The 72,089-nt window shown below is 40.4% G+C and overlaps 1 protein-coding gene across 1 annotated transcript; it reads left to right on the top strand.

Annotated features, from left to right (window-relative positions):
• The first annotated feature begins 37,710 nt into the window (after positions 1 to 37,710).
• Positions 37,711 to 49,264, top strand: gdf10b (growth differentiation factor 10b). Its single transcript, XM_038267177.1, has 3 exons — positions 37,711 to 38,090; positions 46,888 to 47,795; positions 48,072 to 49,264. Exons 1-3 carry the CDS (start codon positions 37,865 to 37,867, stop codon positions 48,261 to 48,263), a joined length of 1,326 nt encoding a protein of 441 aa, XP_038123105.1. The 5' UTR covers positions 37,711 to 37,864; the 3' UTR covers positions 48,264 to 49,264.
• Positions 49,265 to 72,089: the final 22,825 nt, after the last annotated feature.

The raw sequence follows: 72,089 nt of genomic DNA, 5'->3' as shown, positions 1-72,089 counted from the left end.
GGTTGCTAGACGATAGAGCATAAAAGTTTGGTCATCCTCCTGCACCAGTGTGTAGCAGTGAGCATGTTGCAGGTATGACACAGATATGTTTGATTTATGGCCAATATTGAAGCGTGGTCTGCGCTACGATATTCCACGCCACAACGCAAGAGGGACAATCAGGAACTAGCTGTGGGTTTAGATACGGCTGAGGCGGTGAGGAAGTGGGGGCAAGTTTGTGTGACAACGGAGGGACATGAGGGTCAAAAAGAGCCGGGATGCAAGTGGAAAACGGGTCCCAGCGTTCTCGCGCACCTCGTTCACTGGTCCATCGTCACGAGTCATTTTCCAAAATGCCCGTCATACAAAAAAAAAAACAAGCCAGTAAGGAACCAAACAGGATATATTCATAGTGTGTTGATAGTGATGTTGAATTGACCAATCAGAGGCCTCCCATCTGAGGCAATATCTGCGGTTACCTACAATTTTGGAGAGTCGTGCCAGAGTGTCTGTGGAAGGGGGAGGGGGCATATCTGCGTTGATTGTGACAGACACGTAGACGACTTTGTTTCTGAGCATAAACCAGCATTAAGGGCGGTGATAGCCGGAGAAGGCTGGACATGTTTGAATCCATTACCAAAACTCTTCCAGCCTCCTTATTTTTATGGACGGGCGCAGCCTCTCAAATTAAACACACCCATTGTTTTGCAAGTCATAAATCAGACTCATGTATTCGCCTTCAAGTCCAGAATCAAGTCCAAGTCATGACTGAAAAACTTCAAGTCAAGTCCAAAGTCCTGCAGTTTGAGTGTTGCGTCATTTCAAGTCCTTTTAACCACAAAGTAATACAATCTTTATACAGATCATGTAGGCTTTTATGCTTCTTTATATGTTTATTGCAACAAGTGCAACTGAATGCTAATTAAGAAAAATATTGCAGTGCAAACAAAGCTTTTTTTTCCCCATATAAATGGAAGACAGAAACAAATACTTTTGAAATAGAGTGAAGGAGTTCCATTCAGAGGTATGTGGGTGGATTAAAAAAACATTTTGATTTAGCCGTTAGAGCAGTTGTTAAATCATTCTGCACTCTGGCCGGCATCTGTCTACCCAGTTAGTCTCCAGGGCTAGACCCAGCCACCCACCGTCTCTCCCCAGTTCTGGACTACCTGCCTTGTCTAAATGACAGTTGGTTTGTTGAAAAAGGTGTATGATGGCATCATTAACTCCACCAACTCCAAGAGTCAGACCTTCTGTTCTGATTCTTAAAGGAGGCGGTCGCATTTTCCTGCTGCTCCTGCACCTCCCTGCCTGTCCCTGCTTTGTTGTCTTGTCTTTTCTGAGCTCTCACTTCATATCACCAAAACTCAAAAATGGATCTGGTCAGCTGGTCTCTCAATGCAATTGATTTAATTTATTCAACAGCAAGACAGAAAAAATGGGACCCGTCCTGTCCTGCCGGGACAAACTTTGTGGGAAACACCATGGACTCCTGGAAGGCCTGGAGGATGGAGTGTTTCACAACGTTTTCATTGGAGGATATCGAAGATGTGTGGATTTTGGGTTTTATGATACTCGGATACTTCTGCTGTTAGGATTTGGAGGATACCTGATGTATCTAATATTACAGAAGATGCCGGCTGATGTGCATGGATCCTTCCAGCGGCACTCCTTGCACCTTACATTTCTGAAGGAGCACAAAGGACATCATGCTTTCTCGATAGAATATTGATTCAATTATTTTTCACTTAATTTATGCATCCTTCCCACAAGGAAAACAGCAGATATCTTGTCACTGTATTTAAAAAATAAAATAAAACACTGGATTTTTTTCTTCCTGTGGATATGAAGGCTTGTCAGTTCAGATAGCTGCTATTTGATTTGAAGCAAATATCACTGACCCATGTTGGGATTACACAGAGACATATAAATGTAAATCCCTTTATTTTCCCACAATGGGGAAATTTGTTCTCTACATTTTGACCCATCCCCTTTGGGAGCAGTGGGCTGCCACTGTGTGGTGCCCGGGGAGCAGGGTGGGGGTTAAAGGTCTTGTGGGGATCAAACCAGGTACATGCAACCTTCTCAGAGCACAGCGTTCTGCTCTAACCCACTAGGTCAACAGTCCCCTATACAGACTCAAATGAAGACATAGGCCTGTATGGATGAAGAAACTACAAACCACCTCTGCATCAGACCAGACGGTATGGTTCCACAGATCTACAGTATTTCCCTAATGTGCTTGACTTAAAAAAAAAACTGTTTACAGCTTTCTTGTCCAATACCTGTCAAAAGACTTCCAATGCCATTTTATTTATTTAGCAAATTTCAGTCATTAGACAATTGAAAATGCTGTACATGAAAGTGGTGTGCAGCTGATGGATTCATTTTTTTCTGTAGTGCCAATTCACAACACATGTCATCTCTTTGCACTTTACAGAGACAATCCAACCAGATCATACACTCAGTGTCATAAACAGGACAGGTGGAGCCAGTATTCAAGGTGAGACAGCCAGTAGGAAAGTTCAAAACTTTTAATAAAATAAAAACAGACAAATGGAAAAGAGGTGAAGCTGCTGAGGATCTGCAGCTTGCGGCGGCTGCAGGAGGGAGGCGGTGCACCGCCCAATCACTGAAACTCGGGTTTAGGGAGAAACACAGGTAAGTGACAACGATCATCTGAACAGGAGATGATAATTAGAGAGAATCACTTACCTGGTTTAACGGTGCAGTCCACTCAGGAACAGACAGATACGGTTTCAGGAATCCATCAGAGCATAAAGGCAGGTTCAGGGTCCCGTACGTCGAATTAGGCAGGTGAGTGAAATGAGTAATTGAGTCCAGCTATCAGAGCAGATCATTACAGTCAGACTTATTCAAAGTTTTCTATCTAAGGAAAACCAGTTGATTGCATCGACTCATTGACTCTTCAAGGAGACAGAAGCAGACATAGAAATAAAAGCATAGATACAAACGGAACTTGTCAACCAGCTCCACAGGCGGCCCCGTCCAGGAAACACCCAGCCAGGCAGACGAGCTCCGAGCCAGCTCCCATGTCAGAGGATGAAGAGAGCACACCCAGAGAAACAACCTACACTGAAAAACAGGCCGTTATGTTAAACCATTGCATGGTTTGGCCACTATTCTGCAACTAAGTTTCATGGTGTTGTTTATCTTCTAACACACTAGTTAAGTTACAGTATCTTAAACTCAGATTCTCAAGAGCCCATGTTTTGCAACTACAAATGCATCCCTTGCGCTAAACAGCAATGGCTAAACTGCCTCCCTAGCAGCAGACTCATTCTGTAGGCCTCTGCTAAGAAGCTAGGGCTTGAGTCAAGAGTGCTAAAGGAGAGATTAATGCTTCTTAAAGCTGCAGGACACCAGCCAACAAGGACTGGAGTTTTAAACCAGTCATATACCTTTTAATGTAGAACAACAATTCTCATTGTTATATCCCTACAGAGATATTTGTGATGTGCTGCCATGTCTAACGACAGTAGCAGCCATTCAAACGGGCCCTTCCCAGTTAAATGCCAGCCGAATGGCAGCAAAATCACCCCCAACTCCACTGGCCTTCTCCTGAGCGTGCATATTTCTTTTCACTCTGACTCCACCCTTTCACTGAATTACAGGGTCTGACCAGAAGATGAAGCTTCTCTTTAAATCTTAATGTCCACAAATCATGACAGAAAGAATATTTTAGATTTTTGAAAAGGAATTGTAGGGGACCAGCCTAAGGGCTCACCAAGGAAAGTGGTGACATTTTGAATGGCTTCTACTGTAACAGCAACCAATATGAGAGAATAAGAGTGAGGACAGTAAGTAAACAGGCCAGAGACACCGTAAAACTTAGGAGTCACATGACACCAGGGAGAGAAAATGGCTAATGGGCCTTCCAGGCAGGATACAGAGCACACTGCTCTCTGAAATCCATTATTTTCAACTGCCACAAAAAGGCACAAATTCACCACTTTTAGCAAAGTGCAAGCTCAATGCAAGAGAGCCTCCACCATGCTGAGGTCAAAGGTGAACTAGGGCCTTCTTAGCGCAGCGCCAAACTGTGTGTTTCAGTGTTGTCCAATGGAGTGATACATAAATACTTCAGAAAACTGTACAAACAGTGTTGTGCACGGACCAGTTTAATGAACAATGTTCACTGAATATGTTCCTTTTTGAATGGTAATGAAAGTAAACGACAGTGACGTTAACTCTGAGAATAGTAAAAGGACTGGGACAGAAAAAAAAAACTCACGCTTTAGTGCAAACTGTGCCCACCAGGACTTAATAAACCAAAAAGTACATATGTCAGCCACGCCAACTTCAAATTTAAAGCAACACATGGAGTTAAAGCATCTGAGATATCTTGGGAGATATCAGCTACTGAATGAGGAACAGAAGAAATGATTTTGATCCAGATCTTTTCAGCAGAACCTGAACATTTCTGTATGTTTCTGAAGTTTTGTGTAATTTGGCTAAATAAAGGCTTCACTGAACAACCTGTTGTTAAGATGGACAGATGGACCCAGTATTCAAGGTGGGACAGACAGAGGGAAAGTTCAAATGGTTTATTAAGGTGGTCCGCAGCGGCTACGGGGGTTGGGGGGCGGGGGGTCACTGCCCAATCACTGACACTCTGGAGGGAGAAACACAGGTAAGTGACCACAATCATCTGACAAGAGATGCTTATCAGTGTGAGTCACTTACCTAGTTTAACAGTTCAGTCCATCCTCTCCGAGGACGGCAGAATCCAGCCAATGGACCGCCAAACGGGCGGGAGTGCAGAGCAGCCCAGAGTGTCCCCAATGCAGCAACCTCAGTGAGCAGGCATAAATCTGATCCAGGTCAGGGAAACCGATCAGACAGTTTAGTTTAGTTTAGTTTAGTTTAGTTTAGTTTAGTTTAGTTTAGTTTAGTTTTATTGGGATCCCCATTAGCTGCCAAATAAATGGCCACTAATCTTCCTGGGGTCCTCACATAAAGAAATGACATTACATTATGAACAAACCATTAAAAAAATTGCACAAGTTGCACATTAAGAAATAATAGGAACATGAAAAAGAGAAGAACAGGACAGTTATGGAAATCAGGAGTCTGCAGCCTGGTCAGGGGCTCCAATCTAAAGGGTAACAGACAGATCCAGGGTTCCAGGAATCCACAGAGGGTTCATGCTGGTTCAGAGTTCCATGAGTCGAGCAACGAGCTCAGACAGATGAGCACAGATGCCGACAGGCAGGCTCAGTGGTTGAGAAACCAGACATGGTACCAGGATAAACTGTACTCCAGGATTACGGGACTTTAACATAGCCGAAACAGGAACAGAGAATGCTCAGCGGGAAAGAGCAATGACGATTAGGAGATTATTACGAAATAAACATCAAATAATGATCTGGCCCGGATAGCTGGGCTGACCCGTATATAAAGCAGAATGGGCATGGTGATGAGTTAGGTGACACGAACAATTAAGGTCAGCTATCAGGGCAGATCATGACACATCCAGTATTTTCCTTTTCTTTCTATATATCATGATCACACATTTAAAGGAAAATATGATTTTCTATTGTGGAGGATTGTGGCTTAATTTACTAAATGAACTTGAACTAGTTCATTTATAGGTTTGTAAACTTAGTTCATTTTTGAAAAATTGAACTGTGAACATGAGCTAGTTCATTTATTTCTGTGAGAACTGAACTTTATTGAGCTTATTCTTTTTATTTATGAACTTTCCCAACATCGTGTACAAATGGGTAAAACTGTAAAAAGTATTTATACTTTTGCTCGGCACTGTATCTTTTAACCTGTGAATAAATGTAGAAAGACAAGTTTCCCTAATTTTAATTGTTTGGGAATCTGGAAGAAGCCAAGGAACATCTGAACTCACTACATAAAAGCTGAGATTATGATTAAGTTAAAGAGGATAGATTAATTAACGTTATGCACTTAAATAAGCTGAAATATGTGCAGTGAATTTTTCTGAATTGGTACAGCAAATGTTATTGATTCAGAGATAATGTTTTTACCTGCCAGAATGTTAACATTCTGGCAGGGGTTGTAAAAGTCCTCCTTTATATAGAAAGATCCCTGTGTTGTTTATTTCTGTGATGAGTTTGGGAAAGGGAGCACTTTCCTCACTACCATACATCACTTCATAGGTTAAAGTACAGGAAGAGGTCTTTTTCCCCATCAACTCTCTGTCAGCGAGGCCGTTACTTTCCACATTAATGAACCAAATGTACGAACGACTGGCACCAGCCGCCCATTTGTCCCCCCAAACCCCCCTTTGCTTTGTTAGTCTTTGTATACTTTCTTTTCCCTCTCTTTCTATTTTCTCTCTGTCCCTCTCACACTTTCTCCCACTCTTGTCTCTGGGACTTTAGCTGCGCTGTCCATAACTTGTCATACTGTATGATTGCAGTGCACCCCGACCCTGCTGGGGCCACTTGTGGTGTGATTTAGCTCCAAGCTGATTTTCATGCCGAGTAATACTTTGTATGCTGATGCCAGTGACAGTTGCGCAGAATTTAGACACAGGGAATTATGCGGGGAGCTAAGAACTTTTTTATTCTCTTTTCATGCAAGAGAAAAGAATTAAGTCGGCGCATTACTGACTGCAGTTTTTTCTGGCCAGGCGTATTGTTTTCCTTGGCTGCTACCCATAAAGTCTGTTGAAACAGGCCTTTTTCTCAGGCCTATAAATGGACTTCTTTCATAAATCCATGAGGGGATACTTACTCTTTTGAAACGGTTTAGGAGGATTCTTCACCCTCTATAGTCACAGGGCTATGATTTGCAATCATATAATCTCTATATGGCAAGCTCACTATATATGAATTGTTATGGTATTCATAAAAATGTAGCAGTAAGCAATTGGAGTGCTGATGAGAAGGTTTAGGGAATTATTTCCTGCCTCTAAAAGCTGATGAGTGAGAGAAGGAAGGTGCCAGAAGGCGCCCGGAGCACAGATAACAGGAAAATTATGGAAACTGGAAGAAAATTCAATGTAATACTATCTGTTACAGTAGAGAAAACATGTCAGCTCTGCTGCTTTAGCAGTACCAGTCACGAATAAAGGGCCTTTGATAGAGGGGATCTGGATTTCCTTTCCTGTTCCTGCTTTCCCATGATCAAATTCATAGTTTGAAAAATCAAGCATTAGAGACAATACCAGATCCCAGTGTGTTTTTTCTTAATGGACTGAAGGTTTCACAAATTAGAAAATGTGTTTTATTGACTTTTAACAACTTTAAAGCACTCTGTAGAAGGCATTCAGTTCAATGTTGGTCTCTTTGCAAAGAATTCAAGGAGTACACCTTATTTTGTGTTTTCAATTATGTAATAAAGGTTTCAGAATCACAAACATCATCTTTAGGACTCGGTTAAAAACATTAAGCTGCAGTTATTCTGCTCTAGGCTTAGGCTGCCGGAGGACATGCAGACTGATTTTCGTCACACTGCTACATTCTACCTCAGTTTTCCAATTCTGACAAAAAGAGAATACTAATGGATCAGTCTTTCTATGTTCCATTTGTGCTTGGTGTGAAAGATTGCTGCTGAGTCAACGACCCAACACAATGAACTGAGTTTCTTTTTTTTTAGATAAAAATCTTCTACCCAATATGTCCGAATGATTTGATTGAACTGTTATAAAATGTGTTGTGAATAGACGCAATCAAAATAAATGATGTTGAATTGGATCTGTGGTTTCAATAAAAATAATACAGTGTGTGTAAAATCATCCAGTTGATATCTGATCTGATCAGGTGTTTTGTGTTTTGAATAAAAGATAAAATTTGTAATAAACTCACAATAAATGGTGATGTGATAATTTAGTTTAATGGATGGATGGATTTAAAGGATCCTCTGCAGAAGATGCTAATTTAATAATTATTTTGTCTTTAAAAAAAACATCTATTTGCAACTCACTCTTTATTCAAGGAACTGATCTTCATGTGTTTTGTTTTAATCTGTTATCATCAAAGCCTAAAAAAACTGTGAGTAGCCTTAAAGCAAAAAGTATATTCCAACAGGTTATCAAATCAGCACCTCTGCCTCTCTTCCCCATCCTTTATTACTGACATTCTGTTTGTTTAAAATCTTGTTCAATTTTTGTAGAAACTGTAAGACAGCAAAATCAAAACTATTGTGGTATGTTCAGACCAAACACTTTCTAGGCGTCCAAAACGTTCAAACGTCAAAACTTGGATGGTAGTCGAGACACTCCGACGCTTGAAGCTCCAGTTGTTGAGCTGGTCTGTTCTGTCTTTGCAATCTAATACGTGACTTGGTTTTATTTGCTTTGGTTAGTTTGGAATAAAATAGTTTTTGTCATGATTTTATTCAAAGATCTGACCCACATGCAGAAAACCAAACAGAGAGACCAGGGGAAGGTTTAACAGGTTTATTATGAACTGGTAGATATGGGTCCAGTGCTGCTCTGAACACTGGCGAACCGGGACTGAAAAGTGAAGGGGAAGATCCTGTGGTTAGTTCAGGCTCAGAGGGAAATTTGTGTTTTGATTGTTAAAGGGAATAAAGGCAACAGGACTCACGTTTCCAGAAAAGGTGTCTTTCTCTGAATCCAGTCGGTGTGGGTTGTTCCAGTAACTAACTTGCTCGTGGAGGGGGGACAGGGTTTACCCAGGTTGAGGTGTTTCCTTGAGGAACGGAGGTGCTGACTGCCACTTAGATTTACTGCGGTACTTGAACGGTCTCTTGTGGAGATGAATTCCCTGCTCAGTGTGAAGCCTAAACAATCCTTTGGGGAAAAGTTGATCCAAACCACCTGTTTGAATCCTCAGCTCAGTTTGACACTCAGACAATCCTTCCAGGGGGAGAAGGTCCAAAAACATCCAGTTTGCAGGATGACTTCTTCCGAGAGGCAAAGACAAAAAAACAACAAGGTTAAGACTCAGGTGAAAAAAATTCAGTTTGACTCAGCAAAAACTCAGCTTGGCTAGAGTACCCAAAACTGGCAAACACTCTGGTGTCGAGGTAGTGGCAGTCAGCAGCTTAAGAGTCCTCCGGTAATAAGGCAACCATCCGCAGGTGTGTGAGAAGGCCAATGAGAACCAGGCGCCACCTGGTGGTGGAGGGAAAACAAAGAAAAACACAACCCACACAAACTGGATCCCTCACAGTTTTTTGAATTTTAATAGATTTAATGTTTTTTTTAGCAAAAAGTCCACCGCAAAACATCATCTGTGCCATTAGTTCATCCGGATTATGATCCTACTAAAATATTTTTTTTGTTGTCCATAGAAGCAGAACCCCACATTAGATTTCTGGTAACATCAGCCAGGCAGACGAGCTTCGGACCACCTCCCTTGCCAGAGGAAAAAAGAGAGCACATCCAACCAGTCACAGTCAGAGAAACAGGCCTACGTCGACAAACAGGCTGATCTCCAACATCTAGAAGCAAAGGTGTTGATGGCAGCAGCAAATATTGATATTTCTCTCAAGGATGATGTAGAACAGAGTTGACCTTTCATGACCTCTGGAAGGTTACACTAATATCTTCAAAACTACAGCGCCAAAAAATAAAAATATTGCTGCATAACCGTTTAAGTGGGCTTATTATGCTCTGTTTCGATATGGGATAGTATATGTTGGTCTTCATCGGCTCTTAAATGAACAGTAGCTCCGTCTATTAGCAGTGCTTGTGCAGCCCCAACCATGACACTCCCACCCCAATGCTTAGTTTATTTTACATAACATGGGCTAGCAAGCTTATTTTGGTCTAATCAAACAGTGCAACAGACAGGTAAGGTGGACTTAGAGTAATGATTTACACCTCTCAAAGCCTTGGTTACACAAGAACTTAACAACTGCTTCTTTTTTTTATTTCAAAATAGTTTTTAAGCATAGATACAAATGTATAACAACATATGTATAAAAACTTAATATTACTCACCTTTATATAAAAGGGTTAAGTTCTCTGTCAAATCAGACTTCATATCAACAAGAACTATAATGGCATTTTTACATCTTGAGACCTTTTTACAGCCCTAATGAAAACTATAATTAAATTAGGCTCACAGCCTGTGTCAGGATGTGTGTACATTATCATGAAATTAGATAATAACCCATGATTCTTGAACTCCATTGCTATAATGGGTATCATACTCAGAAGTGCTTGGCAGAGAGCAGCAGGGCGACCTTCTAGCAAAACACACCCAACGAGCAGACAAACAGTGACTGAGGAAATGTGAAAGAAAATTAGGGGGAGAGGCAGACGGGGAGTTCAGTGGTGTTTGATAAACGGGCGCCCGGGTTTTCCAATCCGGTCACACTGCATTTGGAGGAAAGGAAGTCTGAAAGGTTCAGGACGGGGTCACGCGGTCGCGGATAGCAACTTGATAGAGAGTGTAACAACAAGGCATGGTGGAAGACCGTGATTGGCGAAACAACTGACTCAGAACCAAAAATGAGCTCAACTCGACTCAGTCCTGGCTCAGTGACAGCGCCGTATACATTCATGCTGCTTTACTTACCATTCATTCAGAGTTAATTAGCAAAAAAATAATTTATAAGTGAAGGCAAAATGGATACATCAGCATAGCCACGTTTCTGTAACATCAACAAAGAACAGGAAAACTTGACTCAACGTGTCACAAAATAGGGCCGTCATGCGTGCTAACAAGTCAGTCAAAGGAGTGTCCTCTTGGCCAAGTTTGTATGATGACTCAGAGGCATAGTGACAGGAACACACTGTCACTAAAGTACACCTGGAAAACGACACAGCAGACTCACGAGTGGCTCCCTGGGTCTGTTAGTTGTCTTTCAACCTGAACATTTTAGGTTTGTTTCCAATGTCCTCCTGTGTCATGTCCATGCATCAAAGCACTTAGCCCCAGGATGCCAACTTATCCACATATTGGTTTATTAAAGCTACAGTGTGTAACTTTTAGCGACATCTAGCGGTCAGACTGCAGACTGCAGCAACATGAACATCTCCCCCCCACCGCTTCTCCCCCCCAACAGTACGGCGAGCGTTACGGGACAAAATGTCTTCCACGACGTCCGCATCACCTACCTTCTCCAGTGATGAGGTTTGTTTACATAGATAATTTTACAGATAGTATTTCATTAGTCTGTGTAGGGTATAGATTTCATGTAGACTTAAGATAATAAATATACCCGTTATTTTTTCTACATCGTTGTGACGTTTTGGCGATCTCGCAATCACTAGTTTGTTGGCTCTGCGCTGCCGTAGCGCAAAGATGTCTGCCTCCATGGCTGCGAGACCCGCTCCTATGTAATTAAAAATAACGAATTCTAAGGCAACGCAAATATCAAGGTTAAGAGGCTGAGCTCGTAGATGATGATAAATAACATAGTTATGTATAATATATTACATTTCTGACTGTATATCCCTGTAATTATTACACACTGTAGCTTTAAGATGAGTACCATCAATGGAGCAGAGAGTGGTATATAGGACTGGAGATTCTCAGTCATCCAGGTCGTGATCAAGCTTGACAAAATCAGTTTAGGCAACCGGACTTGAAGTTTTCTAGAAGACCCTTTGCCTCTGACCCAGTGGCGGCCGGCCCATAGGGGGCGCTGGGGCACCGCCCTCCCTGATAAGAAGAGAGAAACGTAAAATATATTTTTAGAAATTAACTCATAAATGTCAGTTTTACTCTCTAGACTGTGTACCTATAAGCAAAACAAATTATATAAACTACATTTCCCTATCTACTGTCATTAATTTGTGGATTTCCACAGACAGACTCCTACCGTCTCTGTTCAATTCAATTCAATTCAATTCAGTTTATTTATATAGCGCCAAATTCACAACACATGTCATCTCAAGGCACTTTACAGTTCAACCAGATCATACAGTCAAATGTTCTGGGGGCGCTGATCAGACTGACCCACATTTGCAGAGAATCTGTCAATCATGTACTATTGCTAGGTGAATTTAATGGCCAATCAGCGTCTCGGAACTTTATGGTATTGGGGCGCTGAAAATACTGCGCTTTAACAGGCTTCTGAACCCAAGCGCAGGTGCAGACAGTTAGAGGGAAGATGGCGAATGTAACGACCGAGATGCAGCTTCCACCAAATTCGGTGAGATCCTTATTTATCTACCCGTTTGCCAGAAGAATATCCCTGTTGTAGGATATGAACATTTCCTGTCATGGTTATTGTGACTGTGACGAATCCACCTCGTCGCTTAAAACAACCTCTCTAACTTTGCGCGCCACACACACATTCCTGTTATACTGTGTTTGTGAGGACCAATACACTCGCGCTGAGACCAGTAGCTCCATGAACTTAAAACACACAAGCTGTTCCTGGTTACCTGCTGGCGTATTGAGGGTGCACACTTAGTATTTCAGTGGGGTTAGCCGTATGTGTGTGTGTGTGTGTGTGTGTGTGTGTGGGGGGGGGGTTGTGGATGTGTACGTGTTTATGCTATGGCGACTTGTCATCTTCAGTCTGGCTGCGTCTTTGCTGGGTTCAAACCCAGTTTGGTGTAATTGAATAAGTCAATGAATCTGTGTAAAACAATTAAGTTGTAAAAATTATTTGTTTTTGTACATCAATTGTTTGTGGAGGTAATATATGGACAAAACTGATTAATGAGAAGAAATCAGAAATAAGAGAGCCTGATGTGAGGGGCTTAAACTATTTAATGAGGGCTGTGGGAAGAAAAGCGGCAATTTTTGTTTTCTGTTTCTTTGTTACATTGCTGGTAACTGGAGGGAGGCTGAGGCCCAGAGTATCTTGTACATGTTTAGTTTCTTTTGCACCCTGTTTTGAGTTTTTGAGCACAATAAATCACCAACACCGGTAACCCGACTGAGACTGGATTCTTGGAGGCCAAAGAACCCCGTCACAGTGACCCAAATCATCACTGTTACTGTTATTATATAGTAAATTAAATCATTACTGTTAAATTGTATGTATTGTCCAATTGTTTATTTGAATTCTTATTCCGGATTAGTTGGAGACATACACTAGGCTATATCAGCCCCACCAAAAATAGTTTTCACCAGCCGCCACTGCTCTGACCTCTTCCTGTCCTGGGGAGTTGGCCCTCTGGTGTTGAGCCATGCGCCTGGTTAGCGGTTGCTTGGTCTCTCCAATGTACAGCTGTTCACCTACATCTGAAGGCTAAAAGACACTCATTTGAGGACAACAGGATCCATATTCTGGCCAAGGAAGAAAGAGGATTTGAGAGAGGGGTGAAGCCATCTTTCTTAACCTGGAAAAAATATCTCTAAACAGAAGAGGTGGTCTTAGACATAACCTTTCACCTACTTAAAAAGTACTTTTAGGAACAATACCCAGAAGATTCACCTCTCACCTGCCATCCCCTGACTCACACTAACGACCATTAACCCCCCAGATTACCTTCTTGGCCAATCCAGTAGGAAAGATCAGAGCTACCTTTTGTTTTGTTCCTCCTAATTCTTTGTTCCACCTACAGTATATTAATCTCAGTGTTCCCCACAACTCGTTAGATCTGAAGAAGCCTCTTGGATGAAATGAGAAAACCTTCTAGGAAACTTTATACCCAGTTTCCTAAACCAAATTTGTCAAGCTACATAGGACTTGGAAATGTGAAGAAACAAGTGTGGTCAGTGTGTGATTCCTTCCGGTGAAATCATTTAAGAAACTTTACATTTACTACCTAACTGTGTCAGTGTCAACATGTATGTAGGTTTGCTTAAAGCTAACAAATTCATAATTGAAATTAGCAAGTATGCTTTAAGTTCACTTGTAGTGTAGTTAAAGGTTTACTTAAAGCTACAGTGTGTAATAATTACAGGCATATAAAGTCAGAAATTTAATATATTATACATAACTATGTTATTTATCATCACCTATGAGCTCAGCCTTTTAACCATAATATTTGCGTTGCCTTAGAATTCGTTATTTATAATTACATAGGAGCGGGTCTCGCAGCCATGGACGCTGACATCTTTGCGCTACGGCAAGCGCAGAGGCAACAAACTAGCGATTGCGAGATCTCCCATGACGCTCAAAAATAACTACGGCAAGTTGAGAGAGATGAACTGAGACGGTACTGAACAGTAGATGGCAGTATTATGCCTGAGAAGCGTTTAGTCTGCCTGAAACCAAAGAAGAAGAAGAAGCAGGTATACTGCGCATCAGTAACAAGAAAGGTGAACAAGGCGGCAGGCGTGAGTGACTTTGCAAACTGTTTGGCCAAACATCAGACGAATGGAGGATCATGCCTACTCTGTATCACAACGAAAAACGGCGGACACCGAACCCCCGTCATCTAAGAAGCGGAAACACGACGAGAATAAACGCAAGCGTGACAAGAAACGACAAAAAACACGGATCAACATTGGCACGGCATTTACACGATGGAAGTCACTGATGGAGGAAAAAGGTTTTCAAAGTGACGCTCAAGTTGCCAGTTTTCTCTTGGACAGGTAATTAATCCTACACACACAATTGTCTAATATCACTGCAGTTTTTGGAGTACAGGATGCTCAGACCTGTCTAAAACAATAACATGCTGCGGCGTGATGATGCTGTTCCTCTCCATTATACTTATTCAGCAACGTCCCTGACGTTTCATAGGTAATGATTCAGTAATTTTCTGTAAAATAATTTTCTGGATATATACCTCGGTTACTTCTCTCCGGCTCCTTTGGAGATCTTCAAGCGTTTCCTCCTCTGCTCTCACCCCGCTGGCACCCCTCTCTCGCCTGGCCCTAGCTGCACGGCCTCCCTGCCTTCGCCCTCGTCCTCTCCCTCTTCCTCGCGTTGTAACCCCCGTGCCACCAAAATGACTTGGACTCTGTAAACGGGGAATATATATTCTTCCAGCGAACACAATCTCGCTGTTAAACTAATGACTACCATTACTTCGTCTGTTTATATCACCATGCAAAGCAGCTCACCAAAACGTCACAACGATGTAGAAAAAATAACGGGTATATTTATTATCTTAAGTCTACATGAAATCTATACCCTACACAGACTAATGAAATACTATCTGTAAAATTATCTATGTAAACAAACCTCATCACTTGAGAGGGTAGGTGATGTGGACGTCGTGGAAGAAATTTTGTCCCGTAACGCTCGCCGTACTGTTGGGGGGGAGAAGCGGTGGGGGGGAGATGTACATGTTGCTGCGGTCTGCAGTCTGACCGCTAGATGTCGCTGAAAATTACACACTGTAGCTTTAATTGTATATTTCCTCTTCATAATTTTAGATATACTCAAGTATCAGAGGTATCAAAAGTATTCATGTTTATTATTCAAGTAAAAGTATAAATCCTACTGTTTTAAAATTTTTTTACAGACGTTAGAGGATAAACTTAAGGCTTTTGCTGAAGTAAAAGTGTAAAAGTACAATTTTAAAAACTACCGAAGGTATAAAAGTAATGCTTTAATTCTAATACCAGTTACTGGGCAACTGTATTAAAGGAATATTTTTCTACAACTCTGTACGACAACTTCCTTACATTTAATTTTCTTGGTTTTATAACCAAATTTAACTTTGCATCATCTTGGAAAAAAAAAACATTTATTTTGGTTCACTCCAACCATAGCGAAATTGTCTGGATGAAACGAATTATTATTATAGTTTTTTTCTTTTTTTTTTTTTTACAGTGGGGGGTGAGGTTGCTTGAGGACCCAAATGCAGAGATAAGTTCTTGTAAATGTAATGATGAAAAACTGAGGCAAACAAACAAAAGATACTGAAAAGCAAAAACCAGCAAACATCAGGGAAACTCATGTGGGGAGCAAGAGATGAGGAAAAAACAACAAAGAACCAGCACTGAGTGACTGCAGAGGTGGTGTATATACAGGTGCTGGTCATAAAATTAGAATATCATGAAAAAGTAGATTGATTTCAGTAATTCCATTTAAAAAGTGAAACTTGTATATTATATTCATACATTACATACAAACTCATATATTTCAGATGTTTATTTTGTTTAATTTTGATGATTACAAATGACAACAAATGAAAATCTCAAATTCATCATATCAGAAAATTAGAATATTACTGAAGACCAATAAAAACAAAGGATTTATAGAAATGTTGGCCAACTGAAAAGTATGAACATGAAAAGTATGAGCATGTACAGCACTCAGTATTTAGTTGGGCCTCCTTTGGCCTGTATTACTGCAGCAATGCGGCGTGGCATGGAGTCGATCAGTCTGTGGCACTGCTCAGGTGTTATGATAGCCCAGGTTGCTCTAATAGTGGCTTTTAGCTCTTCTGAATTGTTGGGTCTGGTGTATTGCATCTTCTTCTTCACAATACCCCATAGATTTTCTATGGGGTTAAGGTCAGGAGAGTTTGCTGGCCAATTAAGAACAGGGATACCATGGTCCTTCAACCAGGTACTGGTAGCTTTGGCACTGTGTGCAGGTGCCAAGTCCTGTTGGAAAATGAAATCTGCATCTCCAAAAAGTTGGTCAGCTGCAGGAAGCATGAAGTGCTCTAAAACTTCCTGGTATGTGGCTGCGTTGACCCTGGACCTCAGAAAACACAATGGACCAACACCAGCAGATGACATGGCACCCCAAACCATCACTGACTGTGGAAACTTTACACTGGACTTCAAGCAACGTGGATGAAGTGCCTCTCTTCTTTTCCTCCAGACTCTGGGACCTTGATTTCCAAAGGAAATGCAAAATTTACTTTCATCAGAGAACATGACTTTGGACCACTCACCAGCAGTCCAGTCCTGTTTCTCTTTAGACGCTTCTGACGCTGTCTGTGGTTCAAGAGTGGCTTGACACAAGGAATGCGACAGCAGAAACCCATGTCTTTCATACGTCTGTGTGTGGTGGTTCTTGAAGCACTCACTCCAGCTGCAGTCCACTCTTTGTGAATCTCCCCCACATTTTTGAATGGGTTTTGTTTCACAATCCTCTCCAGGGTGCGGTTATCTCTCTTGCTTGTACACTTTTTTCGACCACATCTTTTCCTTCCCTTCGCCTCTCTATTAATGTGCTTGGACACTGAGCTCTGTGAACAGCCAGCCTCTTTAGCGATGACCTTTTGTGTCTTGCCCTCCTTGTGCAAGGTGTCGATGGTCGTCTTTTGGACAACTGTCAAGTCAGCAGTCTTCCCCATGATTGTGTAGCCTATAGAACTAGACTGACAGACCATTTAAAGGCTTTTGCAGGTGGTTTGAGTTAATTAGCTGATTAGAGTGTGGCACCAGGGGCCATCAATTTTGAACCTTTTCACAATATTCTAATTTTCTGATATGATGAATTTGAGATTTTCATTTGTCGTCATTTGTAATCATCAAAATTAAACAAAATAAACATCTGAAATATATGAGTTTGTATGTAATGTATGAATATAATATACAAGTTTCACTTTTTAAATGGAATTACTGAAATCAATCTACTTTTTCATGATATTCTAATTTTATGACCAGCACCTGTAATGGAAACAGAACAAAGGATGGACTAATGAGCTGAATATGGAGCAGGTGTGATTGGAACTAACTAGAAGGAAGGCAAGGAGAAAGGAAACAAGCACAAGGGGGCAACAGAGAGTAAAGACTGCTTGGATATAGTGGAAAATAAACCAATGCAGCGGCGTGGGAAGCGGGGGGGACGGGGGGGACAAGCCAGGTGGATATGTCCCCCCCAAAAATTGTACCGCAAAATATTAGATTTTGACATTTTTTTAACTAGCGTGCTTTTATTTTGAAGGCGCAGCATAGCGTTACGTCACTGTACTCCCCCTCCCCTCTCTGAACTGCTGAGTGAGCTCTCAGAAGGGAGGGAAACGGCGACACAGAAGTCAGAAACTTGTGAATGAGGTAAAATGGTCTGTCGGGATGCTGCTATGAATATTGCCTATTTATAACGTCTTGTTGTCAGTTCACTTTCATATATAGAAACTGAATCTTTTTGGTTTAGTCATCTTAGTCTTGTACTAAAGAGGATTAGGGCCACCGGAAAAAAAAAAGTTAACTGATTTTTACAATTTTTGTTTTTAGTTTAACATGGGGGAAAAAGTCAGAATTCTGACTTTTTTCAGAATTCTGACTTTAATCTCAGAATTCTGACTTTTTTTTCTCAAAATTCTGACTTTAATCTCAGAATTCTGACTTTTTTCTCAGAAATCTGACAGATGATTAATATTTCTAATAAATTTACAGTGTTTTTATTTTTTTTTGGGGGGGGGTACTATACAGATATATAAAAACAAGAAGGTCTAACTAAAAAATAACCAGAATATATGTTTAGAGTAAAGACTGACTACTTGTGTTTACACAAGCACACAATTTCAAATCTGCTGAGCTTGCTGTGCAAGAAAATGTAAAATATACGTATAAAGAAATATAACAGGAAGTACTGCTAAAACATAAACTAAATGTTAAATAATGTAGATATTGGTTTAAAAAATTCTTCAGATTTGGAAATTTGGAAGGAATACATCATTTTGAAATTAATCAACAAATCTGGTAAAAAAAAAGAAAAAGAAATAAAAAATAAAAGTTGCACTTTTTTACTTGAGGAATTTGTTGAATATCTTCATAATTATGACTTTAACTAGTTGGAGGTAATGCTACACTTCTCTGCTTCCTGTCCTGCTCATAAAAGGTAAACATACACAACACAAATGTAATATAACAAAAGTATGTTTAACAACAAACATGTTAGCATCAAGCCATAGCCATGTCTGTTTTAGAGACTAGCTCTCTTGTTTTAATGACCTTCTGCTCCTCCATTAATGAGGGGACCCCTCGGGTACGTCAAAAGTTGCCTAATTCTGTCATTTTCCACCAATGTGTCACTGGCTCTCTCAAAACAACTCACATCTTTGTCAGTGAAGCTGAGTGCTCCACATCTCTGCCTTCATGGTGACCATCTACAGTACATTAAGATCCAAAATTCTGAGATTAAAGTCAGAATTCTGAGAAAAATAGTCTTAATTCTGAGAAAAAAAAGTCAGAATTCTGACCTTTTTCCCGTATTAAACTGAAATAAAATTTAAAAATCACTTAACATTTTTTTTTTTTTTCAATGGCCCTGTCCTCTTCCGTAGTCTTGGGATGATCACTCATCCAATATTTAACTGCTAACTTTCTCTAGATGTTTGCCACGCTAGCCAAAATTATTATTTTTTTTTTTATAGATCTCATTTCAGTACAATGCCACCACCAACTAAAAGGCTGAAACAGCAGTAGGACTTACTCAGATTTTTTTAAAATTGAAACGTCAGTGTGAGTAACTGTCACCTAACACAACTTGTGTTGAAATTAGCCCGGTCTGGGCGTGTGTTTAACGAGGATTTTTTATTTTTTGCATGGTTTTGATTCGCCGAAATGGACAGATGTTATACCTGCCGCGCTCCTGATCGTTAGTTAAAACCACAGGGAGAATTAATTCTAATTCTTAGCAGCAGCGGCCGCATTGGTTGTGCAGCTGAGTGCTGCACAACCACTAATTAACCAACTAATTAACTTCTGCACCTTTATTTCCTCAAATAAACTGCTGGCTCCTCTTTTTAGACTATAAACAGATTAACACAACATTGACAACTCTGTAGTTTTATCTGTTCTGTACTGCAAACTGGAATTAAAGGCGCCATTTCTACCAAAGGTATGGACAGACTGGCCACCTGTCTAGGGTGGACCCCGCACCAGCACCTCCCGACCCCACTAAGGGACAGGGTGCACAGAAAATGGAAGGATGGATGGATTTCTACCAAAGGTTGATAATGCGTTTTTGAACCAGATGCTTCAAAGCACCCTGTCCATAATTCTTCAACACACCGTCAGCTCCCTCTGTCAGTCAACCTATATAAATTCATTTTTGACCATTATTTCAAGTTTGACAAAATAAAACATATCAAACTTTGCACTTCTGTGCCCTACTGAATTGTTTTTAATCCAACTGAAATATTTGATTTTCTACTGCGTATGCGGACACTAAACATGCCAAGGGCTCCAAGACTCCAGTCATTTTGCTCACATCTTATGAACAAATGCATTATGTAAATTTTAAATGCATTATTTTTGCAAGACACATTTATAAAGGAATAAAGTAAAAGATTAAATAGCCTTTTTTTTAAAGTAGCGTACTCAAGATATGTTTCTGTTGAATACGAATCTCAGATTTCCGACATGTGTCCCCCCCAATAGTTAACATATTCCTACGCCCTTGAACCAATGATAAACAAAACAGAATAACTGATAACTAAAAACTAAGAACTCCCAAACAGGGAGAACCATAACAAACAGTCCATAACGAGAATGGGCTCAAATTAAACAAAACTAACCAACCTATTTTTAAAATGTAAGGAGTAGAATTAAAAAGTTGTTTAAAAAAACAATTAATGTCTGCTTAGCTAACGTCTAAGTGAGGTAACGCAGTATTTGTACTGTTGTATACTTGACACCTCTGTCAAGTATACAACAGTATATATCCTAAATTCATTAAATGCCTACTTTAAACTGCTTTTTCTCATAGTAGCTTCATCTGGTCTGTTCCTGTTTGGCTGTGACTCCATCCTGGAGAGAAATATGTTTCTCTGACTCTGTGACTGTGATGTTCTCTGTTCATCCTCTGGCATGGGAGCTGGCTCAGAGCTCGTCTGCTTCTCTGTATGTTTCCTGGACGGGGCAGCCTTTTACAGTTGCCTTTTGTATCTCTGCTTCTGTCTCCTTGAACCCCAGTCGGCCTCAGCAGATGGCCGCTCACACTGAGCCTGGCTCAGCTGGAGGTTTCTTCCTCCTCAAAGGGAGTTTTTTTCTCTCCACTGTCTCTACAAGCATGCTTAGTGTGCATGTGTTGTGAAATGCGTATACCAACAGATTGTAGTGAAGATGAGCCCTTTAATTAGTGCCTGAATGTAATGGAGATTTGTGCGAGGATCGTTATGACCTCCTTGGCTGATTTTTAGCAGTGGGTGAGGGAAACAACATCACAAGCAAAGTTGTTGGAACGATGAATAAGATATTTTCAATGTTGCAGCATACAGGATTCCCATGAGGTGAAATCAAGGGCCTCAGTGTCCTGGGTTACTATAATTGTCAATAATAATAATAATTGAACTTGATTTATTCATTGGATGAATTTATCTCTGCATTTAACCCATCCCCTGGGGGAGCAGTGGGCTGCCATTGTGTGGCGCCTGGGGGCCTGACAGACAGATGTTGCAGAATCTATAACAACTCAAACACACAGGATTTCAGAATTAGACATCCCCAGTTAATAAGTTCATATACTCACCAGATCTGAATGCCCTGTGCGAGAAACGCAAAAGTAACGCAATAGTTACTTTTACTAGTAACTACTTACTTTTATTGTGGAGTAACCCAGTTAGTAACTCAGTTACTTTTTGGGAGAAGTAACTAGTAACTATAACTAATAACTTTTTCAAAGTATCGTGCCCAACACTGTGAGGGATTGCCTTTTAGTCAATGAGTTGATGCAATCAGCTGGTTTTCCTTAAATAGAAAAATTTGAATCAATTTGACTGGATGATCCGGTTGGATTGTAAAGTGCCTTTTAAAGAATTATGTTTATTCTTACCTGTTTATTGTTAACTGTTTAAATAAATTTAATCATTCTTTTCTGATTGCAGCTTTTCTCTGTGTGAGTCTCTTCAGGCTGAAATGAAAGACATTAATACAGTAAAAAAAATTTATAAAAGGCTACCTGATCATAATTAATAGAAAATAATAATCAAACAAATATATCATTTGGGGTAAATTCTAGTATAGAAAATATAAAAAACTATACTAGACTATCTAGTATAGTTTTTTATACTAAAATATAAAAAACTATACTAGAAAAAGTTTGAAAAAAAAACTTTTTCCATAAATTTGTTTTTGATATATGTTTTGATTTTTTTTTTTTTACAAATTCAATATTAAAGCAGTATTTAAATGAGGTAAAGTATTTTTGTTACTGCTTATTTACTTGATCTCCAAATGGTTCAGCAGATGGGTGGGAGATTTACAGATTAAACTGAAAAATTGAACAATTTTCATGTTCTAATATTGCAGGAGTTATCATTTGTCTTAAAATTTGGATTATTATTAGTTAAACTTATACATTATATATATATATATATATATATATATATATATATATATATATATATATATATATATATATATATATATATATATATAGAAATATTAAATAGTTGTTGGTAAATTCACTTTTGAATGCATAAGGACAGCCGTCTTGAACTGAACATGATAAACAAACTGCCTTCAGTTTATCTCTGTCTCAGTATGAATGCAGCTGTTCTTTTGTTGGCGATCAATAGATCATTATTTATACCTAAGACTAATACCTTTGCGGTGATTTAATGAATTAAGTGTTAATCAATCAAAAACTAAAAACAATAATTTTTGTTGGATTCACTGAATCTGGGAGCATCCATTTTTGCCCAAATATAATAACCCCTCCCTCCTGCCATCTTCCAGCAGTGACGTCACGGTGCGGTAAGCACCATTCTCCCCGCTTTACAAGCAAAATCAATGGGAACTACTAGACACATCTGCAATCAGCAACAATTATTGAAGATTTCCAGAGGACCATTGAAATTCACCAGAGCTATAGTGAAACTGACAATGCCCACGTGCATGGCAGCTGGATGTTGGAATACATCGGGTAAAAGTGAAAAAAAAAGAAACAAGTTATTTTACCTTTCCGATTCCTAATCCTCTTCGGACAGGTTGGTCGTTGGATTGCCAACTTGAGGAGGGAGGATTTGCCATCGAACTTCTGGCTCTATAAACATTCAAATGAAAATTACTCTTAATTGAAAACAGTTATCATTTATTGAACAGCATGGAATAATTTCATACTTAAAGTACTTTCAGAGGTTTGTATTCTGAATGTGACAGAACTTTTCCTTTAAGGAGGGGAATCTAAAAACACTTCCTGTTGGTGTATAATGCTTTGCTCAGGCTAAGATAGACATAATGGTGGCAGTTTGGGATTGATGTCTATTTTATTATTGATGTGATGCATGTTTGTCCTCAAATAAATCCCTACATGTAGGATTTGCCTTAAAAACTCCCGTGGAGAACGGAGAGAGCATAATCATCCTTTACTAATAGACCTTGTTGTCAGGGAGACACTCAGCCCCATACATCACACCATTTTACACTGACAGCGGGTTTACACAGAGCCTCACCTAAAACAGGCCTTTCAGGTCAGTTTTTCTCTGCCCTCTAACTCCCAAATCCCAATAGGCCTCTTTTTATTTCTTTTTTTTTTCTTTTTTGAACTTTATTTATTATTATTATTATTACTATTCACAAATCAAAGCTTTTCTAGAAGCTTTTATATTTCACTTTGTGTGAAAAAGGAATTTACGCTCCTTATTTCTATCTAATGAAATAAATGAAGATTTGACATTTAAACAGTCTGTCTTCTTAATTTAAGTAAAATAAAACACCTAAAGACTCTGATGTTATCAGAGTTGAAGAACTTAGCATTGCTAAAGAAAGGAAACTCAACTCTCTAAGGTGTTTCCCTAATTTGCTTGCTGGAGGAAAGGCATGTCACGACTGAAATCCATCACGCTGATTGTTGGCCTTGTCTGTTCTCAGCCACAGGGGGGTGGTGCTGTGTGAGGTTTGTTGTGGCTTGTCCACTTTTTTTTCCTAGTCCATACATGTTAGTTGGGTCTCAAGAGAGCGGCCACTGCACAGGCCAGAACACACTCGTTGCCGTGGTTAGTCATCAGCCTTGTTGTCCGCAGTAGGATGATAAATGAGCAAGTCGTCATGCGTGGCTCTGACAGTCCTTTGGCATCGGGTAAAGCCGTCATCCAGTGTACCACCGAGATGTGGAGAAAAGCAACAACCCGTCCATGAACCCGTGAGAGCATTAGGAAACATACAACATACACCCAAATCAAGCATTTCTCCATCAGCTAAAAAAGAGGCTGCACACTTTAATAATATCTACTTTATTACATAATTCTACTGGCTAGAATAACAATGTAGGATTGTACCATGTTACAATGTTATTCTACTGGCTAGAATAACAATGTAGGATTGTACCATCTCATTATGCCATACATCTGATTGACGCACCAAAAAAGGGGGAATATGTGACTCTTATCAGACAGTTTGTAGATCAGTTTGCTAAAAGTCCTACAGAAAAAAAAATGAGGTTAGGAAAATTATTTGGATCAATAAATAGATCTAAATAATTTAGGGGGGGGGGGGGGTACCTTTAGGCAATACTAGGCAGTTGCGTAGGGCCCCAAGTTCCTGGGGGCCCCATAAAACTCTGTTTACATGTATGGTTAATACAACTATTCCTTATTTGTGCACATTAATTATTTTTTTGATAAAATTCTTTTCACCATAAAAACGCTTATAGTATTAAGTGTGTCTCAGCACCCCCCCCCCCCACCCCCCTCCCCCTTCAATGTCAAGTTTAGCTGCACCTATTCACATTTCAGTTCACTGCATGACACACGCAGAGGACCTGGTTTCTGAATATAAATCAGCCTTAACCTGGAAGCTGCTGCTGCTGCAGTGCATGCTGGGACAGCTGTCAATCCTCTTCTCTGTTCTTCCAGTTGTAGATCACTAAAATATATTCTGCCTGGTTAAAATCAAATTTCTAGTTTGAAGTGTAAAAACAGATGACCTACATTACATTTTTGCAGAAGAAACTGAACTTCGGAAAAAACAAAACAAAATTATGCTAGTAGGAATAATTCAATTCAGTTTATTTCTATATCGCCAATTCACAACACATGTCATCTCAAGGCACTTTACAGTTCAACCAGATCATCCAGTCAAATTGATTCAAAGTTTTCTATCTAAGGAAAACCAGCTGATTGCATCGACTCATTGACTGGGATGCAATCCCTCACACTAAGCATGCTTGTAGCGACAGTGGAGAGGAAAAACTTCCTTTTAACAGGAAGAAACCTCCAGCAGAACCAGGCTCAGTGTGAGCGGCCATCTGCTGAGGCTGACTGGGGTTCAAGGAGACAGAAGCAGAGATACAAAAACTAGCTCCACAGGCAGCCCAGTCCAGAACACACAGCCAGGCAGATGAGCTCCGAGCCAGCTCCCATGTCAGACGATGAAGAGAGCACATCCAGCCAGTCACAGTCAGCCAGAATACAATTTTATATACCTAGAAATGTTTACAAATGCAGTTTATGTGGCCATTTTGACATTCATCATTTCGACTGAATGTGTATTTATGATATCTGAAATACATCTATTAATAGTCAAAATAATACAAATGCTGACTAGTTACAAAAGGAATATGGAGATCTAAAATTCATTTCTAGACATCCAAAATGTTTATTCTAGATATGAATGGGGGAGTGTTGGCGTTGGTTAGGGCAGTGCACTTGTGCTCTGAGAAGGTTGCAAGTACCCAGTTTGATCCCTACGGACTGCACTCTGGGTCTTTGAGCAAGACCCTTAAAGTTGTCATAGAATAATTCTATCGGGTATTTGGTTCTGGCCCTTAAGGTCTCTGAATAGGGTGTGTAACACCGGTTGGGCTGAAAATGGCAGATTTGCTGTTCTATGAGCCCTAATGCAGCCTGGTTATAAGGCCTAGAATGAAACAACAGGTTTTCTTCCTTTTATGGTAGGATCATGTATATTTAGTTTAGCTGTGCGCTGATTGGTTGGTTTACAACGAGCCAAGCTGCTGAGCAAAGAGGCATCATAGCAACAAGCTGCTTAGCAAAGACGCATCTTAGCAACAAGCACTCACTCACTGAAACATCTGATTGTTGATATGGTAGGGTGACCAGACGTCCTCTTTTGTCCTTCTTTTCATACCTAAAAAAATGTCCGGGGGGAATTTCAAAATCGTCCGGGATTTTGGTGCAACCCCACGCTATCTATATCAAGGAGACTCCCGGAACTTCTGGGAGACTTGGGATGCCTGTTACCGGCCCCCAGCCCCCCCTCCTATGGCTGGTCTGTATGTCAATTTGGGTGCGTGACAAAAGTGCAGGCCGGAAGCAAATAAGACAACATCCCCCAATTGACATCAACTCGGTGCTTTGTTTGGATTAACCTGTTTTATGGTGGAAGTGAGATTTGAAGAGAAAGGAGGTGTTGATGGGGTTTGAACTTCTCTGTACGTCCATTTCACCCACTGAACTATCGTTACTCATCTATGACAATGGAAACTCAGTTTTGCATTGCGCCGCACAATGGCAGCCCACTGCTCCTCAATGGGATGGGTTAAATGCAGAGGTGATTTTTTCCAATGTGAGATCAATAAACTTAAATTTCAATTTCTAAGAATGTAATTTTGCTTGAAATTGTCATTTTGAAAGGGAGAAAAATTATTTATTTTATCAGAAAACATTCAGCCAGAATAATAACGTCAAAACAGCCTCCCACAGCCTGTGGAAACCACAATATAATTACGGGGAAAATGGTTCAGTGCTTGAATGGTAGCTGATCAGTGTTTTATTTTTAGGGTCAATCATCTGTCGGCAGGTGAAGATGAATTATAAACATTATTCTAACAGGAATGACCTGTACATCATCGGTATACAGGATAACTTGAAAAGTTGGGAACGGATTTTAATGACATTTTTCTGAGAGGCAAAGAAGCTATCCATTTAATTTTGATAATGATCCAGATCATAATCTGGATACAAGAACTTTAGTTGGGGCAACTGATGCACCCCAACTACTAAAAAACATTACTACTGTACTACCCATCCATCCATCCATCCATCCATCCATCCATCCATCCATCCATCCATCCATCTTCCTTTTATCCGGGGTCGGGTCCTGGGGGTAGCAGCTTCAGTAGGAAGGCCCAGAAGTCCCTCTCCCCAGCTACTTGGTCCAGCTCCTCTGGGGGAATCCCAAGGCGCTCCCAGGCCAGCTGAGAAACATAGTCCCTCCAGCGTGTCCTGGGTCTCCCCCTGGGCCTCCTCCTAGTGGGACGTGCCTGGAACACCTCACCAGGGAAACGCCCAGGAGACATCCTAACCAGATACCCGAGCCACCTCAACTGGCTCCTCTCCATGTGGAGGAGCAGCGCCTCTACTCTGAGTCCCCCCCGGATGACTGAGCTCCTCACCCTATCTCTAAGGGAGAGCCCTAAGGAACCCACTAAGGAGAAAACTAATTTCAGCTGCTTGTGTCCGGGATCTCATTCTTTCGTCATGACCCAAAGTTCATGACCATAGATGAGGGTAGGAACGTAGATCGACCGGTAAAATTGAGAGCTTTGCTTTTTGGCTTAGCTCTCTTCACCACAACAGACCGTTACAGGGCACGCTTCACAGCAGACGCTGCACCAATCCGCCTATCGATCTCCCGTTCCATCTTCCCCTCATTCGTGAACAAGACCCTAAGATACTTAAACTCCTCCAGGGGCAGAGTATCCTCCCCAACCTGGAGAAGGCACTCTACCCTTTTCCGGCTCAAGACCGTGGTCTCTGATTTGGAGGCACTGATCCTCATCCCAGCCACTTCCCACTCGGCTTTGAACCGAATTTTACTACTACCTATCAATGCACAAATTCCGAGGAGATATTCAGTCAAAAACAGGGAAAAAATGCTTTAAACTTTGAGCAGTTAAAACCTGAACTGGTTGTGAGGTTTTTATAGCCACAGGTTGCAGACCAAAGAGCTAGAGTCTGTAGAATCTACACTGAATTTCCCTTTACAATTCTTTTATGCTCCTGCGTTTGTGTGTGAACCCTCGGGAGATAAAACACACTTTAACACACATGCAGCATCAGTGAGCATGAATGGTCATTCCGCTGCAGCCAGAAGTATGAAAACAAGTCAAAAGAGGGAAAACAGGGGTTGGGTGGGGGGTGACGGATGGGGTGTAATGCCAAGAAAAACACGGTGGGCTCTTCTCTCCTGCTCCCCTGTCCTGATGAGGACCCCAGGCAAATATTCCATGAATGAGAACATTTTGGGGAGCTACACTTTAATTTCTCCTGGCTACAGAAGAGGAGGAAACAGCAGAGGGGTGATTCATCCATGATGTCATCCAAGTGTAAAATGTTAAATCACTTTGGATGTGTTTTAGGGGACACTTCCATTCTTTATTGTGTTTGTTAAAAAATTATATATATATATATATATATATATATATATATATATATATATATATATATATATATATATATATATATATATATATATATATATATATATATATAGTCACGGGTTGGACCCCCTTTTGCCTTCAGAACTGCCTCAATTCTTCGTGGCATAGATTCAACAAGGTGCTGGAAGCATTCCTCAGGGAGTTTGGTCCATATTGACATGATGGTATCACACAGTTGCCGCAGATTTGTCGGCTGCACATCCATGATGCGAATCTCCCGTTCCACCACATCCCAAAGATGCTCTATTGGATTAAGATCTGGCGACTGTGGAGGCCATTTGAGTACAGTGAACTCATTGTCATGTTCAAGAAACCAGTCTGAGAGGATTCCAGCTTTATGACATGGCGCATTATCCTGCTGAAAGTAGCCATCAGAAGTTGGGTACATTGTGGTCATAAAGGGATGGACATGGTCAGCAACAATACTCAGGTAGGCTGTGACGTTGCAACGATGCTCAATTGGTACCAAGGGGCCCAAAGAGTGCCAAGAAAATATTCCCCACACCATGACACCACCACCACCAGCCTGAACCGTTGATACAAGGCAGGATGGATCCATGCTTTCATGTTGTAGACGCCAAATTCTGACGCTACCATCCGAATGTCGCAGCAGAAATCGAGACTCATCAGACCAGGCAACGATTTTCCAATCTTCTATTGTCCAATTTCGATGAGCTTGTGCAAATTGTAGCCTCAGTTTCCTGTTCTGAGCTGAAAGGAGTGGCACCCGGTGTGGTCTTCTGCTGCTGTAGCCCATCTGCCTCAAAGTTCGACGTACTGTGCGTTCAGAGATGCTCTTCTGCCCACCTTGGTTGTAACGGGTGGTTATTTGAGTCACTGTTGCCCTTCTATCAGCTCGAACCAGTCTGGCCATTCTCCTCTGACCTCTGGCATCAACAAGGCATTTCCGCCCACAGAACTGCCGCTCACTGGATGTTTTTTTATTTTTCGGACCATTCTCTGTAAACCCTAGAGATGGTTGTGCGTGAAAATCCCAGTAGATCAGCAGTTTCTGAAATACTCAGACCAGCCCTTCTGGCACCAACAATCATGCCACGTTCAAAGTCACTCAAATCACCTTTCTTCCCCATACTGATGCTCGGTTTGAACTGCAGGAGATTGTCTTGACCATGTCTACATGCCTAAATGCACTGAGTTGCCGCCATGTGATTGGCTGCTTAGAAATTAAGTGTTAACGAGCAGTTGGACAGGTGTACCTAATAAAGTGGCCGGTGAGTGTATGTATATATATATATATATATATATATATATATATATATATATATATTTTTTTTTTTTTATTTTTATTTTTTTTTTTTTCTGTAGAGGCACCAAGTAAATCAAAAATCAAATGACCGAGCACAAATGGATGAGCCAATTTCCCACTGGAAAAGAGATTTTATCATCAGAGGAGAAAAAGGTTGAGCTAATCGGCTTCAGTTGAACAAATCAAGATGAAAATTTTATCACTAAGTATGGTTTAACTTTTAAAGTGAAAGAAACAGAATAACTTCCAGGTAGGCAATACTTTGTTTTTCTTACTTTTTTATTCTTTTGTCTTTTTCTGACGGAGGGTTCCTTTTGAATAATTTAGTATTTGCGTAAATAATCGTATTCTAGAAATGAAAAAAAGCGATGCACTTAAATAGCGTTTGGAACGATTCTGTGGCCGTCTGAGCATGTCCAATGATGATGTCATGCAGTGCAATGGAGAGAGAGTGTAAAATGCATCCATTTCTTCCATAAAAATCTTCAGTATTTTCTTTACAATGTAGTTTAGCATTCTTTAATGTTTTAAGTATATAAATAAGTATTTTCAGTTCCGTTATTCCACAGTTTTTCAGCAATCCGAATCTTATTATTCTGTTCGCGCATGCGCAGGACGGATTGTACTTCAGTTTATGAACGAAACAATAGCATTATTATATGTTTATAATAAAGAACCCAAATCAAATGATCATGAAGATGAACATGCCTCTAAATCATCCAAAATGGAAACACTTTAGACCCTTTCTTCTGCCTTGCTTTATCAATTCAATTAATTTCTATAGCGCCAATTCACAACACATGTCATCTCAAGGTACTTTACAGTTTACCAGATAGTCCAGTTTTCTATCGCTTGTAGCGAGAGTAGAGAGGAAAAACTCCCTTTTAACAGAAGAAACCTCCGACAGAACCTTGCTCAGTGTGAGCGGCCATCTGCTGAGGCTGACTGGGTATCAAGGAGACAGAAGCAGACATAGAAAAAGAAGCATAGATACAAAAGGCAACTGTAAAAGGCGGCCCCCTCCAGGAAACACAGCCAGACAGACGAGCTCTGAGCCAGGTCCCATATCAGAGGATAAAATAGAGCACACCCAGTTAGTCACAGTCAGAGAAACAGGACTACACTGAAAAAAAGGCCAGATCTCCAACATCTATAAACAATGGTGTTTATGGCAGCAGCACAGCTGATGTTTCTCTTCAGGATGGTTTCACAGCCAGCAGGTACAGACTAGATGAAGCTACTATTAGAAAAAACAGAGAGAGCAGAATGTTAGAGATTGAACTAACAGATTCTGCAGAGTGGGAGAATAGAGATAGAATGAAGCAGAATGATGAAATGGGGGTCCCTATGTCCTCCAGCAGTCTAAACCTATAGCAGCATAACTATAGAGATAGCTCAGGATAACCTGAACCACTCTAACTATAAGCTTTATCAAAAAGGAAAGTTTTAAGCCTAGCCTTAAAAGTAGACAGGGTGTCTGCCTCATGGACTAAAACTGGTAGTTGGTTCCACAGGAGAGGAGCCTGATAACTAAGACTGGTCTCTGATATCAGAGCCATGCACTTTGTCCCTGCATTCATCTTCATTGACCTCGTCTGTCAGAAGTTTCTTGGCACCTTAATGACATCAGGCAACGTTCAAAGAGGCAAATCCTGGGGGGCTGATTGGTAATCCAGTCTCGGCTACTTTCAGATTAGCTTCCAACAGGAAGGACTCTTTACTCACATGACCACAGGACTTTGCAGGTGAAAGCAGTTAATCTAATGATGCCCTTTGTTCTTTTTCCTGCTAAAGGGGAAAAATAGATTGATGGTTATTTTAGCAGAACAAAGCCTCTCCGACGTCTTGTCAATTTACCATAACCCCCCACCCCCCCAAAAACACACAAAGGCATCAAAAAGAAACTCACAAGAACAAGATTTGTTTTTCCGATCCTATTAAAATCAATTAGACATCCCATGCTGAGTGATAACAGATTGTGATTACTCCTTGGGTGGAGACTGATGCTATCATGATAAATTTTGCCGAAATAATACGACCTCTTAACAAGTCGCTCTTTTACCAATGGGGGGGAGGGGGGGTCGGCCTTAGCCCAGTCCTTTATCTGTGGTCTGGGACACTGTGGTGTCAAAGAGCGCCTTGTGATCCTCCCTTTGGAGCTGTAGGAGGCATTTTAATGGCCGTCTGACCTGCAGCGGCCCTAACATGCTGACCTGTCTGTCACAGGGACCCCATTGTGTTGGAATCACACTCAGGCCTTCAAGAAAAACAAGCTTTTAGTTGAAGCTGTCTCAAGCATCTCTCACATTCATTGTCATGGAAAATACATTTTTTTTCAATTAACTCCTCTTGTTTTGTATGATATCTAAATGATTTGCTGTAGTTTGAGTTTAGAACTTTAACTTGAGGCTTAATAATAATATTTTCTTTACGTAAAAAAAAACCAACTACTTTTTTCCTAACTTTTGAGCTCCTGTTGTTTTGAATGGTTTGATTAATAATCGGACTAAGATTTCAGGGAAGTTGCCTCTGCCTTCCCCACGGCGATTAACACATGATTGGTGCTTTCATGTGTATGTTATTCTGTTTAAAGGCCGTCTAACCGCTGGCAACTGGGGGGAGGCTGTCTAGCGCCTCTAGTGGCCACAAGAGCCGCAGCACCGTCGCAAAAGTCAACAAACAGTCAACTAGTCAGCGTCCTGTGTCATCATAATTATCATCATAATTTTTATTTGTAGTGTGCTGTAAAACAGCTACAGCTGAAAGCAAAGTGCTGAACATATTTAAAAAATAATAAACACAATAAAAGAATAAAATACAATATAAAAATATTTAATAAGGCATTAAGAAGAATTTGAGTTAAATTTAAGATTAAATATTTAAGAATAAATATTCATCTTGGAAAACCAAAAATGATTAACAGCAGCTGACAACTGAATGTAAATACATTCTGTCTGTGTAAACAGGGGGGGGTTGCTTGAGGACCCAAAAACAGAGATGAGTGAGGCAGAGCTTAATTCTTATAGATTTAATGCAAACTGAGGAAAACGTACAAAACACAAAAATACTGAGAATCAAAAAAACAGCAAACATCAGGGAAAACTCAGGGGAAAGCCAGAGACTAGGAAGCAACTAGAGTATATACAGTATGGGAGATGGAACAAAGACTGGAGTAATCAGATGATATGGAACAGATGTGAACAGAGGAGACTAGAAGGGAGCCAGGGGAAAGGAGACAGGTACAAAGCGGCAAAAGGAGCAACGAAAGACTGATTTAAATATAACACAAAATGGAAAATAAACCAAAGATCAACAAAACAGAATTATTTAGAACGTGAAAAATAAAAAGTCAGTCCCAAAACGGGAAAACCATGACAGTCTGTGTTTAACTATGCACTGGAAAAAATCTACATCTAAATAATTCATTTTTTCTTAAAATAAGTGCATTTTTTCTTAAACTGAGGAGGTAAGTGAGATACTTTGCGTATGGAACAAGACAATTTATTTTCACTTATCTTACTTTAAGAGGAAGAAAACTAATTCCATCGGTAAATCATCTTATTTACATGCTCGAATCAAGGGTAAATACACTTAATTGAAGAAAAGTTGGATTATTTTTAAATTGTTCTTGCAGTGCATCTGTGTTCGACCACAATCTAGTGGGGGGGGGGGGGGGGGGGGGGGGTCTAAACGAGAAAGAGAGAGCTTCTTTCCTCCAACAGGAAAGGAAAGCAGTCGTTGCTGTGGCAACACAGTGATGCCCCATGCGCATGGCTGTAGCTCGACACAGTTGACATGACATCAAACATTTGATCCTGTCTTAAAACAAATGTTTACAGTCAAATAAATCTTCTCATAGAGGAAATTCTTTATAGGGATTAATGACGTGTGTTTTTCTTTTTCCTAAGTTGTGATTTTCTGTCAGTGTGACCAAGATGCAGCAAACCCACAGACCATAAGGCTGATTTATACTTCGAAACCAGGTCGTCTGCGTGTGTGCCGCAGTGAGCGCAAAGTCCCCGCCCCCTCCGCAGACACTCTGCTGCACCTCTCCCAAATTATTGGTGACCGCAGACAGGAGGCCTCTGATTGGTCAAATCTACATCCGCTTGCTGGCTTGTTTTTTTTGTATGACCGTCATTGCGTAAAACAACTCCTGAAGATGGACCAGCTAGAAGAGCGAGGTGCGCGAGAACGCTGGGACCCTTTTCCACCTGGATCCCCGCTCTTTTTAGCCCTCATGTCCCTCCGTTGTCGCACAAACTTGCCCCCACTTCCTCGCCACCTCAGCCGTATCTAGACCCACAGCTAGTTCCTGATTGGCCCTCTGAAATTGTGGCATGGAATAACGTAGCGCAGACCACACTTCATTATTTGGCATAAATCAAAAATGTCTGCATCAAGCTCACTGCAACACACTGCTGCAGGAGGATAACCAGCCCTTTACATTTGAACACATGTTTCCTCTGCCATTAGTACGCCATTACACCCACTGACAAATTCCAGACTCACTATTTAAGGGCTGAGCGGTCCACCCGCCCTGCCCACTACGGGCTTTGGGGTGGTCCCTTAATATGGAGGACCTTCCGAGGTAATGCACAAACAAAGGGTTAATGTTTAGGGGGCAGTTGGGATCCAGCCATTAAAATGGATGTCTGCTCTTTACCTTTACCTCTTTTTGACTTCATTATTTTTATTCAATGAAGAGAAAAGACTAAGTAAAACTGATCATTTCTGCTGTAATAAGAGTAATTTCCATAAGTTGGTTTAGAATGAAAACTTAGCAGATAAAAGCTGCTATCTCAATGCGACTTTAGCTTTCACCTTCATTTTATATCATTATTAAAAGAGAAAAGAAAGAAATGAAGTAAATCTGAGTAACATCCCTTACTGTGTTTGTTCCAGCTCATATCATGTTTACAAGCTGGGGCCATAATAAGGGCCATGACCACCTGCACTGCGGCACCGGCTCCAGTTGGCCCTTCTCAAGAACCACCCGTGTATGCGGTGTATTTAATTCCATTACTGTAACACTAAAGAACATTTTTTGTAAATGGAAATAAAAAAACCACAATTCAATGAAACTTCAATGAAAAAATAAACGTTTGCATCAAAAACGGTTTTGAGAGGAGCATTGATGTTTCCTTACATTTTGCCTTTTTAATTTCTTTTTGAAATTTAATTTTCACTTTTTTTTTCAAATGTAATTTTTTTTTCATTCAAATTTTATATAATAATATACCAATTTTTTTCCACACTCCTTTTGCAAAACTTGTTTTACCTGTTTGATGTTTATAAATGTTCATAAGTTCGATTTATTTAAGTTTTTAGGTTCCATTTAAAAAAAAAAATCTTTTAAATAAAATTTCTCTCCTAACTAATAAGGATGTTTTGCTAACGTCCAAGCAGAAAAATATAAATGCATCTCTGCTCTGAAAGCCCACCTCAGAAGTAAAGAGAAGGTGATCTGGAAAATGCAATTTCAAAAGAATCCAATTTATAAAACTCAATCAAAAAAGAAAAATTTTAAGGTTTAAGGTAAAGGAAGAAAAAAAAACATATGTATGGATATTATTTTATATATATAAATAATCAATTCAATTCAATTTAGTTTATTTATATAGCTCCAAATCACAACACAAGTCACCTCAAGGCACTTTACAGTTCAACCAGATCATCCAGTCAGATTGATTCAAAGTTTTCTATTTAAGGAAAACCAGTTCATTGCATCGACTCATTGACTCTTCAGCAATCCCTCACATTAAGCATGCTTGTAGCGACAGTGGAGAGGAAAAACTCCCTTTTAACAGGAAGAAACCTCCAGCAGTACCAGGCTCAGTGTGAGCGGCCATCTGCTGAGGCCGACTGGGGTTCAAGCAGACAGAAGCAGAGATAGAAAAAGCAGCTGTAAACGGCTAACCTGACAACAGCCAGATGCATGTCTCGCTCCGCCTACTGTAGCTCCACTCACATACATCTGGGAACCCGCCATAGGAATTGCCTTTACTGAAGGCTGGGCCTTATCAAAACTCCTTGCATATGATTGGATAAGCCACTTGTCTGTCATCTTTATTGACGTGCTATTTCAACCACTCACACCGAAGCTAACCCGTGACGCTGTGAGAGGAGGAGCCATTTGGTAGATCAAGCTCTTGCCAAATCCGGTCGGGAGAAGGGCGAAAACATCGTTTCCACCAACAAAAGCTTTCAAAGCCGTTCTCTGATGTTCTTTTGATGAAACAATATCAGATAAATTGGACAACACAGAATAAATAGCAGCATCAATGCTAACGCTTGCTTCCTCAATGCGAGCCGCCATTGTTGTTGGAATCTCACGGTCGCTTCTCCACTCCAGGACACACCCGCCCTGCGTCCTGATTGGACAGACCATAAATTCGGTTGGGGAAATCACTTTCAATGAGCGGGTTCCCAGATGTATGTGAGTGGAGCTAGGCGGAGCGAGACATGCATCTGGCTGTTGTCAGGTTAGGAAATGGCGGTCCTGTCCAGGAAACACACAGCCAGGCAGACAAGGTCACGAGACGGCTCCCATGTCAGAGGATGAAGAGAGCACATCCAGTTAGTCACAGTCAGAGAAACAGGACTACACTGAAAAACAGGCCGATCTCCTACATCTATACACAAATGTGTTGATGTCAGCAGCACAGCTGATAATTCTCTCCAGGATGGAGTCACAGCCAAACAGGAAGAGACAAGGCAAAGCTACAATGAGAAAAAGCATCTGATATCAGATGGAGCTTGGCCATTCTAAGGCTTTATATGCAGTGATGGGACTAACGGCGTTGAAAGTAATGGCGTTACTAACGGCGTTACCTTGTTTTAGTAACGAGTAATCTAACTAATTACTTTGACTGTAACTATCACGCAGTTACCATTGCAGACACCCCGTTACTGCGCGTTACTCAGGTCGCACAATGAACCTTTTTTCATGATAGGACTCGTGCGCGCCTTGTCATGAGAGAGGGGAGGATGAGAATGGCTGATGTATAGTGAGATTCCGTCTGTCAGTTGGGTAGGTGGGTGTTTCTGCTGGTGGCTGTTGACGTACAGCACACACAGAGAGATGAAGAGTGAGGAGGACTCCAGCAGCAAAACAGCGTTTTCCAGATGGAAATACTGGTGTTACGTCGAGCTGCGTTTCCCCATCAGATACGGTTTCCCCTGCATCTCCGCACAGCGCAGGCGGCACGATTCACCGCGCAAGCGACTGGAAACGCGCATGCTCGCTAAAGGCACGTAACAGTTGCCCTGTGCTCGCGCCTAGTGAGAACTATGGAGAGCGTGAACGATCATTAGCCTATGTGGAGAAAGGGAGAAATCTGGATGGATGGATGGATGGATGGATGGATGGATGGATGGATGGATGGATGGATGGATGGATGGATGGATGGATGGATGGATGGATGGATGGATGGATGGATGTTGCAGTATCTATAACAACCCAAACACACAGGATTTCAGAATTAGACATCCCCAGTTATTAATTTCATATACTCACCAGATCTGAACACCCTGTTAAAAAACTTCACATGGCGTTCCCCCCTGATGTCATTTACGTTGAGTTGCAATAAATGCTAAACTCTCTGCAGGTTCTTGTCTTTGTCGTCCGCGAGAAGGTGGGGGCTGGATGGTGAGGGTTACGGGGGCGAGAAACGCAAAAGTTACTTTTACTAGTAACTAGTTACTTTTATTGTGGAGTAACTCAGTTTGTAACTCAGTTACTTTTTGGGAGAAGTAACTAGTAACTATAACTAATTACTTTTTCAAAGTAACGTGCCCAACACTGTTTATATGTGAGAAGAAGTTTTTTATATTGTATTGTGGATTTAATAGGAAGCCAATAAAGAGCAACTAAGACAGGAGAGATATGATCTCTTTATATATATATATATATTTATATATATATATTTTTCATATATATATATATGAAAAAAAGAAGAAGAAAAAAAAATATATTTATGAAAAAAATTCTTTATTAAATCTTATCTTATAAAATAAAAATATTGTTCTTTCCTCACAACAAAAAATAGAACAAAATTCACTCGATGATGGGTAAAACGTTTTTCCAGGGGACGTGTGTCTGTGTTTGTGGGGGTAGATGGAGTCTGGCGTTCCCTTCAAAGCTCCGTAAGTTTGGACTCTTCTGTTCTCCATGGATGCGGCGGAGCGTCATTGGGGCTGAATGGTGCAGCAGGGATCCAATAATCAAACATGTATTCTCTGTTATTCTCCTCTGACTGTTGTGACGGGAGCTGTGGACTTTGCATCCTGCGATACTGTTGAGCTGCAGCTCACCTAATTGGCTGCCGGGCTCCTGTTGGCTTAGCGCTCAGGGGGCGTCACCTTCTGTCATCCAGCCGCGTGCGTCTGGGCCGGGCTGAGCTAGGTCTAACCAGGGGCCGCGCTCCTCCAGCACAGACAGCCGTGGACCTCAGACTGTGGAGGATTTTATCATCCGGAATCCGACTGGAAGTCAGGCTGAAACCACAGCGGCTCTTGTGTTTCAGGTCATCACTCATGGCGATCCGGCTTCTCCTTTTGCTTCTGACCCTCCAACCTGGCGGGACTCAGCCCGGGTCGGAAGGTCAGGATGGAGCGCCGCCGCCCGTGGATCAGCGCGTCTTTGCGCAGGAGAACCAGGACATGTTCTCCATAAACATGTTCAAGGTGTATGAGAGGTACAGCAAGGAGCCGCAGAGCCGCAGGGATGGAAACACCGTGAGGAGCTTCAAAGCCGTCCCGAGTGAGTGTCTGCTCACCAGGATTCACTTTTGGAAAAACGATTCAAGTATTTATTGATCTGCATTAGAAGCCGAGACATTTTCACACATTTTCACCTTTCCTGTCCAGCTACAAAAATTTTTTATTAAGATTCTATACAAAAAAAACAACACAGCATTATGAAGTTGTAGGAAAATGATTCAGTCTGGAGCCAATTTGTTACCATTTAGTTTATAAACAAGCTTCCAGATGAGAACATTAGAGAACAATTATGAAAAACAATGTCAAGAAATATAAGGCAGAATTATGCAAATAATATTAAACATTCCATAGTGAATCCATCAACCACTGAAACTAACAAAAAAACATAACAAGCAGGCAAACCAGAACAAACCAGGGAAGTTCTACTGATTTTTGAGGTTCACTATTAGTTACCATTAAGGCTGAACAAATATTGTGTGCAGGAAAAGTCACCAAATTACACAAATATCTTTGCTGTAGGAAAACCATTAGAGCTCCTGGGTTCTAATGATGAAATACAATAAACATAAAAAATGTACTTTATATATTAGGTAGCATTGTAACTAGATAAGAGTGGGTAAATCATACATTTTTGTTAACAGTAGCCAATGCAACATAATAATAATAAAAAAAAAAAAAACTATATCAAAATATTTTGGGTATCTCAATATACACATGTGCCTGAAAGTAACTGTTCTGCTGAACCACAAGAGAACAGTGCAATGTTCAATATTAGTTTCCAAAATTTTACTGTAAACCATCATAATTATGTTTTCTCTTGATCCTGATGGGGAAAGTATTTGGATGACTGTAGAAACTTTGAGGTTGTAGTTTGGATGGTGGTGTAGTTGGTGCCAGGGTGGAAGTCATTGATCCATCCAGACTCCTCATGGTGTTTGAGTTGATATGCTTCATTTTCTTGCTGTTTCACATCTGTGGAAATAAAATAATTAATAATAAACCTTGAGTAAACTAACTCAACCAAACTGTGTGCAAATTGTTAGCTTAAGAAAATGACCTTAACTGATTTTGTTTTTGCACTTTTGCAAATTCTAATATTTTAAAGTGAAAAAGAAAAGAGAAGAAATGCAATTAGAAAACATGTTTAAAAAATAACAAAGTCAGAAATGTTGACAGTAGGTAATGGATACATGTGAGGAAAGGATAAAGAACTTCCACTGACAACAGCTGCTGTTTACTGTAGTTTTACCTGATATTTAAATAGCTGATGAACGGCTGATGGTGAACGGAGTAACCAGACATTTTATTCTCACAATGCGGAGGGAATTTTACTCCATTATTGTTTCAAGCAAAGAGCATGTTTGTTAAACTGAAATGACAGAAAAAGCAATCCAGAAATGAACTTCTTAATCAAAATAAGTTGTTCAAAGTAACCCTCATTATTTTCTCAAATTGGTACAGCTTTTTTTTCTATTAATTAATTTTTTTCTATTTTTTTGGCATTAAGTCCAGGGACGCCGCCAGGAATTTGGGCCCCCATGAAAGACATAATCATTGATATTGCCCCCCCCCACCCCATCCAAAAAAAATAAAACAATGCAAGCTCTAAAAGTGCTGTAAAGATGCACTAAAGAGTATCATTTACATTGTTGTAAAATTTCTACAAAGGAAAATGACCATAATGTGAAAAAGTTAAATATAACGATTAGGTTTTGCTATAACCATATTCAAGGGCAGGTTATTTTTATGCTGGCCCTGAGAACTAATTTTTCATTCTTGTATACGTGTAATAACAAAACATGTATTTGCGGTGTGGCTGCTTCAGGCTGCACAAGAGAATGATCAATATATGTATTTTAATGGTATAAAAGGGCATAGTATTATATGAAATATATTTATGGTATAATATATTTTAATGGTATAAAAATCTATTCATATATTCAATATATACGTGGTTTATTTCACTGTTTACTGCTGAAAAATGAGGGAGTTCACAAAGATAATTTATTTCACTGCTGGATTTTCTTTTTATATTTGAAAAATATAGCAGGACAAACCTTTTCTACTTCTTTTGGGTCCCCCCCAGTCAAGGGCCCTTAGAATCTTCGAACCCCTCCCCCCCATACGGCACCCCTGACTAAGTCTAATCGAAACACTGGCTCTGTTCGAATTCATGGGCTGCGTCCTCAGAAGGCCAGATTCGAAGTACGATTAATCATAGCACAGCGCGGAGGTCTGGTCGGATTCCAAGAGTCCTCGTTATGCGACCTTAAAGGTACACTATGCAACCGGTGTTGATTTTCCAGCGAGACTCCCCCCAGAGGGCGAAAGTAAAAGTGCACTGTCGTAAATATACACAGCTGTTCTCCTGGTTTCTCCGTCAAGCCAGGCGCGGTTGTTTTGAGCTTAGCAGACAGGCGAACGCAACCAATGACTAATGCTGCGTTCACACCGCAGCTGGCGCGACAGAAGCAGCGAGTTTACATGCAAAGTCAATGGTTGACGCGCGTCAAGGCGCAGCAAAGGAGCAGCAGGCCCAGCGCGTCTGAGCAGCTGAAGCAGGGAGAGAGACAGCGCTGATGATCAGAGGCTATGATCACTCCTCTTAAACAGTTTATTGACGCCTAAATTAACTTAAAATGCAGAAATCTGCCGGCAGAATATGCAGTTTGGATTATTTAGATGAAAAACACCTACCAGCTGCCGTGGTGAACCGCTGCTGATGAAGGGATCCATACTGTCGGCGCCCCGCTGGTATGTGGGGGTCTGAGCGGCTCCGACAGAAAAAATATTGAAGGCAGGATAATAATCTGAATGAACTGACGGCACTGATTACGTTTTCAGGTGTATTTTCTCATTTAAACACATATTAAAACTACTTTATTCCAAATGATCACAGCAAATATAGCTGCAAGGCAGAGAAAGGATAGTGAAGCTCCGCCCAACGCGCATCAGACACACTTTTGCACCGCACAGCCAGAGCGTCAGAACTAACTGGTTCAAGCAGAAAAAATGAAGCAGCAGACACGATTTTGCTGCTTTTGCTGCGTGAACGTAGCATAACTGCACAAGGATCGCCACTGTGCTAGCAACGAGAATGCTTTTAACTGGGGGGTGTAGCAGTTCTCGGCCGTAAAGCAAGACTGACTCTCACGAGACTTCTGAGCCTGTGGGTGCGGGTCGGTACTCCTGCAATTGCAAGTGCGGTATTTCCCCCACAGACCACCAGGGCGGCCGAGAATACCTTTGTTCAACCTGAAATGACTCATTTAATCATCCAAAACGTTATGGAACACATTAATTAACTGAAAAATGTTGCATAGTGTGCCTTTAAAATGCGTCCTCCTTTTAACTCCATATTTGAAGGATGGGTCCGATGTATCCTCTCTATCCTTGGTTTTCCCAGGATTCATTGCAAGACCAAGCAAGCTGGCTGCTCCGATCAGAGGAAAGGTTACTTGGCCCCGAACAGTGGTGAATATTGGAAGTGCAGTTTGATATAATACAAGTATGTGAATAGTTCCGTCTATGATTAATGAAAATAGTTGTTTTAATGGTTATTCAGTCAGATATGTGGCGGTAATGTTTGATTTATCTAAAGGTTTTTATCTGTTGCTCTGTAAATGGGGTTGGCTGTAATTTAAGATTCTAATATATCTACAGTGTGGGGACTATAAATCTGATAGGATTTTAATTTTTTTATTGCTGTTTTGCACAATTTGCTTAACTAAGTATTTTTTGTTGTTGATTATTAGAGATTTTGCAGATATATGTTTTATACACACATTGATTAGATTTACTTATATCTTTCTACCCCTTTTATAGAATAGAATAGAATAGAATAGAAAATCTCTTTATTGTCCCACAATGGGCAAATTTAATGCAGCTGAAAGATTATTGAAAATGGTCACACAAATGAGGACCTTAAAAAAATGTATGAGAATAACATAATACTATAAAGTGTTTTAACAACATAAAACTATTCACCTTGAGAATAAATAACCAATATGCAGCTATGGACATTTTTACAATAATGGATATCTTAAAATAGCAGCATCATCAGAGATGTGCAAAATTACATTTGATTTTGTTTGTTCCTGCTCCCGGTGGTTGGAACCTTTATTTCAATCTGTATTTTTGTGAGTATAGTCTTTGTTCACTTTACAATAAAAAATAAATAATTAAAAAACAGTTTTGAAAACTTCGGTATTCATTCTTTTCCTGCTTTGTGTGTCAACTTTCACGGTTGCTAAGCAACGTAGCCTACGGTGGTAAAACCCGCCGGTGTGTAGACCTGTTTGAATTCACAGCCGGTCTTCTTATTTTCGCGGACTTCGAAGGATCCAGTCTAGATCGACTGCGTCCTTGGAAGACGCAGCCCATGAATTCGAACAGAGCCACCCTCTCCTGACCAATACAGTACTGTGGCTAACGTCCAGTAGACCAATAGAATTGAAAAGCCCGCCCCCAGAGGGAAGAGAATAAAATGCAACTTAAAAAGAACGCAATTAATGACACTCAATCTGAAGACGAAAACCTTTACGAAAAACAATTAGAAAATCTAATACATATATTTAATATAAAAAATATATTTTTTAAATATTCATCTGAGAAATTTACTCCCAAAACTTAAAAATGTTTTTTTTTTTTTCTCAAATTTCAATTTATATTTTTTTCCCGTCTTATTGCCCTTTACAAAATATCCTCTTTGCTTGCAACAATAATGGAACAAAATGAACTCCATAGTTACGACCCACCTCTAAATAAGGGCGCATCTGGGAAAAAATATTTTTGAGGCTGCAAAATATTTACAATTAGGCGGGAGGTTTACCTTTCAGCAGGACGAACGTAAACATTCAACCATGAATGGCTTAGATGATGTATGTGTTAGAATAGCCTATAGTCAAAGTTGCTTCTAGACTACAGGCTTTAACATTTTACATTTTCTGTTAAAATAAAGTCTCTTTTCAATCTGACCTAATTTCAGTTTCTATGTGTGTAAAGTAGGTGAGGGATAAAGGCCAGATTGCAGCTTTATTTCTGTTTAAAAACAGCATTGATTTAGGGGAAACAGTATCATTTGTTTTTTTCTTTTCTATAAGATATCAGTAAAACACATTGATTTAGTTGCACCATCATCCAATGTGTAAAGGTACACATACCATATTTATATGTAATCATTTGTGCTATAAATGTTTAGACTAGTCTTCAACTTCACTTTTTAAATGAAGAGGTTTATGGGATATATACAGTATCCGCCTTGAGCACATGTTGCTTAGTTTTTGCATACTTCACTCACACAGGACACTTTTAGATTACCAAAGTATCTGCCTAAAGGGTCTAATCAGACTTTAAATGTTCAGTAAAATGTTCTTTTTGTATCATCATTGCCCCTGGATTAGCCAGCTTCCTTTGGGCTAAATCTCCTACGACAGTGTTGTGATTTACTATATTAGAGCGATTGAAGGAGTCAAACTCTCCTGCCTCCAAAGTAGATGTAGAAGCCTAGGTGTTAGACAAGTGCCTATTATCACAGCCAGACACCGGCTGCACACCAAAAAAAGCCTCAGGTCTAACTTTTTCTCCAATAAGCACTTCCATATGCCTGCAAGAGACCTACTGGACCGGTCCAATGTTTGTCTTTCAGGCTGTGGTGGAAGTGCGGGAGACGAGGCTGAACTTCAAGAGTATAGCTATCAGGGATGAGGTTTTTTGGTCATGCATAAGGCAAGCACTTAACCGTGCAGCTCCTAATCTTTTCCATGCTGCTCTGCTCAGATGTGTTGAGAAACACGTTGTGGTTAGTGCTTTTTTTTTTCTGATCCTGTTTTTATTCATTCACCTCAAACCCGAGAGAAGAAACGACAAAGACAGGTTAAAAACTTATTACAGGTTCAACGAAAGGCCTCCTTTTACGTTTCACATCTCTTTGACAAAATAACAGTTAAACATGAAATCAGATTGCAAGTGTTTGTTTTTGTTTCAGATTGTAAAAAAAGCAGTAAAGAAAGAACAATGTCAGCTGTCATGAGGCTGTGAGAATACCTTTAATCAGAAATACAGTAAATAAACAGTATTCTGATTTGAACACACACTAATAAAAGCAATATAAATGTCCCATATGACATAATTGATTATATTTCATTAAAAAATTCAATATTTATTTGTGCAACTCCTCAAAATAATATAAATAAGTTGACCCCACTTAGATAGGTGGCTGCTGCTCCATCAGTTTCAGCACATTGGCTTTTTTTTAAAAGTAAATAGTCATGTTATATCCCTGTAACATAATAATCTGCTTGATTATGATAAAATATTCCATGGCTCAAAACAGAGGACCCAGTATTCAAGGCAGACAGACAGTCATCTAATTCAAAAGCGTTTATTTATAACCAACAGATCTGCAGTTCTAGCAGCTAGGGCATCCAAGGCCGGAACCTCTGCAGAAATAAAACAGGTCAGTGACCACGTAAATCTGTGCAGGAAGATTATGAATGTGAGTCACTAACCTGGTTTAATAGTTCAGTCCGTGGCGGGAGAACATGGTTGATTCCAGCCAGTCGGCTGCCAACAAGACGTGGCGGGCGCCGCTCACACAGTAGAGTCCCAAACGCCGTAGTCCCAAAGGACAGAGAACTAGCAAGAGATCAGATCTGAAGGAAGGCAGGATAATTCAGAGAGTGAAGCTAAAGCTGGTGTCGAGGACGTGTTCAGCATTCAGAACAAGGAGATCAGAAGATGTTCCAAAGTGAAATCAGGTCGGTGTCAGGAGGCAAGTTCAGCAAGCGGGCAGGATCCAGCAGGAGTCCAAAGACAGGTCAGGCAAACGGATCAGACAGGAACAGGCATGCTCAGAGGTTGAGAGGCAGAACAGGTAATCAGAAACAGTCAGGTAACGCTGGTACACCCTGCCCACTGGCTCGAGAATAATCTCGCCCTGAAGACTGGTTAGAAAGCTGTTTAAACAGAGGTAGGAGCAGGTGGATCAGATGAACCGCAGAAAGAAACTGAGCAGAGTTAGACAGAAGATTAAAATGAGTAATTAAGCCAGTCATCAGCTTAAAGATCATATAATTAATCTATCTACTTCAAGTGTCCATCATGAAAGTGTTTCAAAATACCTTTTTTCAGTCTTAATAGAATTCCAGCACCGTGCACAATGAGCTCACATAAACAGTCGTGCATATGGCCCCACGTCTCGCGGAAAACTGAAAGCCTGGAGGATGGGCTTAAAGCATTACTAAGACTAGTACCACTATTAGCAAGGATCAGCAAGTGGTAAGTCATCCTTCCCGCAGACAGCAAGCCTGGGTTGGTATCCCCACTGGGGGGTATGAGCTGCCTTTTTGGGTTCTTGGGCAAGACCCTTCACGCTAATTCAAGCTTTTGGGATTGGCAACTTAGTGGTTAGAGCATCGGGCTTGGAATCCTGAGGTTCAAGCCCCACAGCGTCCACTCTGGGTCCCTGAGCAAGACCCTTAACTCCCACACTGCTCCCTGGGCGCCGCACATTGGCAGCCCACTGCTCCCCAAGGCAATCGGTTAAATCCAGAGAGTTTATTTTGCTGCTCTGTACTTGTGACAGTGTAATGACAATAAAACGCTGGAAAAAAGGACATGCCACGTTATTTTTCAACTTTGCAATGACATCAGAATGTTTCCTGAGCTTTAAAGCTTTCTGCTTTAGTGCACCAGTGCTCATACTGTTTTCCCAAAGGAACTAGTTTTTCTTTTCTTGGAATTAAACATCTTGTGATTTTTAACTCTTGATCTAGGACTTTTCTTTTTATTTTACCTGTGCACCTTTATTGCTTCTGCTTTTCGACCAATTGTACACATGCACAGTCTCATAATCCTGGTCTCATGATGCTTTATATGCATATAAAAGTTTCTATATGCAGAAAGTATACTAAACTATATTTACTAAAAAACTTGACCAAAAATGACCAATACTATGCCAGTGGGACAACATAATTTATCATAAAAACATTGTATGCAAAAAGAGTGAGATATTGGGGTATGAACACAAAAAAGTCAAATAAAAGCACTATATACTTTAACCTCTTACACCCTCAGGGGGTATAAATAAATTTCTGCCTGACAAAAACACACAAAAGTAAATCACTTATAGCCTCACAGCTATTAGATTTAAGAAGAAACTTTTGGTACGTCTGTAAAGGTAAGATGTCATAGAATGGTTTTCTGGTGTCAGCACCATTGTAGCTTTGACCCTGCCTGTAATATTAGGGACAAAATACAAAATATTTTGCATTTTTTTGAACCTCGCCAAAATTTTCTTTGAAATAAACATTGCAAAACACTACCAAAATATTATTTATAGCACAAAAAAGTAGTACAGACTTTTAAATCTAAATGTTGTGTAAAAATATACCAAATTTGGGCTCAATCAGATGAATCATATTTATTTTAGAATGGTATTAGTGAGAAATTTCTTAGGCGGAGGGGCCATTTTGGCACATTTATCCAAAAATGTCACCAAACTGTGCCAAATGTGTTTTTTACATCAATACTGGGGGTTTGTTAAAATTACGAGGTCACGTAGCAGCTGGACCCACAGGTGGGTCCGTAGGGCTCAAGGGGTTAAAGCATCTCTTCAGAAGTAAAGAAAAGTTTAATAGCTTGTTCAGCCAGCTTAAATGCAGTGCTAAACAACAAATGGGAGAGTGCTTCTTGAATCTATCCCTTTTTCTTACTCTGACTCAGTACAGCTTTCCGTTTTTTGTAATGGCATCACCATTCCTACAACCCATGCATAAACGTCAGACTTGATTCAAGTTTTTCTTGCCCCCCTTATTTGTAATTTTCTTGTCTTTCAGGAGTTCTGCCTGGCAGAGAGGTGCTCCAGTTCAACTTGTCCTCAATTCAGAACACCGAGATCATCCTTTCTGCCTCTTTTCACTTCCTTAACAGGCGTCCCCGCCACCACCAAAGGCCATGGCGCTTCAGAAAGCCTCGACACCTATCCACTGCACTTTGGCATTCCCACCAGCCCTCCCAGCAGCTTCTCTTCTATGGATCCCCCCACGATTCTGCATTTGCAACACCGCTCGGAAACATAAGTCTTGTATCTCTCAAAAAAGGCTCTTGGCAAACCAGAGATGTGACAACCGTGGTAAAACGGGCCAGGGAGGTAAACGAGATGGTGATCACTGTGGAGACTGATGTGGGGCTTGAAGCAGCCGGCATGCATCAAAGAGGAGCTCTCAGCCATGAGCATCTCTCTCCAGCCAACCTGCCTTACATCTTGGTCTATGCCGATGATCAAGCTATAGACGAGCCAAACAGCGTTGCCCTTTCCCTTCAGAGGTATGGACCATTTCCTGTTGGGGATGATATATCTGCCTCCACCTCAGCATCCAGAATCCGGAGAGAGCTACACCTTCAGATCCAAACCAATGACATTCCAGAGGTTCATTTCAGTGCTTTTAAAAACCATGAACTGTGGCAGAACACATATTTCCCACCTAAAGCCAAAGCTACAGTCAAAAATGGGAGAAAGCATGGCCAGGTGAGCAGTGAGGATATGAACAAGCCACAGGTTCTGAACTTTGATGAGAGGACAATGAAAAAGGCCAGAAGGAGACAGTGGAGTGAACCCAAGGTTTGCTCCAGACGCTACCTCAGGGTTGACTTCGCAGACATTGGGTGGAGCGAATGGGTGCTGGCACCGAAGTCTTTTGATGCCTATTACTGTGCTGGCACATGTGGATTCCCTATACCTAAAGTAAGTCATGGGTATTTTAAGTTAAAGTCTTCCTAGATGGATGTTTTACAGATGATCCATTGGGTGGTGGGGTGGGGATAGTCATATCATATATAGAATTGTTCAATTAAGCAAGAACTTCTCACAATACCAATTGTGAGTAAGAGTTCACTTGCTACTAAACAAAGGAAGAGGAAAGGTCCTTGACCTTCACCAAAAAAGAGTATTTTTGTTGTTTGTTTTTGTGCTGTTCAGGTTCAGTGCTAACAGTTGCTTCTCCACACTTCCTTCCTTTAGTTGGCACATCCATCCAATCATGCCACTATCCAGAGTATCGTCCGAGCTGTTGGAATCATCCCTGGAGTCCCTGAACCATGTTGCGTTCCTGACAAGATGAGTCCCCTTAGTGTCCTCTTTCTGGACCCAGACAGAAACCTGGTGCTAAAGGTCTACCCTGGAATGTCTGTGGACACGTGCGGCTGTCGGTAGGACCGTCCAAGCCTATGAGAAGCGCCATGAATGAAAAGACTTAGAGAAAGACAATACCATAGAGGCAAAGGGAAAATTTTGAGAAATGTTAAGAATGATGTGAGATGTTAAGGGGAACTGAGAAATGCTTTTTTATCCAAATTGTTCTTGTTTTCTGATCTGAGGGAACGTTGCCTTAAACTATGCTGCTTTATTAACAGTTTTTAAAGCTAATGTTCATTACCTATTATTTAATTATTTCATTAAATCAATTAAGATACAGAGGAGTTTACCTTAAGAAACATCTACACATCGTTTTTGATTGCCTCAATTTTTAATGGCTTTAGTCTTGATTTTCTAATCACATAAGTGATTCTGCCTTTGAGCAAACTTGTGCTTGGACTCGAAGGGACCTACGTTTCCAGGGTCACCTCAGACTCTTAAGGAGCAACTCTGTTCAGGAAACTCAACTCCCCAATTATCCATTTGTGTACATCTGTGGATGAAATGGATGTCAGCTGCTTTCTCTTTATGCTTTCACCGTTCATTTTCGTGTATTCCTGTTTTAGTTGAGCTGACAAACTGCAACGCCACGGAGAACACCCTAAAAGGAAACTGCAGAAATGCTCACTTTGTGTCAAGTTAACCATTGTCATGATAAAACCTAGTTCCAATAGCTTTGTTCCTGTGTTTTACTTCTAAATGATGTATTTGGTCTTCCATTGAGTGCTCCAGCATATCAAAGTCTGTATGCTTCAGGCTTCTGCATCACGGCATGACTGGGTGATAAACAGTCCAACGCTGCCATCTGGTGTGCGTTCTATGAAAGGTAATGAAATGTGAAATGAAAGACTTTCTTTACACTTGTAGCCTGTAGACAGCATTATACACCTAGTGATATGTAAAAATATTAAACGGATGAAGGATTTTAACAATAGGTAAAAAGATAAATGTACGTATTTACAAGAAAGTATGAACCTTTAAAGTGCAATTAAATAGTACTACAGTGGTGTATACTTCAACATATTGCATGGCATTGTTTTTTTTTTTAATTGACTTGTATGTACACTCAATGGTAAATACTGAATTATATAAACTGCTAACTGTAATGAAAGCTAATAATGTTTTAGAAAAAAAAACATTTTTATGAACTAAGAAAGGGTCTTGGTTTTTGGTTTGTAAATCTGAGAAAAACAAAAATCTAAACAGTGTTTCTTTAACAGATGTCTGTAAAAAAAAAATTCTAATCAATGTACATTATTTTTTGCCTATCAGAATTATGAAGATAAATACTCAGAAAGTGTCCTTATCTAACCCCCTGCTTTAACTGATCTTATCCCTTTTCAGACCACTTTACTCTTTTTTATGTACAACCAAAACTCAAAGTGGCCTCCTTCTGTGGGTGTTTTTTGTTTCGTTAGTTTTTTAACAATAGACTTTAGAAAAATACCTTTAAATCTTTGTTGTCACATATGAGTTGATGCATGACGACAATTTCTTTTTGTTTTTTTACTCAGAAACATCAAGTTCAAAGAAACCAAATATTATGACATCCTGGATACGGTTGGGAATTGAAAAGATTTTCACGATTCCGATTCCCTTTTCGATTCTGTGAAACGATTCGATTCTTTTTCGATTCTTTTTTCGATTCCAATTTGGGGAAAAAAGGAGAACAAACAGTTTGATTATCAGCATCAACTTTGTTTACTTAACTATTGCACAATCTTACAAAATCAACAAGATCAAGATGTCCACAGGAAATGTGAAACTGGAGTAACATCCGTGTTTAAATGAAAAATGAATACAAGAACAAACTTAATAACCAACAATGTCTAATAAATGATGGGATAATAACCTATTTTAAATAACAAAAAATACTAATTATAAAACAGTAGTAGGGAAAATGAACAGTTATTTTGCAGAAAGATGAGCATATCTGCTTTTTCTGGAAGGATACGGGATCTTTCAGGGCTTATGGTGTCTCCAGCCGTGGAGAACACCCTCTCAGATGGGGTGGAGGAAGCCTGCACACAGAGGTAGTTTTCAGCCAGTCCAGATAGCAAGGGCAGCGTATCTTGCTTGTTCCACCACCACAGTGTGGCGCTATCCCTGCAGGGGATGGAGGGCAAGCTTTTATAGAGCTGGATTTCCTGATCTACCCTCTGGGCTAAGGAAAGACGGGGCTTTGATTCACAAAGTGACCGCAGCTCGTTGTCTTCCTCCTCGAATAGTTCTTGCAACTTGCGTAACTTACGTAAAAAAACGTGACATAAGTCGTGCTCCCCAGAGCCGGCGCTCTAGGCTCTGGTGCTGCGGGAATCGAAAAAAGAATCGTTCAGCGAGCTGCCAAACGATGCCATGGAATCGGAGAATACGGAACCGGTTCTGAACAGGAACCGGTTTTCGATTCCCATCCCTAATCCTGGAAGTACAAATCTACCTGCACTCTTTCAGATAAAACTTTTACATTTTTGTAACTGAACACATAAGTTGGAGTGTGGCTAAGATGCTGGCTGTTGAAATATCTAATTTATTAATTAATTAATATTATTAAACATATTCTCATATGGTCAAACCACACTGTGAATGTGAAGTTTTTGCCAAACATTTCTAAATTCACACACTTTCTTACTTGGTTTTTGTTTGCTTTAATTTTCCTATCATAATTGCAATAATTGCTGTACTTGTTCTCGGCCTCTTTTCCCAAATGAGTACACAAGAGACAAACTCAACCAAATATTGAAAAGGCCCCATGGAGTCTTTTTTTAAAAGCTCAGCATGAACCAAATGGGAGACACTGTGAATAAAAGACTGAAACTCTGAGGATGAGATGAGGCACATTATTTTAATATGACCCTTCCTCCTAGGGGTTCTGATTATCTGTCTATCAGCAGTTTAACATGTCTTTGTTTCATATAGAATTGGTGTGACATGAGCTTTGCTTGGAGTCTTTCTAAAATGGTATATTTCTTGTGCCATTCACCATGATAATAATTTTGGACACTGGGAACCTACACTATATTGCCAAAAGTATTTGCTCACCCATCCAAATTATTGGAATCAGGTGTTCCAATCACTTCCATGGCCACAGGTGTATAAATTCAAGCACCTAGGCATGCAGACTGTTTTTACAAACATTTGTGAAAGAATGGGTCGCTCTCAGGAGCTCAGTGAATTCCAGCGTGGAACTGTGATAGGATGCCACCTGTGCAACAAATCCAGTCGTGAAATTTCCTCGCTCCTAAATATTCCACAGTCAACTGTCAGCTGTATTATAAGAAAATGGAAGTGTTTGGGAACGACAGCAACTCAGCCACGAAGTGGTAGGCCACGTAAACTGACGGAGCGGGGTCAGCGGATGCTGACGCGCATAGTGCGAAGAGGTCGCCAACTTTCTGCAGAGTCAATCACTACAGACCTCCAAACTTCATGTGGCCTTCAGATTAGCTCAAGAACAGTGCGCAGAGAGCTTCATGGAATGGGTTTCCATGGTCGAGCAGCTGCATCCAAGCCATACATCACCAAGTGCAATGCAAAGCGTCGGATGCGGTGGTGTAAAGCACGCCGCCACTGGACTCTAGAGCAGTGGAGACGCGTTCTCTGGAGTGACGAATCGCGCTTCTCCATCTGGCAATCTGATGGACGGGTCTGGGTTTGGCGGTTGCCAGGAGAACGGTACTTGTCTGACTGCATTGTGCCAAGTGTAAAGTTTGGTGGAGGGGGGATTATGGTGTGGGGTTGTTTTTCAGGAGCTGGGCTTGGCCCCTTAGTTCCAGTGAAAGGAACTCTGAATGCTTCAGCATACCAAGACATTTTGGACAATTCCATGCTCCCAACTTTGTGGGAACAGTTTGGAGCTGGCCCCTTCCTCTTCCAACATGACTGTGCACCAGTGCACAAAGCAAGGTCCATAAAGACATGGATGACAGAGTCTGGTGTGGATGAACTTGACTGGCCTGCACAGAGTCCTGACCTCAACCCGATAGAACACCTTTGGGATGAATTAGAGCGGAGACTGAGAGCCAGGCCTTCTCGTCCAACATCAGTGTGCGACCTCACAAATGCGCTTCTGGAAGAATGGTCAAAAATTCCCATAAACACACTCCTAAACCTTGTGGACAGCCTTCCCAGAAGAGTTGAAGCTGTTCTAGCTGCAAAGGGTGGACCGACGTCATATTGAACCCTATGGATTAGGAACGGGATGTCACTTAAGCTCATATGTGAGTCAAGGCAGGTGAGCAAATACTTTTGGCAATATAGTGTATATCCGGGCTTTATATTCAACTAAAGTATTGGGGTAGGGTGGCCATTTCTATAGCACCAAAAAGGAGGACATTGTGTGGCATATCAATAAATTACTAAGGTGTACATAAGAATCTGGTAAAGTCACATTTATAGTACAATTCTTAGTAGTTTAAAGAGGATGCTGACCACCGAGATGAATCTTTCAAGTGCAGAATACCACAAAGCTTAAGATGTGTGGACTTAAACGTTAAAAAAATATTTTAACAAGAAAAATAAATAATAAAATAGCCTAATATTTTTTTAAGCAACAAAGGAGATTTTAGAAATCACATTCAACTGCTCTAAAAGTATAGCTTTATTTTGAAGAGCCTCAGTCTTTTGGGAACTTAAGTGTGTGTGTCTATGCAGCAGACGTGTCTGTATGGTCATCCCTTTAGCTATGGGCCAATCACTGAAATCCACTTTCACCTCACAGTCTACACTTCCGTAGGACTAGTGATGTTTTATAGTATAGTCCACCTTGCAGCTCTGCACAAGTTATTTTAGCATCCAGGGGCGACAAAACTTAATGTAAAAGCCAACATTGAAGAGTTCGCTGCTGCACGTTTATTACTTTTTATGTTACTCCATACTCGCACGCTGTTCAATTGCAGCTTTTCCTCGACTGCTTACGCCCACATCGCATCAACAAAGTAGCAGAAACTATGGAATGAATCTCAACTACCTTTGGTCATAAATTCACGCTCTTTTGTCTATTCTGGGTTAAAAGACTTCCTGGTTTTGACAGGACGCTGACTTTAATACTTAGCATCAGTAATTCTGATCCTTGTTTACTTTTTTAACCAATGACAAGCAGATCTTTATCTGACACGCCGCCACTCTTAGCCAATCATCTGTTAGATCAGATAGTGATGCATTTTTGATGATTGGATATTGTGCTGAAGCCCAGAAAATAAATAAATAAATAAAACCTGCTCTACAAGCCTAGTGCCTCATAAAGGAGGACAAATACACGTCCGGCTGGATGCAGCGCCGGATGCCGCACAGTGCAATGAAAATCCAGACTGTCCGCCCTAAAGCCGGACATCAGGGCACCCTATATTGGGGTAGTAGAAGGATTAGGGTTTTTCTGCTGTTCGGACACTCAAGGTTCTCCAACCCTCCTCAGTCCGAGACATATTACAAGACACTCCTACAGAGGTGTAACTTTGCCCAGAACTTTCAGATACCTAGAGAGGCTTGAAAGGCTGAAGGAGGAGAGCTTTCCTGATGTGTACCTGGTTGGAACAAAGAACCCCCCTGCTGTGAGACTGCCATGCTAAGCAGCTAAATGCAAGAGAAAACTCAAGCTTTCCTAATCGACATTAGCAAAGGTACAGGTCTGGCAGAACTCATGGAGAGCACAACTGTTAAGGAAAGACAAAAAGAAAATGATGTTCTGCATGGTGCGCTATGCTAACATGTCTGAACTGTGGATTATAAAGATAAAACAAGCTTTAATTTACCATTGTTTAAACACAAGCATTAATGTTCATGTTATTCTCATATGATCATTGCTATGCAGTCTTTAATGGCAATCGGTATGTCTCCTTGCTGCCAGCTTACACAGTAAATTATTTAATAAAACATTTTTTTTTCTTTTTTTTCTTTTTTTATATACATATTTTTTTAAATAAAAAAATAAAACATCATTTTGCCAAATAATGTTTCATTAACCTCTTAGATTTGCATTGTGATTTAGTCTGAAAACACTCCAATTGTTCTAAACTAGTTAACAGCTAGTTTGACCACATCCCAAATTCTTCCAGATAAAGTTCTGTTCTCAAACAAAATCCGTGCTAAACTGTGATATGATTGCATCATCTCATTGCTTATGGTTTTCAAACATGTTTTTCTTTCTTCTTTACACAGTTGTTTCACTAGTATAGTCAAAGGTTGCTTAGCAAAATATATTTGACTTGGAGCTAAATTACTTATGTTAATAAACTCATATTTCAAATTGAAGTTGTATCCAAATACTATCTGATTAAATAAAAAATGTAAATTTAAATATATAAAAGTTGCAAAACATTATAATTGGGTCCATGGGTGGGCATTGAATATAAAAACTATTCTGCACATAATGCAAATATAACTTAGAGGCATTATTGATAAACTGTGTGACAGCATTACCATCAGCTATCACTGCTCAATAAGGAGATCTTAAACTCACAACCATAGAATTCAATATAGATGCCTAGGCTTATATAGGAAGGAAATATAACATTATATTTATATATATTTTGTTATATATTTGTCTAACCGCATAAAACTGTCCTGCCCAGTCAATCAGCAACACTATTTAATCCCACATTATCCATATATTAGATGAATAAATCTCGAGTTACTGGAACCCGAATACCTTTATGTGACAATAAATCTGTTAACTAATTTAATTTCACCAGGCTAAATGTGATCTACTGAAATTGTCAGCTGGGTAATTATTTATGTGAGTAATTATTTACTCAAGTAAATGCCTTATCACGTATGCCTTATCACGTACATTCAATCAAGTCTTCACTTTACCGCATAGATGGGTTGAATTTCCTAGTGGACGTCTCGTCACTCTTAATGACAGAGTCTATCGGCTTAATTCAGTTCAATTTATTTCTATAGCGCCAATTCACAACACATGTCATCTCAAGGCACTTTACAGTTCAACCAGATCATCCAGTCAAATTTATTCAAAGTTTTCTATCTAAGGAAAACCAGTTGATTGCATCGACTCTTCAGCTGTCCCTGACACTAAGCATGCTTGTAGCGACAGTGGAGAGGAAAAACTCCCTTTTAACAGGAAGAAACCTCCAGCAGAACCAGGCTCAGTGTGAGCGGCCATCTGCTGAGGCCGACTGGGGTTCAAGGAGACAGAAGCAGACATAGAAAAAGCAACTGTGAAAGGCGGCCTCGTTCAGGAAACACACAGCCAGGCAGACGAGCTCTGATCCAACTCCTGTGTCAGAGGATGAAGAGAGCACATCCAGCCAGTCACAGTTAGAGAAACAGGACTACACCGGAAAACAGGCCGATCTCCAACATCTTTAAACAAAGGTGTTGATGGCAGCAGCACAGCTGATATTTCTCTCCAGGATGGAGTCACATCCAAACAGGAACAGACCAGATGAAGCTACTATGAGAAAAAGCAAAGAGAGCAGAACGTTAGAGATTGAACTAACAGATTCTGCAGAGTGGGAGAATAGAGATAGAATGAAGCAGAAATGAAAAGGAGGTCCATATGTCCTCCAGCAGTCTAAGCCTATAGCTGCAAAACTATAGAGATAGCTCAGGCTTATGTTCTCCGTTGGCGCGTTGAGGTTGAGATGTAACTATCCCCTAGCAGACTCTCAATTATTTTTAAACTTAATCATGGTCATGTTCTTTTTTTTTTTTTTGCAATTGTTTATTTATTGGATTTTCATTTTGTTACACAAACACAACTTTCTGAACACATAGGTAAGCTCAGAGGGAAAAAATGAATAATTACAAATATTAAGGGTGTATACGTAGTTTGGGAGGCAGAGAAACTTAATATAACAAAAAAACAAAAACAAAGCAACAGCAAAAAAATTATAATCAAAATATAAAAAAAAAAACATAAATACAATAAAATAAGTCAAGAGTATTATTGTTATCAATATTATCATAAAAAAAGAAGAAAAAAACAGGTAAGCACGATTACAAGTCATGTGTAAGGTCAAGATGGGCTATCACATAGAAGGAAGTCAGGTAATGATCAAGGGTCCCAATGTTTGAGCAAAAAGATCCCCTTTACCTTTCAAGTGTTAAGTATAGTGCTGCAGTTGCATTGTGTCAATCATTACTGTTTTAAATAAATTAATTGTATCAGTAGCTTGATTCCAGTTGAGCAGTATACATTTTTTTTAGCTTTTTTGGCAAAGGAATCAAATCCAGAACCTTCTTGCTGCAAGGCAGCAGTGCTACCCACTGCGCCGCCCCCGTTGCCATCCATGTTACAGTTAAAATGGCCAGCAACTATTCCCAGGTCTCTATGAAGTTGAGTAAACAGAGTTATCATAGCTGACATGAATTTAGGGCAGTCTTCATTTGGTGCATAAATGTTGTGCAAAAGAATTTGTTGACAGTATAATAGTTGACAGATTAGAATATATCTACCATCCTGATCATAGTGCTCTTCTTTGATTATAAATGGCAAGTTTTTGTGGATAAGTATTGCTGTTCCCCTTTTATTACTTGTGTAGCTTGAAAAATAAACCTACCTACCCAGTCTCTCTTTAGTTTTTTATGTTTCTCTTTTGAAAGATGAGTTTCTTGTAGAAATGCGATGTCTACTTTTTTGCTTTTTAGAAATGTAAGAACTCTCTTACATTTGATTGGATGACCTAAACCTCTGACATTAAATGTTACCACATTCAGTGAATTTACCATGTGTAAAGTAAATGATATCGCCCCATATAATACATCTGCAGAAAAAGACACAAAAAATATAAACAATAAGATGGATTAAACAAAAGCAGACAAGATAAGAATCCCTCTCAGCTTAATCATGGTCATTTTTAAACCTCGTGGAGTTTTGCAGATTTTCTTTTGGCAGTTCACCATGTTTTACTGTCAGTTAGTGACCCAGTAGGGAGCTTATAATGTGTCTGCTGCGCCTGTTGATGGTTGGTGGTTATGTAGCCCAGTGCGTTCATAATCTCTGCTTCTAGTTTCAGATCATCATCAACTGCATGTCTCAACGTCAGCATAGTCACAGGCATTCCCCTCAGCGCATTGTTTCCATCTAAATCTGCACCATGTTTGATGGGTTTCATTGTGGCGGGGCGCCCTAGGCACCCTCCATCCATCGCAACAAGTGCTTTATGGCATTCCTTTCTCATTGCTGCAGGTGTTATGATGCCCTCTATCACTGCAGCAGGCGGTTATGGTGCCCTTTTCCCATTGCTGCAGGTGCTCATGGTGGCCTTTTCCCATCACTGCAGGTGCCATGGCACCCCTCATCCTCGCACCGGCGCTCATGGTGTCCCTCTTCCCATGGCTCCAGGCGCTCACGGTACCATTTTCTATCGCTGCAGGTGCTATGGCACTTTCATTGCACGCCGCTGCATGGCGCCCCTTTTTCCATCGCTATAGGCGCTTGGAGTCCTCCATCCATCGCTCCAAATGCTCATGGCGCCCTGCATCTATCTCTGCAGGAGCATCATGGTGTGTTATATCTGTCGGGGCAGAAGTTCCTGGCAGCCTTTCTCAATCGCTACAGGCATCCATGCGCCCTCATTCAGTACTGCATGCGATTATGTGCCCTCCATCATCGCAGCAGACGCCTCATGGCGCCTTCCATTGCTTGCGGGTGCCGCAAGCAATGGGTGACTATGGCGCTTTCCAATTTTCGCAGTGGTTGCCTCATGGCACCTGTCAGTGTGGGTGTTTATGGCGCCGGCATCACGGCGGGCATTTTATGCCGCATTCCATCTTTGTGGCGGGCATTTTATGCCGCCTTCTAGCATCGCGGCGGGCACTTCATGGTGCCCATACCCATCGCGGCAGACGCATCCCACTTTTATCCATTACCACGGCACTTCATGGCACCCTTTGTCCAAGATGGGGCCACTAAAAATCTTGGGGTGGCACACTTAAACTTAAAGCCAAAATTTCAGGGTTTGAATCTAGAATTGTGGTAAAACTTCCTATAGAAATTACAAATACTTAAGTAAACACACCTACTAATATCTCAGCTTATTGTGTGATATTTAATGTTACGTGGCTGGCTGTGCATAATGGGATGCAATGATAAAGTGATGCTACTACAATTTACACTGGCTAGTGGGATGGCCAGGGCATTGCACAGGGTGGCTGTGGCCACCCCTGGCTACCGCCTGGTGGCGCCACTGAATGTGCCTGCTCTAGAGTCGATTCCTAGCAACATGTCAACAAACTGTACTTAAAAGCCATCTATAGAAATAAACTGAACTGAATTGAATATATAAGCATACTGAGCTGAATTTAATACTTAAATAACGCTGGGTTCGGAACCCAACCCAATTGGTTTGTTTTATAACCCAACATTTATAAAGCAAAATTCACTTCATAGCAGGAATATTATATCAGATGACATCTTTATATCACCTAACATTAACTAAGAAACCAGCACATTTTGTTGCTTTCAACAAACAAATATTTATATAATGAAGACTAAAATAAAACTGATGTTGATAATGATAATTTCAATGTTGGCAGTGTTTATTCTCTGGCCCAGTTCCCTTCTGTTGCTAGGAAACATAAGAATGGTCATGCCCCGCCCACCTGATGACTTTAAAGGACTAACATTCTAAATGCTTTGATGACATCACAGCTAGTCTACATAAAGGGGTTCCATAGTGCTAGCTCATTGTGCGATCAGAAGTCAGAGTCAGAAGCAGCTTTCAGAAAACTAGTTCACTCGTTCGTTCCTAAACCACTTCTAAGTGTTTGGAAAGAGTACTGAGACGACTTATCGCTTCTCCCTGATAGAATCTGAACGCTAAAATGATGGACAAGAAAGATATCTACAATCTGAGACAAGACCAGAAAATGAGAGCAAGTAGATCATCTGAGTTTAAGGCATGGCGTAAAAACCTCAGGTTTGCTATCCTTGCTCGTTACAGAGGAATCACTAAGTTGATTACCGAGGATGAATTTGAGCTGAATAATGTGGCTAACCCAGCTCCAGTAAAGTTCAACAGGACAATGTTCTCCAAAGGACAACGCAGAAACCCGGCTTCAATCCTTAGCAAGGATTCATCTGGTCTCTGGGCTCTGCGTAAAAAACGCAGGTATGAACTACTGGCAAACTTCAGGAAGATTCACGGGTCAGTGAAGGAAAATAAAGCCATGGCCTGCAGTGAAGATACGCCAGTCAGAAACAGAAAACTGCTACGTTTGCCGTTTCGTTTCAATCAAGGCACCACTCCTGACATGAATCCTTCCCCTTTGTGGAAAAGAAAAGAGCCCCACTGGTTGAAGAAATATAATTACATGGTTAGAAACAGGTCAGTAATGGCTGCACCAAAGCAGAGAGGCACCAAAAGCTTCAACCATGGAAGAAACAACATGAACCAGCCTCTCATCATAACATTTAATGTTCAGGATCAAAGAAAAAGTAGATTCAACAATGGACAAAAGGTTTCCAGACCTCAGACTGAGAGAACATGTCTTTGGAACAACAAGCTCAGTGCTGAGATATGTTCCAAAAGTACAAGATGCAACTTCAGACAGCAAACTGCAGGCTCCTTCCCAAGCAATTCGGGTGAAAGATTCACCCCTCGACAAAATAACAACTTCAACCGCAGACAAAGACAGAGGAAGAATCAAAGATGGTATCCACAGCAGGAACAGAGAGGACGCGTTTCCCTCTGGAACCAGTCAACGGGAAATGTAGCCCAGTCAAATGACCAATGTTGGACCAACAGAAGCAGCTTCAACAATTTCCATGGTCCTCAAACATTCAGAGGACAAAGGACAAGAAGAAATGGTGAAATGTTTAGGGGCTTCCAAGATTCCTCTGCCTCTGACAGTTTCTACAACAAAAATGGCATCAACAGATTCTCTGGCTACCAGCGGCTCAGAGCTCGTAAAGGAAAGAGAGGAAAGTCCAACTTCCAAAGTGTTTATTGAGCTCTGTTAAAAACCAAATTGTATCAATAAAATTCTTCTAATGATCTTTTTCTCTCTGTGTGAGTTTTTCCAGATTAAAATAAAAGATAGATAGTTAAGGTCTGTTAATATTTTGCCTAGTTTGTGAATGTTTTAGGAGGGAAATTCTAAGTTTTATGAATAAATAAGGCTGAGAACTATCTGATGTACATTGAAGTCAGGAGGAGTTCAGCCCACTTATTACAACCTGGACTACTAGATTGGCAATACCAAGAGGTCTGTCTCAATCTGTGTATGAATGTATATATGTGGTTTAATTTAGGTGTTTTTGCTTCAATTTAGAATCAAACAGTATGAATAAAAAAAAAACATGATCTTCAGTACGTTACATAAATTACCAAAGAAAGGTCTTAAAATTGCCCATATTGATATATGCAGTCTTAGAAATAAATGAAGTGAATTAACAGACATATTGAAACCAAATACTTTGCATATTGGCATTGTCTGAAACCCATGCAGACTCTACATTTGATGATGCAACTTCAATGATTGATGGATACAGCACTTTTAGCAATGATAGGAATATATATGGAGGAGGAGTTGCTATCTATATACAAAATCATAGACCTGTTCAAGTGATGCCAGACTTTATGTATTCTGGTATTGAAGTACTTTTATAAAAATGAGTCTGAAACATCTAAAACCAATACTTATAGGGTGCTGTTGCAGACCTCCAAATGCAAATAGTGAATATTTGGACACAATGTGTGTATTTCAACATAGACTGGAATTCTTCTGACTGTCCTACGAAAGACCAAATAATGAGCACAGCAATAACTTAGACAACTTTTATTGTAAACACAACATAACATGTGGATTATCACAGATAATCAATAAACTGAATATGTATAAAAAGGATGGCACTGGATCAGCTTGCTGTATTGACCACATGTTTATAAATATACCACAAGTGTGCTCAAATAGCTTATCGGTGCCAGATGGTTGTAGTGTTCACAATGTCTTTGCAATTGTGAGAAAAACAAATGTTCCTAAATGGGGTCCAAAAAACAATAATGAAAAGAAGATTTAATCTTTTACAATATGAAGATGATGTAAGACATAGAAAGCGGTCAGAGGTTTTTCTACAAAAGGATCCAGAGAAGGCATTTCAGCTTTCTGATCAAACCTTGATGAATCATGCACCAATAAAATAATCTTCCTGTTTGAAATGTTTACAACCCGAGGTTGGATCAAGAATTAAACAATCTTATGAAAGAGAGAGATCGAGCTAAAAAAGCAGCAATTATATCTAAACCTAAATCACATTAGCAAGTATAGTGTAAACGTAGAAATGTTGTAACCAAGGTATATAGAAGGGAAAATAAATCGTACTATGCTAATATTAGAGTTGCACCGATGATCCCGATACCAGTATCAGGCGGGGCCCCGATCCAGCACTAAAATGGTGGTATCGGTATCGGCGAGTACAAACAAATAGGGCACCAATACCATTTTGAGAGCCAAACGTTTATTTAACTATTGTCACCCATTCCAGGTAGGAAATAAAAAGTTCTACTGGATTCACTTTGTATTAGTCTTTTTCCTGTTTCACAAAGGTAGGCAGCAGCTTGACAAAGCCATGATGGCAATTATTTTACATCCAAGTAGTATGCAGTTGTTCATATATATGTAACACGGGGGAATTACCCGGATTGTGACCGAGGACGTGGCCCTAAACCAACTAGTAGACCGCTACAAATAACATCAAGTGGCCAAGGGTCTCCCAATTAAATGTACATAGGTAGGTCTGGCTTAAAATGAGGAAACAGAATTAGTATACAAATTATATATTTTATTTATGGATTATTTTACAATTAGAAGACAAACTTTATAATTCTACTTTAAAATCCAATAAGGCACAGGAACCCATGACAAAACAAGAAGCAATCTGAGACTCAAGAAACACACTGCAAACCACGTTAGTAACACACAAGATAAGACAAGATCATATTAATTTAGAAAAAGACGGATCTCACGTTGCGTCCTGTAGAGCTGTGCCTAATCAGCTTATTTATAAAAGAAATAAATGGTTGTTCTGGTTCTGTAGTGCCCGTGCTACAACTCCAACTCTAGAGAAAACCTTTTACCAAAACCAAGAGCATAACAAAAAAAGGTCTCAATGGTGAGAGCATAATAAGCAACAGCAGCAATCTGTAACAACCAAAAAATAACAATAAAGTGTCTGCCGACCATAATCAATCTATAAAATAAAATAAAATGATGTACCTTCATCAGCCTCAGACAGGGGTATATGCAGACGCTGCAGTGAAAAACCACAACTCTTCCAGCGCCCCGAATATCCAGATCCAAATTCTAGTGTAGCAGCACGGCTCCCAACGCTCATTCAAAAGAATCTACTGAACCGACTCTCATAGCTTGCTCGGCACACCTGGTGCCTATATACGCTAATGAGCCTGTCAATGCTGTAAAGCAGACGTGAAGGTAGAGAAAAGGAGCTTTGATGCGTTCAAGGACCCGAAACGGCTGGGAATTTACACCCAATAAACCACCCGGTTACATATACACACACATCAATTTCAAACAGATAGTATTGGTATGGTATTGGTATCGGCCAATAGCCAGGTATCGGGTATCGGTATTGGTGCCAAACAATGGCATCAGCGCATCGGGTATCGGGGCTAAAAAATGGCATTGGTGCAACACTAACTATTATAGACATAAAACATGATAAAGGTGGAAAGAAAATCTCTGAAAGCCTTCCAAAGAGACACATGGGTTCAAATAAAGACCAAGGATATCAACACGCTCACAGACCACATCAACGAAGTGGACAGAAACATCAAGTTCCCCTGGGAAGACGTGAAAGATGACAGCCATGTTTTCCTGGACTGCGCGGTGCACATCATGGAAGACAGACAACTCAAGATAGAAGTCTACAGGAAACCCACACACACCGACCAGTGTGGGTTTCAAAAGAACAGCAGACTAAAGAAGGATTCCTGAAATACAAAGGACATAAAAATTACCTTAACCTTTTATAGTGCAAATTACCATTATTTGATTACTAGAACACACCTTATAAATGGACCCCCCCCCCCCCCCCCCCCCCCCCCCCCCCCCTTAATAGAGAACTTGTATCCTACAGATATGCTCCCAGATTGGAGCTACTGATGGATCAGGGCCCATTTCCCGCTGGCTTCTGTCTGGGATCTGAAACTATCCCACTTTGGGGACAGATCAAGGAGGCTCCAACATACTTGCACAAACATGTGTCCGTGAAAGTCTGTGCAGACTCCATGCAGGCTAAAGGCTGACTTTTTCCAGACATATGCATGTAAAGCTGAGTTTTTATGAGAGCGTATGTGGTGTCTTGCTACACTGCTGGTGGAAAAGTGCTTTGCAGTAAGTCGCAAGGACCTGCAGCATCTCAGCCTCTCTGCTGATAGGTTTGCAGTGGGAGCAGACTTGGCACCCAACAAGACTATTTCTTTTGCCTGTTACTGATCTGCATTTATTACAAATAATAATGAATGATTTTTCAGTCTTTCTAGGGCTAACTTAAAATGGCTTTTTTAAAAGCCACCTACAAATGTCTTTAGAGCATTTCTAACTTCATTAATTATGTATTTTTACTAGTGCAGCTGTCTTTACAGTTAGCTACAACTCGTTCGTACTAGGAAGAATTTAGTTGTGGATACCCATAATTCCCATTCTTCCTATAAAAATTAGAAATGACTGCTTTTACATAACTGATTATTGATGCAACATATGAATCTCACATTTTTGAACACCACACCCAGGAAGTCGTTATTCCCGCTTCATAACAGTCGGAATATTTTTCCCTGTGGAGTAAAATGGGGGCAAACATGAGCAGAACTTCTGTTTTTGACAGACCTTCTGTTGAAGTTTCTCTTGCAAGATGCTCTCTGTCTCCACCAATCCCCCAGCTGAGGACGAGCTCATTTCATTTTCTTCCATTCTGTCAATTAAACTATCACCGGCACCAGTGGCGGCCGGCCCATAGGGGGCGCTGGGGCACCGCCCTCCCTGATAAGAAGAGAGAAACGTAAAATATATTTTTAGAAATTAACTCATAAATGTCAGTTTTACTCTCTAGACTGTTTACCTATAAGCAAAACAAATTATATAAACTAAATTTCCCTATCTACTGTCATTAATTTGTGGATTTCCACAGACAGACTCCTACCGTCTCTGTTCTGGGGGCGCCTATCAGACAGCCCCACATATGCAGAGAATCTGTCAATCATGTACTATTGCTAGGTGAATTTAATGGCCAATCAGCGTCTCGGAACTTTATGGTCTTGGGGCTCTGAAAATACTGCGCTTTAACAGGCTTCTGAACCCAAGCGCAGGTGCAGACAGTTAGAGGGAAGATGGCGAATGTAACGAGCGAGATGCAGCTTCCACCAAATTCGGTGAGATCCTTATTTATCTACCCGTTTGCCAGAAGAACATCCCTGTTGTAGGATATGAACATTTCATGTTATGGTTATTGTGACTGTGACGAATCCACCTCGTCGCTTAAAACAACCTCTCTAACTTTGCGCGCCACACACACATTCCTGTTATACTGTGTTTGTGAGGACCAATACACTCGCGCTGAGCCAAGTAGCTCCATGAACGTAAAACACACAAGCTGTTCCTGGTTACCTGCTGGCATATTGAGGGTGCACACTTAATATTTCAGTGGGGTTAGCCGTGTGTGTGTGTATGTGTGGGTGTGTGGGGGGTGTGGGTGTGTGTGTGTGTGTGTGTACGTGTTTATGCTATGGGGACTTGTCATCTTCAGTCTGGCTGCGTCTTTGCTGGGTTCAAACCCAGTTTAGTGTAATTGAATAAGTCAATGAATCTGTGTAAAAGAATTAAGTTGTAAAAATGATTTGTTTTTGTACATCAATTGTTTGTGGAGGTAATATATGGACAAAACTGATTAATGAGAAGAAATCAGAAATAAGAGAGCCTGAGGTGAGGGGCTTAAACTATTTAATGAGGGCTGTGGGAAGAAAAGCAGCAATTTTTGTTTTCTGTTTCTTTGTTACATTGCTGGTAACTGGAGGGAGGCTGAGGCCCAGAGGATCTTGTATATGTTTAGTTTCTTTTGCACCCTGTTTTGAGTTTTTGAGCTCAATAAATCACCAACACCGGTAACCCGACTGAGCCTGGATTCTTGGAGGCCAAAGAACCCCGTCACAGTGACCCAAATCATCACTGTTACTGTTATTATATAGTAAATTAAATCATTACTGTTAAATTGTATGTATTGTCCAATTGTTTATTTGAATTCTTATTCCGGATTAGTTGGAGACATACACTAGGCTATATCAGCCCCACCAAAAATATTTTTCACCAGCCGCCACTGACCGGCACCATTACTGCTTTCAAATCCAAAGAGAGGAAGCTAGACTCATAAAACGGAATGTCTTAAATTTAGAACCAAAAACCTCAAACTACGTCAGATATGCTATTTTTAGTGACTGAGTCTTGATATCTGAAATAAAATTTATGACCAGTAACAATCGGATTACGGAGATCTGGAATTTTAGAAAGTTTTTTTTCAGATAAGAGTAATGTTATTTCCGATATCTCAAAGTAACGGCCCAATACAGATGAATGGGGAAAAGTGACATCATTTGTCATAGTAACAATTACATTTCAGATATCTGAAATGTTCATACAATGTTCAAACAGAGCCCAGGTTAGACTCAGCTAATCTCAGCTTGGCTAGAGTACCCAAAACTGGCAAACACTCTGGCATTGAGGTAGTGACAGCCCACTGCTCAAATACTCCTCCAGGTAATGATCCAATGAGCCGCAGGTGTGCAGGGGGGCCCAATAAAGACAAGGCACCTCCTGGTGGTGGAGAGAAGGTAACACACAAACAGACCACACAAACTGGATTCCTAACAGTACCCCCCTCAACGACCGCCACCTGGTGGTCCAGCAGAGCCGGAGGGCTGGGAAGAGCAAAAGTCTCTGATCAGAGATGGGTCCAAAAAAAAAGATCCCGGGACCCAGAAACGGTCCTCAGGACCATAACCCTCCCAATCGTCGAGGTATTGCCATCCTCGTCCACGGCGACGGGCATCGACTGTCCTACGGACAGTGTAGGCAGGGCAACCATCAACGGTTGTAGTAATCCAGCTGGAGGGTGGTGAGAGGACTTGTTCCGAGCGCAAGTCAGGCAGGCTAAGACGAACTCCTTTACATCCCTTTGTAAGGAGGGCCACCAAAAACGTCGATTGATGAGAGCCACAGTCCAACTGATACCTGGATGAGCAGAGAACTTAGAGGTATGTAGCCAGTTAATGACTCGTGCACAAATCATAGAGGGGACAAAAATCCTGTTGGGAGGACCAGTCCAAGGGTCAGCCTCAGACTGCTGAGCCTGTTAAACTTGGTCCTCAATCTCCCAAGTGACAGCGGCAACAGAGCAGCTAGAAGGGAGAATAGGTGCAGGAGACTCCTCAGAAATATCAGGGACGAAAAAGCATCCGGCTTTACATTTCGAGACCCAGGATGGTAGGAAATAGAGAGGTTAAACCAGGAGAAAAGGAGGGACCAACGGGATTGATGTGGGTTTAGTCTCTTAGCAGACTGAATGAAGGAGAGGTTTTTGTGGTCCGTACATACCAAAACAGGGTGGACTGCTCCCTCTAGCCAGTGCCTCCATTCTTCGAGGGCCAGCTTAATGGCTAAGAGCTCTCGGTCCCCAACGTCCCCAAAATCAGAGACAGTTTTCTGTCCTTGTTTAAGTTTCAGGAGATCACAGGAGCTCCTTGACAAAGAACTTGTTCTCCAGAAGGTGCTGAAGCACTTGGCGGACGAGGATCTTGTGTTCTGACAGGTCCTTAGAAAAAATGAGAATGTCATTGATGTAGACAAAAACGAAAATATTAAGAAAATCTCTCAGGACATCATTGACCAGTGCCTGGAAAAAGGCAGCGGCGTTAGTCAAACCAAAAGTCATCACAAGGTACTCAAAATGTCCAATGGGAGTCTTAAAGGCGGTCTTCCATTCATCTCCCTCCTTTATGCGGAGAAGATGATAGGCATTCCTTAGGTCCATTTTGGTGGACACAGTAGCTCCTTGGAGAGGCTCAAAAGCAGAGGATAGAGGGGCAATGGGTACTTATTCTTTACAGTGATTTTGTTCAGACCACGGTGATCTATACAGTGTCTCAGGGAACCATCCTTTTTACCCACGAAGAAAAATCCTGCTCCAAGGGGTAATGATGAAGGTCGGATGATACCAGCAGCCAGGAAATCCTGAATGTACCTCTCCATTGTCTCTCTCTCAGGCTTGGAGATATTGAACAGACGACTGCTGGACAGAGGTGCTCCAGGGAGCAGATCAATCATAGGGTCTGTGAGAAGGCAGAGAAAAGGCCGTAGACTTGCTAAATACCTGAAAAAGGTATTTAACAAGGCTTTAAGGCTGAATTAGCAGTAGGACAAAAACATAGAAGGAGATGTGCTCAGTATGATTACCAGATACAGTCAGTTGAATGGGAAGTGTCTGATGAGTAATTTGGCACAGATTTCTGCCGTCCAGGGCAAAAATCCGAAGGGGGGCTTGTAGGGGTATGGTCTCGATACCGACAGGGACCCACAGTTTGTTTCAGAGCTTTGGTCCACCATGGCTGAGGGTCTAGTGGTCAAGATCCACCGCCCCATTGCGTACAATACGCAGACTAATGGGTTGTGAGAGCGGTTTCACGGGTCACTGATAGCTGCACTTCTTTGACTGATGCTAACTTGGTTGACCACCTTCCATGGGTCATGCTTGAGTTGCGTTCAGAAGTTGTTGACAGACCACCAGGACACTCCACTCTCACTAAAGTGAAGATGTTGTAGTATTTGAACATGTGGGTTTGATGGGGTATATATATATTTATATATATATATATATATATATATATATATATATATATATATATATATATATATATATATATTAGTGCTGTCAAAATTATCGCGTTATTATCGCGTTAACGCGAGGCCATTTTAATGGCGATAATTTTTTTAACGTGAGATTAACGCTATGTGGTTTTATGGTACAATTTTCCAAGTACATCCCGCTGCAGCCTGCGGGAAGGCGGGGCTATTTTCCCCCAGTCTATGCATTTCTCATAGGCTTCGAGAGCGGAGCTCCTCAAGCAAAAAAGACGCTCATACACTGGGTAGCGCTAGTGCCTTTTCTTTAAGCCCCACCACCAACAAACAAGTTGAGTGTCTGGTGCCTATAGCAACCTGAAATACGCTGAGAAAACAGATTACTGAGGTGAAATGGAATCTGCTACGGCACTCTTGCTGTCTGTGTACGCCACAGGTCAGTATCGTGTGTGTGTGTGTGTGGGTGTGTGTGTGTGGGTGTGTGTGTTCTCATTTTTGTTAAGAGTCTGAAAAGTAACTTTCTAGAGCATAGACTACCTCCATCTAGTGATGTCGGTCTATTGATTTTGATGTATTGATTGAAAATTGTTCATTATTACCTTGGTTAATTAACATCTAATGTTAACTGTACTACATTTTATAGCAGTGGGGTAAAATGCTTGTCTTTGTTCAAAAGACTGTATTAACTGTAAAGAATGTCTTTTACATCAGCCTGTTTTCAGGGCCTTTTTTTTTTTGGCTACATATTTGTTATTTTTTGCTACATGCCTCCCTATCTTCCCTCCATATGTTTCTATGGCATAAATCAGTGTCTGTGACCTGTTTTCATTTAAAAAAAAGAACATTGGCACAAACCTAGCCTGTATGTATTTTTTGTATGTCATCGAGAGTATTTAAAAGATTTTCAATCAGAAAAAAAATTTGTGATTAAAATGCGATTAATCGCGAGTTAACTTAGGCATTGATGCGATTAATCGCGTTTAAAAAAATTTTATCGATTGACAGCACTAATATATATATATATATATATATATATACCCCACATGTATATATGTTAAATCCAGAATAGAATTTAAAATCCTCCTTCTCACATACTATAAAGCCTTAAATGGCCAAGCTCCATCTGATATCAGAGATCTGATTGTTCCTTATGTTCCTAACAGAGCACTTCGCTCTCAATCTGCAGGTTTACTAGTGGTTCCTAGAATTTCTAAAAGTAGAATGGGAGGCAGATCTTTTAGTTATCAGGCTCCTCTCCTGTGGAACCAACTACCAGTTTTAGTCCGTGAGGCAGACACCCTGTCTACTTTTAAGGCTAGGCTTAAAACTTTCCTTTTTGATAAAGCTTATAGTTAGAGTGGCTCAGGTTATCCTGAGCTATCTCTATAGTTATGCTGCTATAGGCTTAGACTGCTGGAGGGCATAGGGACCCCTTTTTATCATTCTGCTTCATTCTATCTCTATTCTCCCACTTTGCAGAATCTGTTAGTTCAATCTCTAATGTTCTGCTATAATTGTTCCTTATGTTCCTAATAGAGCACTTCGAACATCTCACAAACATGTGAGTAGGTTGATAACCTACAAAAAAAATGCATACCAGGAATTACAATGAAATCTCTTGAATGTTTTGCCTTTCAAACCAGCTTTTAAAACTTAACTGTAAATGAAATCAATAAACAATAAATTGCTCATTGCAAGTACCGCACACCATGATGTCCATAATATCGATTATTTAAGACATACTGTCAAACAAAATTTCTTGTGGTTTTACTGCACAAAATATGAATCATGTAAAATATTTTTTACTGTCCATTTAAATAAACATATTATCTCATCACCTCCTACCAGTGGTGTCTTTTGTTGTAGCTTGGAGTTACAGTTCTTTGCTTGTTGTGCCATCCTTCTGTGAAGCCCAGGTGGGCAGGGATATTTATAAATCTGGTATTTTGCTTAAGGGGGAAAGCGCTTGATTTTATCAGTGTTGGGCAAGCTACTTGTCCAGTGTAGTGAGCTAAGCTATCAGCTACTCAACAATAAATTAAGCTTCACTACACAAAAGCTACCACCTAAAGAATTATAGCAAGCTAAGTTACACTAATGTGTTAAAAGTAGCTTAACTACATCAGAAGCTACTTAACGTTGTACCAACCTAATGTCAATTCAAAATGAGTCTGACACACTACTTAAAATATTTATTAAAGATCAGCCAATGACATATCACAGTGTAAACATTGCTTTATGATCAGCATATTAAAATAAAAACTAAAGTAATTACTAGTAGACAAACTAGTAAACAATCTGCTGTTATTAGAACCAAATTAAAGGTACTGTGTAGTGTTCTACACACCGAGACATGGCTATGAGTTTGCATTCAATGGACATCTCTAGGGAAAACAAAACCCTACAAAAGACCTCAATTAAACAGTTGATTCAAGTAACAAACAAAACTGTTTACAAAAGAAGGTGAAAAAATAAAGAAGCTAATTAAGTGATACATATATATATGTCTCACCATTTAATTTAATTTCTACCTACATATTTATTCATTGTATTTTTGGAGGCAATTAATTGAATGCTTATTTATTTATTTATTGAGCATTTATTTATTTATGTATTTATTTTATATACGGTAGAGCTGTTCCTCCATAAAAAATCTTATCTGTGCAAAGCCTAAAAACAGATTTATGTAAACATCCTGTCAGGTAAACTAGGCCATGAAAATACAATATGGAAGTTTCACTACTGCTCTCTAATTAGAGTATATTAGTGGCACATAGATATGGGAGAATTATCCTGCCATAATGCAAGAGCACATCATTTCAATTTGAGAAAAGAATTTCATCTTCTTGCTCTCAAAACTTATAATGCTCACACTCAAAACATGGGCTCTCTCTTAAATATTTTCTCTTCTCTCTTTGTTTCTTCTCTCAGATTTAATCCTTCTTGCACAGATATTTTCTCCTCTCGCTTGCCTCCTTCTCTTCGCGCACAAACCGCGCTCTGTTACGCTCGCAAACCCGTAGGCTCTGCTTGCGGATTTGTTTTGCTCTCTCAGACTGCAGTTGGATCGTTGCCTAGCAACCTTTCCAGCCAATAGAACGACAGCCTCGGAAAGGGTGCGCTTGTTTAACCCTACTGAGTGTGCCTGTGCTACTACGCCACTTACAAGAGCGTCAGCTGAAACTGCTATTTACAGTAGCTTGTGGCTGATTGTTGTTTCAAAATAGAAAACCTGGTTTCATTTCTTAGTTTTGCCCTGGATTTTGTAGCGTTTGTGGACGCTACGTCGCTACTTGATCAAAACAATAACGTCGCTACAGGAAAGTTACTTGATAAATAAAGCAGCGACGCTACGGTCAAGCTACTGGAAAATGTAGTTAAACTAATAGCTTCGCTACATGTAGCGCCGCTACTGCCCATCACTGGATTTTATGTGAAAAGCACTCCAGTCGTGTGGATATTAGAAATTGTCAACTTGCACTTTCATGGTTTAACTTGACACTTTTAGGCCGTGTTTGAATTTATGGGCTGCGTCTTCCAATGATGCGTTCATTCTACCTGGACTGGATTCTTCGAAGTCTGTGAAAATAAGGAGACCGGAAGAATTTTAGCTGTGGGCTCAAACAGGTCCAGCCTTCGGCGGCTTTCTTTTTAATTTGTTTTCTTTTTTTTTTTTTTTGTAAAGAGAACAAAGACTACACTCATGAGAATCCAGAGTGGAATAAAGGTTCCAACCACCGGCAGCAGGAACAAATAAAATCAGGTGTAATGATAGAAACCTTAGTCAGTTAAATAACCTGCTGCTGTCATTCTGCACATCTCTGATGTTGCTGCCAAGTATTTTCAAATATCCATTACTGTAAAAATGTCCATAGCTGCATATTGGTTATTTATTCTCCAGTTTTATATTGTTAAAACACTTTACAGTACAGGATTTTAACTTAACTCTTAACTCTTCACTATTATGTTATTCTTATACATTTTTCTAAGGTCCACATTTGTGTGACCATGTTTTTCAAT

The sequence above is a fragment of the Cyprinodon tularosa genome, unplaced genomic scaffold, assembly GCF_016077235.1.
Source record: "Cyprinodon tularosa strain WSP-4 unplaced genomic scaffold, ASM1607723v1 ctg664, whole genome shotgun sequence".
Taxonomy (NCBI): Eukaryota; Metazoa; Chordata; class Actinopteri; order Cyprinodontiformes; family Cyprinodontidae; genus Cyprinodon; species Cyprinodon tularosa.
The sequence above is the reverse complement of the archived record's forward strand: the minus strand, read 5'-3'. Positions and strand labels throughout refer to the sequence as shown.

What these genes read in the sequence shown, in the direction of transcription:
- gdf10b (XM_038267177.1), top strand. Translation starts at nt 37,865, where the DNA reads ATGGCGATCCGGCTTCTCCTTTTGCTTCTGACCCTCCAACCTGGCGGG. An exon ending in GAGCTTCAAAGCCGTCCCGA is followed by an intron (nt 38,091 to 46,887) that starts GTGAGTGTCTGC and finishes CTTGTCTTTCAG; the next exon opens with GAGTTCTGCCTGGCAGAGAG. An exon ending in GTGGATTCCCTATACCTAAA is followed by an intron (nt 47,796 to 48,071) that starts GTAAGTCATGGG and finishes TCCTTCCTTTAG; the next exon opens with TTGGCACATCCATCCAATCA.